The following is a 72,089-nucleotide window of genomic DNA, read 5'->3' on the forward strand; positions in this document are numbered from 1 at the left end:
AGTCAGGCCTTGTGAATAGTTTTACCAAGAACATAAACAAGTCATGAGCGGTTATACTAATCACACATATTGGTAGTTCAAAATATATGCAATGAATAACAATACCAATAAGCCTAGTGATTTCCCTTTCGATTCACAAAACAAGTTCATCAATTTACTTCCTTTAAATGAATGTAAAAAATTGTTTCCTAGGATGAAATCTTCACCTCATACCCATACGTAATCACAATAGCATTCAAACGATTATGTCGATATATTATATACGAAGTTCAAAATATAAGCGTTATACTTCGTAATGTATTCTTTAATACTACGTCTGACTAGAGTATAATCATTCATGGCTTCGCAGTTATGTTTTCAATATGCACGACTTGAAAGATACGTTAGGGAATGAAAAAGTTCAAGTCAAATATTACTAACCTCAAGTGGAAGGATGATGTTGTCGTTGTAGCTCCGTACTTCTTCACATTCTTCAAGTCTTCACGTAATACTTGTAATGTCTCATATCCTAATACTTTCAAGCTAACCTATACGAAGTTGACTCTAGTATATAATCAAGTGACTCTTTGAATGAGTTTTGGGTCACTAAAATATGAAAACCAAACTTGACATACCAACGCTTTGGTGGGTTCAACCGAGCTATGCTCTAACAATTTCCGGACATGAAATTTACGCCAGTACGCATACGGGTATGCATACTAAGTTACCGAACCTTCGTTAACCAACCAGTACGCATAAGGGTATGCATACTATAGTTCCCGGACTTGGAATAACATGCAATAGTTTAGCATACAAGTACGCATACTGTGTTATATCCAATCATGGTTAATTGTTCTAAACTGTCATTTCAATCATTGAAACATTCTTAGAAAAAGACAATAGCTGTCTCACACAAATTATTAACTTCAAAGCAATTTTCAAGTGATCTAATGATCAATATGAAATATTCCGAGTCTACATCAAATGATTGTCTCACACAAATCATGTAAGATGTTACCAGGCGATTTTCACATGATCATATTTTGACTTTCGTCAAGAATATATGATGAACTTGGTTAAATCAAAAGCTTACCAACACATATTTCGAGAAATATGTAAGCGAGTTACACTCAGCTTGAAATATCAAATGTGTATAATCGAAGTCTATATAGCTATACGACTTTTGTCTCAAATAAGAGATAGAGTAGATATACTTTTGAGTGATAGATGAGTTCGAGTCGACACATACCTTTTTTTTATGAAGTTCCACAAGATCCTCTTAGTAGTTCTTTGTCTTCAATCGATGAATGACGTGAAGTCTAATGTTCAACTACAGTTACTATCCTAATCCGAGACTTAGCTATAAGTAGACTAGAAATCAAGACTTATAGTTTTGACAACTAAACTTGACAAACAATCTTGAGATAGCAACGCTTGCGAGTTCGAGCGAGCAGCGCTCTAACAATTTCATTGAGTTTCATGTAACCAACACAGAACCTCCATGTGTTATCTTTCTTCTTAACCAACAGAATGAGAGAAGCAAAGGGATTATGGCTTGGTTGTATGATACCAGAAGATAACATATCTTGCACTAGGTTTTGATCAACAGATTTCTGGATATAAGGACATTTATAGGGTCTCATATTGGATGGTGATGAATGAGTATTAAGAGGGATAGTATGATCCAATGATCTGTGAGGTGGAAAGGTGGATGGTGTATTGAACACATTAGAGTAAAAGGTCATAGATAACCTCAGGAATGTTAGTAGGTGAAGGAGTAGCAAAAACTGAGCATAAGTGACCAACAATCCCATAAGTAGTTTTCTTAAAGTAGTCAACTGCAGCACTGCTACTCATCATCATAAGAGAGTCTCTTTCCTTAGCCCCAACTAGAGTGATCTTTTTGTCATCATGTTTGAAGGTGATGCTTAAGTTAGACAAATTGAATAATACATCCCCAAGCCTTCTTAACCAATGTGACATCCCCTGCATCTACCACTGTAAAACAACACATGACCCAGAACTGACTGTCTTGTCACCATTGGCAATAGTAACAAGTACACCAGCAGTTGGTTGAACAACCAACTTCAAGGACCTAACCAAGTCACAACCCAAAAAACTATGGGTATTGCCAGTGTCAATAAGTATAAAAACAACATGTTTATGAATAAAACCAGGAATTTTAATTGTATCACTATTGTGATTACCAGTCAGAGAATGTAATAAAATATCCATGCCACTCTCCACGGGAGAAGAAAGTACTTACTCAATGGAGACCTCATTTTCTTCCTGAACTGTTTCTTCTGTCTCTTCACCAACTATCGAAAATAATTTTTGAGATTTGCATATATGGCGCTGCTTATCAACTTCATCACAATTGTAACACAACCCTTTGTATTTTCGAACCTTCATCTGTTCACAAGTAAGGCGTCTAATGGGAGGAGGGTGATAGTGGTTGTGAGAGAAGATTGAGGTGTATATTTATGATTTAGGGGTGATACTGATAGTAGTTTTGGAGGGAATTATGGTTGGTTAAATTGTCTGGTAGAAGAGAATGATTGTGAAAGGTTTTGGAGTTGGTTTAGTACTCCTTTGTTGGTTGACCAGAGTTTTATCTTGCATTCTGGCAAGAGAAAACGCTTGCATAAGAGTAGTAGGTTGGAACATGAGAACATAATGTTTTATCTCTTCCTTCAACCCCCAATAACACTCATAACAAAGTAGTGATCAGACAAGAATGAGTCCTGACTGACCAGGAAGGCCTCCAGATCTTCAAATTTCTCAAAGTAATCATTAACAGTAGTTATTTGATATAATTTATTAAAAATTCCTAGAATATTATCATGAGAAGGATTTTCAAATCTAATACATGCTTGTTCAGATAATGCAAACTTAGAAGTAATAGATCTAGATGATTGTAGGTTAGATAACCATTTATCATCCTTACCCTCCAGATGCATAGATGTCATGATTACCTTCTGAGATTCATCCCTAATATGGTTGAGGTGGAAGTATCGATCGCGCTTTTGAATCCATCCTTTAGGATTTTCTCCACCAAACCTCGGAAAGTCTAGTTTAGGCATTCTGTAGTTTGAAGTAAAGTCACGACCTCCTGCAGTATGAAAAATGATTCTACCATCTCCATTAAAAGAACCCTCCTTGTTGAGATCTCATTTGAAAAGTCTCTCATGTTTGTTCTCCCCCTTGACCATTATCTTTCTAAACGAAGTAAGGATCCATATATTTGAGGAACGTATCCTTTGTTAACACTTTATGTTTGAAAGCGGAAAACTCCATGGTAAGATTATTCATTCTAGTGGTTAGATCGGAAAATTGTGTATTCGTTGACTCCTAAAGTTTGTGGAGATGTCCGTTAACATCTTTAATAGTTGGAGGACCAGATCCACCCATGATGATATAGGAATGGAACGACTCTGATACCAATTGTACTAAGCCCAATACAATTAGCACATCAGATAATGAAGAAGAATAGTAACCTCTGCAATTGCAGCCTAAGAATTAAGTTATTTGATTATTCATGAGAGAAGAGATGTTTCTAGTACACATTTAATACCGAATAACAGGCCCGGAAATTCTACCCACCGAGAACGTGCCATCTGGAAGATTACTAACCACTGAATCTCTCATCTCGCACACAGACAAGGAATTATAAAGCATGCAGAATTTAAGCTAAGGGCTACCAAAGTACAGGGCACCCCCTCCAAACCAAAAATCTAAAGACTACTCCGACACGGGTCCATGACATATTACCAACTTGTGCTTTGTGATCTCCAAAACAAAGTCTTATTATCTCACTCTTGTTCACGAGGAGCAGAAGTAGTGGAAAACAACCTTATGAAGCGCACACAAATTTTCCAAGGGATGAATTGTGTAACTTACATGAACCCTTTATTTATAGCGAATGGTTGCTTGAATCATAAGAAAGTTCGTGAGTTATTCCTTTTACAAGACTCTCCTTATTTTGAGAGTCTTTCCTAAGTTCCAACTCTTGCATAAATAATTAATTAAATAAATAACTACTTTAGCATAAATTGTACTTTTCTAAAATAAATTACAATTTAACTTAGGAAGGAGTTTAAAATATCACACACAATTTAATATGGCACTCAAATATGTGTGGAAGAATAGCCATCTTGCCTAGATGAGGAAACATCAAAAACTTGACCAAAAAACGCAACTAGTCACGTTTTTGCTCTCCAGTCCGTGAACCTTTACAAACAATTCGTGGAATGTTTCTTATTCACGAACATCAACGGCAATATCGACACTTATACATGTTGCTTATAATTCATAACTTCTTCGTTATAACTTGGAACCGAGTGATTCTTGTCTCATTGAATTCATATGCTCATTCACTACAACATACGTTTCCAGGGATAAAAGTCACTCTCACTAAAGTCATGGACTCAAATATCCTCATACATAAATGTATGTTTTCGTTTGATCTTCAGTCTTCAATCTTCGAGGGTTATTCAGTGATGTCTGATACTCAACTACACCAACTTCTAATCCTAGACCGATACTTGACTTTAGTATGCTAGAAATAAAGATATAGTTCCAACTGACATGATAACAAGCTTGAGATATCAAAACTTGTGGGTTCAACCGAGAAATGCTCTAACAATCTTGTTATCGTCTCTTGCTTAGGAGTCAGATAGACCGAGAGATCTTCTACAAAGAGCATAAAATACGTTGATACCCACATCGTGTCATTTATATTTTGGACTCAAAAGTGATGTGATAGCACCAAAGTCAAATGATGGTGTTTAGAAGACAAGGATAAACCACTGAGGATTTCTCCCCTTTTTTTTTGGTCATCCAAACAGGTTGCGAAACCTACTTTTGACTTAGTAATTAATCCTTTTTGGATCAAGAGGCTTTACAAATATTTAGACGAATTTTATTGTCGTCAATTTTTTTCAGTGAATAACATAGGTATTTCTAACAGAACAATTCAAAACTCAGAATTCATAAGTTATACACGCTTCACCTCCGTTTGTTAGTGTAGTTCTCACCCCGGGGGACAAGTTTCAGGACATGAAGAAATAAACGAATTGCTCATATATGAATGAGAATATTATTATTTAGAGGCGAGATTAAACTTGTAGTAATTACCTATAGGTACTAATATAGTGGTATTAGTTAGTGGCAGGTCCACCCACAAAAGCCCAATGACCGGAGGTCCATAATTAAAAGAAAACATAAAAATGGACCCAATTTTTTAATCCCAGGTCCTGTACACGCGAGGGATAAATAATGGGAAATTTTTAAATACCTAAAACTACCCTTCTAGTCCTACATATATTGTGATTATTACAGCTATGTTCCGTAATCTTTTCGTTTTCTTCTTTCTGCTATTGTTTTTCTTTAAGGTTTCAATTTTGAATCATGGAGCTCGGTCGTTTTTGTTCTTTTTTTATGAATCTTGTTCGTATTTATTCAGTTATTTGGTTAGATTATCATGTTTTTGGTTTATTTTAGCTTTCGATTTGAGTATGTTTCTGTTTTCGCTTCAAAATCAGGCTTGTTTGTACTTTCAGATCGTATTATCCATCAGTACATATATGGCATACTCATAGAGCTCGGTCGTTGTTGTTTTTTTATGAATCTTGTTCGTATTTATTCGGTTATTTGGTTAGATTATCATGTTTTTAGCTTATTTTATCTTTCAATTTGATTATCTTTCTATTTTCGCTTCAAAATCAGGTTTGTTTGTACTTTCAGATCGTATTATCCATCAATACATATATGGCATACTCATAGAAACTACTCTTAGATTCCGTTTCTTTCGTAGTTTTCTCACTTGTTTTAGTTTGATCCATCAGTACGTAAATGAAATACTGTATTATGTGCTTCGATTCTGCTGTTTCTCATAGATTCTTAATCATTCTTGTCATGCAGTTAATTTGTAGTTCATGAATCTACAGTATCTGTTTCTTTCATAGATCTCTTACTTTTTTTATTTTGATCCATCAGTACATATATAAAATACCGTATTATGTGCTTCGATTATGTTGTTTCTCATAGATCCTTAATTATTCTTGTCATGCAGTTGATTTATAGTTCATGAATCTGCAGTACATATATGGAATACTCATAGAAACTGCTCTTAGATTCTGTTTCTTTCATAGTTTTCTCACTTTTTTATTTTGATCCATCAGTACGTATATGAAATACGGTATTATATGCTTTGATTCTGTTGTTTCTCATAGATTCTTAATTATTCTTGTCATGCAATTAATTTGTAGTTCATGAATATGCAGTACATATATGGAATACTCATAGAAACTGCTCTTAGATTATGTTTCTTTCATAGTTGTATCACTTTTTTTTAGTTTGATTCATCAGTACGTATATGAAATACCATATTATGTGCTTCGATTCTGCTGTTTCTCATAGATTCTTAATTATTCTTGTCATGCAGTTAATTTGTAGTTCATGAATCTGCAGTACATATATGGAATACTCATAGAAACTGCTCTTAGATTCTGTTTCTTTCATAGTTCTCTCACTTTTTTTAGTTTGATCCATCAGTACGTATATGAAATACTGTGTTTTAATACCGTTATATCTTTGTCACATTTGCAGGTTCAAAACATGTCTAATGCTGACTGTTCCAATCCAAATACTTACTACTATGCATACATCTACTATAAGCATCATCATTTTGTCTACCTGGTTACTTTTGGTTCTAGTTCTAGTATTGATGATCTGAAATTTCTTATTTGTGAGAATTGGAGAACCTTGAACCCTTCTGATATTGTCATCAATTATGTTGATAATGGTGTCAAAGTGCCTGTGATTGCTGACATTCAACTTCATGGTCTCGCTGCCTTACATTTTTCAAAGAAAGCGGCGTTCTTTGAGCTACATGTGGAGTGTCTTTCTGCCGGTGCATGTAGTTCCTCTACTTTCAGCAATGTCGACAATAATTCAGAATTGATTAGGGAAGCTAGAGATAGTCATGAAACTGATGTCAAAGAAGTTGATAAACCTCTTCTGTCCGATGAGTGGGAAAATGTTTTTGAATATCCAGACAAGCTTTTTCGTGGTGGTGTTGATGTTGTTCGGTTGTCGAAAGTATTTTTTGAAGACTGGGTATCGTGTTACAAAAGTGAAGAATGATCGAGAATGGTTCACAATGAAATGCAGTAAGGTCTCGTGCACTTGGATGATCTATGCAGTCGCCATTTATTCTACTTGCGATGTTTTTAGGATAAAAAGTATGTTGGCTGTCACACTTGTTGAGGTGGTGTCAAGTTGAGAAGTCCAAAAGTATCGAAGAAGCTGGTACACAACCTTATTCATGAACGTGTGATGCACAACCCACTTATCAAGCCTCGCGAAATTTCAGATTACAAAAAATGTGGGGCTGGTGTTAATATCAATATCACCATGCATATCATGGTTTGGAACTGTCACACCATGAAATTTTTGGCAATGATGTAAAGTCTTACTCCGATCTGGTTTGGTGGGTTAATTCATTGAAAGAAACAAATCCTGGCTCTTATGTGGATTTTCAGTATAACGACGCAACTCAAACCTTTGAAAGGTTAATCATTGCAATAGGCGCTTGTATTGAAGGTTATCAACTTTGTCGACCAATGATTTTTTTTGATGCAACTTTTATGACCAGGAGATTTAGAGGTACCCTTATGGTTGCGACTTGTCTGAATGGGAATCAAGACAAATGCTCTTTCTTACGTTTTAATTGTTAATATTTACAATTTATTCATTGCTTTTAATTGTTGCAACTTTTTGAGTATACCGTTTATGTACTGCAAATTAACTAGTTTGTTACTAGTATACCATTTATGTACTGAAAATTTATTATGTCTAACACACATACACATTCATATATATAAGCACAAGACCTTTTTTGTAAACAGTATGGTTGTTATGTACTGGAAATTCTTAGTCTATTTTCCAGTTTCAACTAGTATAGTGACATAGTTTGTGACAGTATATGATATATGTATTGTCTGCTTTCTGCAGGTTTGTATCCGCTAGCATATGCATTGGTACCTGGAGAAGATGTTGACAATTGGGATTGTCTTATGCGCAATCTTAAGAACATTGTTGATGACCGTCTTATCACGCTTATGTTTGATCGTCATGAAGGATTATTGAGGTATATTCCTGCACACTTTCCTACTTCCCATCATGGCTATTGTTACTACCACTTAAAAAGAAACTTACCAATCAGGAAATCGGATGAGAAGCATAAAGAAGTTATGGCTTGTTTCAAAAAAGCAACTTATGCTCTCACACCAGCAAGATATGAAGAAGCACTTATGGAAATGGAGTTAATGGGAAGGCATGGGGTTGCTAACTACTGCCTAAATATTTTTAGGGAATATTGGTCCACCGCGTTCTTCACTGGCTGTAGATTTGGTCAGAATACATCAAGTGTTGCTGAGTCCTTCAATAATTGGATTCGGAAAGACAAGAGGTTGCCTGCCTGCGCCCTCGTTGACACGATCAGGTTTGTATGTGTGTGCTTTTTTTTTTGGTGTTTTCTTTTATTTATGTCCATTTTTTTTGTTCAAAATTTATTACAGGTGTTCCTTTCATAGTTACGCATTATGGAGTTGATGAATGAATGTCGCGAACTGAGTGTTTTGATGGACCCCGAGTTGCTCACTCCTACCTACCAGGCGTTACTTAAAGAACATATTCAAATTGGTCGAGTTTGGAATGTTACTCTGTCATCTAAGTATGTCTATGAGATTCATTCACATAGGTTATCTTTATCCCCTAAAACAAGTTTTACTGCACTATAGCATACATGTAGCATTGAATTGTATATTTGTTTTTCTTTATTTGTTTGAAGTGCTGCTTTTAAGTTATTTGTGCTGAAAATATTTTTGCGCATCTGCAGGTCTCACACTGTTGATCTGCTGAGCAAGACTTGCACCTGCCAAAGATGGCGTGTTTATGGTTTTCCATGCTCTCATGCTACAGCAGATATTTCTTCCAAGGGTGATAGATACGTAGATTATATCCAAGACTACTTTAAAGTTACAAATTTTCAGCAGTTGTATTCAATTTCTATCAGAAAAATCCCTAACTACAACAGGCCAGAGAAGTATGAACCAGGGGATAATATTTTTCCACCCCATCCACGAGTTCCACCAGGTAGGCCAAAGGGAAATCGTATCAAGAATGCATGAGAGAAAGATAGAAAGTCCATCTGTTGTTCAAACTGCAAGAAGAAAACTCATCACAACAAGGCAACCCGCACTGTCATTCCTTCTTACCCCTAAGTTTTAAGTTTTCAGTTCTCTATGATTAGTTCTATTAGTCACAATGCAGATTCTGTTTGCGTATCATTTTAAACACTTTTGTTAGCTTTTTTTAGAGTAATGCAGTTATGTACCGTTTTATATATTTCTAGGACAGGGTACTTTGTGCTCATTTAAGACTCATTAATTAGATAGCATTATCCACTTTCAGTATTATTGGTGTTTCAGGTTGCTTTATAAGTTCGTTTTAAGAGTGCAGGAGTTATGTACTCTAAGTTGTTACCTACTCTGTAATTAACAACTATCTGGATAAAAAAAAATTCCAGGTGAATGCACTCTGAAAAATGTTACAATGAGTATGTATTGTTTTATATGTTACACCTATGCACTGCATAAATATTACACTGAGTATGTATTCTGTATTCTTCCAGGTCATTATGGTTGTTCAAGATTTTTTTAGTACAACTATTATGTACTCTGTGTTCTTCCAGGTCATTATGGCTGTCCAAGATTTTTTTAGTACAGCTATTATGTACTCTGTGTTCTTATAGGTGACAGGAAATGTCATATAAGACACACCAAACACAGAGACCAGCTATGAGATTTGAAAAAGCGGGGGTTTAACAACCACACCCAATATTTCTCTTAGCAATCTGTATGGACAAACTCCAATATACTTTCTAGAGAATCAATTAGACTGTCAGACTCAATCTAGATAAAAAGTATATTAAAGAGTTTATATCTCAATCTCTCGATTTGATATATACTCAAGCAAATAGAAATCTGTGATTCTTTATCAAATACTAGAGAGATAACTTGGATAGTACCAGAGACCAATATCCAAGTGTCAATCAATTTAATCAACAACCAAAAGGTCGGATATTTGATTGAACAACGTACAACCTGTGATATTTCAATTATATAACAAAATATAACGCGGAATAGAAATAACAAATACACTAGAATTTTGTTAACGAGGAAACCACAAATGCAAAAAACCCTGGGACCTAGTCCAGATTGAACACACACTGTATTAAGCCGCTAAAGACACTAGCCTACTACAAATTAACTTCGGTCTGGACTGTAGTTGAACCCCAACAATTCTCACACTAATCCAAGGTACAGTTATGCTCTTACATCTCTGATCCCAGCAGGATACTACATACTTGATTCCCTTAGCTGATCTCACCCACAACTAAGAGTTGCTATGACCCAAAGTCGAAGACTTCAATAAACAAATCTGTATCACACAGAAAAGTATACGATAATAGATAAATCCGTCTCCCACGAATATACCTATGAGTTTTGTTCCGTCTTTTGATAGAAATCAAGGTGAACAGGAACCAATTGATAAACCAGACTTATATTCCCGAAGAACAACCTAGTATTATCAATCACCTCACAATAATCTTAATCGAGGCGGTGAAAGAAGATATTGTGGAATCACAAACGATGAGACGAAGATGTTTGTGATTACTTTTTTATCTTGTCCTATCGGATATATAATCTCAAGCCAATTCTTTCAATTGAACTCGTACGATAGAAAATGGCAAGATCAGATCACACAACTACGAGAAAGTAGTATCAGTCTGGCTTCACATTCCCAATGAAGTCTTTAAGTCGTTAACCTGGTTTAGAAGAAGAAACCAACGGTTAAAGGAGAATCGACTCTAGCTTAGCACAACTAGTATCACACATAATGTATGGGGATTAGGTTTCCCAATTGTTAGATTTCTCCCTTATATAGTCTTTGAAATTCGGGTTTGCAATCAATGTTAGCTTGGTAACAAAGCATTCAATATTCACCGTTAGATGAAAACCTGATTAGATTCAAGCTAATATTTATCAACCGTTAGATCGAAAACATAGCTTGTTATACACAAATGAAATGCACGTTTCTAGGCTTGTGTAACTGTACCCAAACTTGTACATTAGTTGGTTCAACAATAGTTAACCAAATGATTAGCCATATGATCACTTTCATATCAACCATATTCTTCTTCACCATAACTAGTTCAAATGACTCAAATGAACTAGTTAGAGAGTTGTTCAATTGCAAGGATATCTTATGTACTACACAAGACACAATTGAAGCAAAAACGATGTGATTCACTTGGAACGGTTCATGAACTGTATAGCCACGGTTTGCAATTGCATTTTTTAGTTTATAGAATAAGTTCACAATCATCGTTTTTAGATATAACCTACTCAAGTTCGCGGACTGGGTTCGCGGACTTAAGTTCCCGGATGGAGTTCACAAAATCCAGCAGAAATTCTCGGGTCGAAAACTTCCGCCAGTTCGCGGACTTAGCTCACGCACTACTCCGGTTCTCTTGATCAACAAAGTTCGCAAACTTCGGTTCAAGGAATAAGGACTTATACATATATGTGTTTCCACAATAATGCTTATATCCTCCAATGGTTATATAATCTAGACTCTCATTTCAATCATTTGGAACATTCTTAGAGGACTTTATTATATAGTTGTTATTCACAAACTATTTTTCGTCAAAGTAAGCAATTTCCAAAGTGATTGAAACTTGTCATGACTTTCGTCACTAGGAAAAGATGAACTTGGCTAAAGCGAAAGCTTTACCAACACATATTTCGAGAAATAGATAGGCGAGATAAACTCGGCTCGAAATACCAAATGTGTATAATCTAAGTCTATATAGCAAAACGACTTTTGTCTCAAGATAGGAGATAAATAGACTTTTGAGTGATAGATAAGTTCAAGTCTCCACATACCTTTTAGTCGATGAAGATCCACCGGTTCCTTGAGTAGTCCTTCGTCTTGTATGATGATTTCCATGGAGTTTTTGATCTCAACTACACTTTTCTATCCTAGTCCAAGACTTTATCTATAGTAGACTAGAAACCAAGACTTATAGTTTTGATCACTAACATTGACAAACATGCTTGAGATAGCAACGCATGCGAGTTCGACCGAGAAATGCTCTAACAAGATTCATATTCTCTCCCATCATGATTAACCGATTTCGAGAGTCATATTCTTCAATTGAATCTCATAACTGATCTATGTTATATAAGACACACCAAACACTTGATACTATGGACTTTTACCATCCAACATGTCAACATTTTTATAAAGCGAAACAATTGTACATAGATTAAAGACAAACACCATAGTTTCGAGAAAAATTGTTATCAAAATAAGTAAGAATAATTAGTAAACTTTGAATATATCAAAAAAAAAACTAGTAAACTTTGAATTTGTTCTCTAGGATAACTTCAATTATGCAGTCCTAATTCATATATGTATTGTCAGATACTAGCTTAAAAACCTTTTGGAGCATTAATATTCCAGCTCTCCTCAGGAGGAGATGTTGCTGAGAGTATTCGCATGCTAAAGAGATCCTCTTCTTCTGCATTTTAACTTTGAGTTCTTCAGGGTCTCCCAAGCTCATTCGCACTCCATCAATGACTTCCTCCTTTGCAAGTTTTTTCATGATGTGCATGATATATATTGCATAATCTGGATAGTCTCCCTGTTGAGGTGTTGGGTAAATGATCATCTTTAATCTGCGTACTAGTGGAAGGCCGCGGCGCAACAAGTGTTCATTAACTGCTATCAAGCAGTATTCTGCCATACGATTAGCATCATCAAGACATTGGTCTTTGGATGCGACTTCCCAAGTGTTGTAGTGGTAGAATTCGCATATCTCGCATTCATACACAAGAAGCGTCCAATGCATGTTTTGATGTGACATTGGAATAATAATCTTCCTGGTTCCTTCCTCCATTTGACTAATGGGTAGAAAGATAGCAGTGTTTGCTGCTACTTGATGCGACGGGTCACCTAAATAAAACTGAAAAAGGAAAAAAAAATCAGTATAGTAAATATGTACTGAAAATTATAGTGTAAAACACATATATGAAAGCATAATATTTATTACAACATTAAAAAATGTTTTATTTCGTTTAGTTTGGGAGATATGTTATTGAAATTCTCAATATCTAAAAAAAATGAGCATGAAGTCGGATTTTATGTAAAACAGTATGAGAGATATGCACTGCACTTTTTAAAGACATGATGCATGTTGTTTATCAAGATAAATTGGAAAACATACCCAGCCAGTTAGATCAATGTGCAGTACTGGAATGTACTTTGTCTGTCCATTTATCGCTTGCTCATTATGATATGCTTTTTTCAGTTGGTATTGCCAGTAATTTATAAGATCTCCCTCTAAAGGCCTGTTATGTACCAGATCTTCAAATGTCTCTGCAGATAATATGTGATGACCAACCACAGCAGGAGCTTTCCAAGCATTGGAGCTGCAAATTCAAATAATCCAAAGAATTTATAAGTTTGATTCTAAACGAAGTACATAATGCTTGTTAAAAGGCGAGGGACCTATCCAAAAGAGACTCATATCGAGGTTGCTTTGTCAAAAAAAAAAGGAGAGAGAAGCTCTCTTTGTTGTGAACTCAAATCCTTATAGAATGGAGATTTCCTTAGCTTCAACAACTTGCGTGCAGACTTCACTTTTCTAGGAAGTTCTTGAAGATTTGGACCACCTTTAGCTTTTCTCTTTTTCACATTCTCGTCATCCTTTTTCTGAACTTTCTTTGTTAGCAAATCTTGTTCAACTGGGGTTTCAATTTTGGATTTTTTTTTCACCTTTTAATTCAAGACAATCCTTTGCCACTCGCGAAATCAGGATCAACTCTTTTCTGTAGGTTGCTCTGAATTATTGGCTTTTGAGGGGTAAATGTGATTTTTGGAGTATCTTTCTTCTCCTTGGCTGAGATAGTCGGATTTTTCTTCTCCTTGTCCATGACTAACGTAATCTCCTTCTCCATTGGTTCGACTTCATTACCCTTTGTAGCCAGCCTATCTTCGAGTCTTTTGGCAAGTGGTGCGTCGTCTTTCGCTGATGTCTGACTTACCCCAGGTTCCTTATCCTTAAATATAGCATAAACGTAAAAAAAACAAATGAGAGACTAAAAAAACAAAAAAAAATGAACAGAATAGAACATACGTATTGTTGGATTCTTTTCAGTACAGAACTTATGTACTCTTAGTTTCAGTGAGTACAGAACATATGTACTGTTGGTTTTTCCCATGTTACAGAACATATTGGATGTTACTTTCCACTTTTTTTCTTATTATAATTACCTTATGTAGCTCAGCAAGAATTTGGAGAGTCTCAGCATATGCATTAGCTTTTTCGGCACTCCTAATCTTCTTTAATCTAGCTTCTACTGCCTTTTCAGCATCTAAAACTGGAGACTTCTGTTTGAGAATCAGCAACATTAGTACATATGTTAAAGAATCATTAGTAAAAAAACATAAATTCATTAAAGAAGTAGATTTAGGTACGTACAAATTCACAACACTCTCTGGTTTTTTGTATGTTTCTCCTTCAGCAGGGTGTTTCTTTCTATCATTCTTAATTTTCTTCTTCCTTTCTACTTCATTAAATGGAATGGGATCCCAAGGTTTCCTTGTTTCCTGCATTTTTTTGAAACAAATCAGACAACAAACTATTTGACGAAAAATTGATATATGTACCACTGGTTCTATGTATCAGAAGTTATGTACTAAAAATATATGTACTAGGTGTTGTAACATGTTCATACCTGTTGTTGAGGTTGCTGAAGTTCAGCTTTTTCAGTTGCAGGATTTATATGACCTTCTTTGAGTGCAGCTAGATCAATTGTTGAAGCTTCATTAAGTGTAGGTGCAGTATTGATTTGAGCTTGCTCAGATGCTGCTATACCAACTGGAGCTTCATTAGGTGCAGGCGCAGATTCAAGATGGATTTGAGGTGGATCAGGTGCACCTAGATCAATTGCAGGATGCTGCACCTCTTCTCCATTTTCAACATTTTGATCATTTGGTCCTAAACCTAAGTCAAAAGTTGGTCTTGAAACTTGTGATGGAGGATCCAGATCTTTATCATAATATTTATCAAATATTTGAGTTGGGTACATTTTTTCCAAGCTTTCTAAACTACCAGTCAACGGGTACTCCAGATTAAGACTTCCTAAGGATGAATAAGTATCTCCCATAATTTCAGCTTGTAGATATTTTAAGTACTCATTGGTATAAATACCCTTGCCATGGATGGCCAGCTCAATCAGTTTCTCCATCGGCACATTATGCAGTTCTTTGAGACTCGGTAGCTCACAAACCAAGGGTATAACCTGCATATTCGGCAACATTTCTCCAAGCGAAGCACCCTACATAAATGAAGTTCCAAACCGTATTATTTTATAGTATGACAAAGGATAAAATAAACCAAACTAGTGTAACGTTCAATTTTCTCACCTGTCTCTCTCTAAGAGAACCAATTTTTGCTTCAATATTACCCTGAACTCGTGTCGCTGTTGTTTATTGGAGTTCATCCTTTTCAGCCTGTTTTCAACAAATAGTGATATGTTTTTGTTCACTATTGAAGATATGTACTAGTATGCTTTTCAGTATAGTGGTTATGTACTGACAAGTTTTTTTTCTTACAAATAAAACTAATACTATAAGGATTATAACTTACCTGTGATATTTGTGGCATGCTCTTTTCCTCTTGCAGCTCTTTCACCTTTCGCTCCAAATCAGATCGAGCCCAAAGTTTAAACTGCGAAACCTCAAGAGCGTATTGTGTGGGATTTTCTTCAGAGCTCCCCATAACAGGCATAGTTGGAGCAGCATTTCCCTGTTCATTGAATTTTTCTTGTGTGTCAGCTTGAATTTCCTTTTCACCCTCTGTTACTAAGGGAGTAGTTGTTGATGGAACTTTGTCGTCTGAATTACCACTCAAATGAATATATTCTTCAGAGCTACTGCTAGATTCTTTTTGTTCCGAGTTTGTTTGTAGAGGTGGGTAAGCTTTGTGATATATATCATTTAAAAGTTCTTCTAGTTTACTCACATCAGTGGGGAGGCCGTCCTCTTTCCTGCTATGTAACTCACCCCACTTTGATGCAATTGTAAACCTCAAATCCTCATGCTTTACTTCCAAATCCTCAAACTTTTCTTGTCAATCTTCTTTCAATGGTACGTATTCAACTTGAAGCCTTTGAGCAATTTTATTCAACATTTCTTTTTCATCCAGAGTATATTCACCAGTTTTTGAATCAGTATAACATATTTGTACTCAAATCAATAGTACATAACACACACACGCACAATCATTTCGTCAAACATAAAACTGCTTTTCTGATAGTGTCTAAAATAACAAATCATTGTCTCCTAAACCAAAACATAAAGAAGCATAATCATATAAAAATTATCCTAGTAATATGTATTGTTTTTATTGGGTGCTTACTGTATATTGCGAAGTCTCCATATCCTTTAGAAACTCAACAGATATTTCTTTGATGTTCCACCTTGCCGCTCTAGGCAGGTATCGATCATCTGGTAACGTCGGTGGTTTCACCAAGTGAGTATGCTTTGCATACAACAACTGCAACAAAATAACATCAATAGAATCAAATACAGAATCTTAAATTGACAGTACAGGAATATGTACTTGAAAAATAAAAAGCTTGAACTACACAATCATACGAGCAAATAGACGACACAACCAGTGATGTCCTTGGGAGTGTTGTACTTCTGATTTATTTTTTTCTCTAAGAAACTATGTATCAGGTCTGGCCAAGATACATTATTTGACTTCTCGAGATCATCAACTAAACCGAAGTACTTTTCTTTAAGTTTATGAGCATCTTTTGTTGTAAAAAACAAAGTAATACACATAAACAGGCATAGTAGCTTGACCATATCTTTCATAGTTTGTTCAGTTTCTACTCTTGGTATCTTGTGCTCAATATCTTCATCATCTTCACTATCATGTACTTCTTCATTTTTGGTATCATCCTCAATGTCTTCATCACTGTCTTCGCCACCTTGAGATTCAAAATTGCGATCTTTTCCATTTTTCTTCTTGATTACTGTACGATTGAGCAGCTTCAGGATCGCATTTTGAAGCATTGGTCTTGTAACCGTGTTGCTGCTGCCAAAGTGTCTAATGTAGAATGGTTTCTGTCTCCATCCATTGCCTCCCATCAAAATGGTGTCATCAGTTCTTCTTCTTGGCATTACACACATTACACCCATTTTTTCTGGTGTCGACGTGACAACGTGTGTTTCACCTTTTCTAACAAACTCAAATGTGAGCTCATTCTTGAGTCGACCCCGTTTGTAACACTTCAAGTACTTTTTAACGGCACATTCTAACTTTTCCCAATGATTTTCTGTGTACTTAGTGTTCCAGAACATTAAGAATATATGTCCATAAGAAGATTCACCTATCTTTTCTAACTGCGCTTCACTCAAAGTATAATTATTCGCCTTCATTTTGGAAACCAGGCTATGTAATGTTGTGAAACCATACCTATAAAACTTCCTAACAGATTTTGGCACAACCTTACCTGCAGAATTTAATTAGTTTTATTTCATATAGCATTTATGGACTGCACATTCATCATCTCTGAAACACAAACAATCAGTATTGGCCTGATGTACTGTATATCCAAAGATCATTATCTCATGAAGGAAAAAAAAAAGTTGATGCATGATAAAGAAATTAATGAATTTAGAGTACATAAACACTGTTATGTCTCAGAATTGCAAATATAGGCATGCCACACACTGTTATTCAATAGTTTTTGAATTATGTACTGAAAACCTATGTGCCGGAAACACAAACAATGATAAATAGACACATAAACAATATTACCGATTCACTATTGGACTTATGTACTGGCAAAAAATACCCTAACTCATAAAAAAACATCAGTATTTGATATATGTACTGGTGGTTCTATGTATCAGAAAAAAAAAACACATTGCATATCACTTTTGATTATTATTCTACAATTTTTTAGTTATGTATTGCCAATTATAAGTGCTACAAATACAAACTAGAAGTTGCATGTCATCTATGATGGGTATTCATCAGTACTTCATATCTGTACTGGTGGATCTATGTCCCGGAAACACAAAAAACATACTAAAAGTGTTAGAATCGGTACCTTTTTTCTGATTCGCTGCCTTTCTACTCTGTGTTCTTCCTTTTCCTCTTCGTAAATTTTGAGATTCATCTTCCGATGAACTTTCATTAGCTTTCTTCTTTGATTTTTCTATTAAAACCTTTTTACTCTTTTTCCTCGTTGATTTTCGTCTTGAAATTCCTGATTCTTCTTCTGATGACCTAAGAGCAGTACTATCATCTCTTATTATTTCTTCTTCTCTGATTGTTCTTTTGATTTTTCTTATAACCATTATTAGGTTTTTAGATTTTTCTCTGAATCAGACGTTGTTTTCAAATGGAAATCGTATGATTGAGAATGAACTTTGAGATCTGTTTTGTTAGAATATGGATATCTCAAAATGATTGAGATTCTCTTTGAATTTTCTCTGTGAAGATTTCAGTTTCTCTATGTAACGTTATAAACATTAATGATTTTTCTGACCGTTTCAGCGGTTTTGTACGGGAATAGATAGTGGGTGCATTCTTCACACGTGGTAACTACTAGGGTAAGCTCGTCATTTTTCTCTTTTCAAAATACTATGGACCTAGTGATAAGTCTAAAACCCGGTTGGACCCTACTATAACTAAATATATGGGCTTAGGACCAAACAATAAATTTTCCATTAAACTTGAGACATATTTTGAGGCATACTCAAATTTTTTGAGGCATACTCAAGGTTCGGATGATAACCTATGTTTTTGCCTAGATTCGGCTGATACTTTTCAACCGAACTTAGACAGATGTATGCCTCAAAACAGGTTTCTTAAACTTTTAACTTCGGATTGGGAATGGGCTTAGGTAATTCTCTCTGAACACTAATTTTGGGCATGCCTAAAACTTTCAAGGCATACAAAGGACTAGTCCTAACTTGGGTGACCTTATAAGGGGTACCCTATGGGGTGGTTCAATTACCTATATGCCCTTAAATTCTCTAAATTACTACTAATCTATCCATATCCCTAATACAAAAACCTATAATCAATAAACCAAAATCAGTTTCATATCCCTAACCCCTTCTTCTTCCTCCTCCACAACATCCGAACCCTTCTTCTTCCTTTTTTTTTCATCGTATCATCGCGGAAATTTAATCGTCGATTCGTGAAAATTTAGTCGACGATTAAACTCATCTATATAATGGTTCGCCGTAAGCCAGTATCTCGTTCTAATCGAGCGATTGAACAACCCATTGAAGAAGAAGAAGATTTAGAGAGTGAAGAAAAAACTCAAAATCAACCACAAAATCAACCGGAAGAAGAGATTGAAGAAGAACCAACTCCACAAATGAGAATAAGAAGGTTAGTTTTACAAACCCATCTCGTATTTGATGTTTTCGATTGGTTTGATTGATTTAATTCGTCAAAATCATGTTTCTGCGGCGGTTATAGGGTATGGTTCGGCGCAAAACAAATCTTAGATGTGCGCCGAGCTGTTCTTGAAATTGAACCCTGAAAGTGCATTTGAACGGCTCGACGTATATCTGAAATCCGTTTTGAGCTGAACTTGGTGACACAGAGACTTATATTTAGGATTGGCTTATTCGATTGTGTTAGTTTTGTGCCGAATATGTTTTGTGAATTTCAGAAATTTTGCATGTGCGTAGGATCGGCTTGTATGGTAGTATTAGTTTTGTGCCAAATAATTGTTGTTTGAATTTCAGAATTTTTGCATGTGTATAGGATCGGCTCATATGGTAGTACTAGTTTTGTGCCGAATAAATGTTTGAATTCATAAGTATAGATTCGGCTTATTCGATAGTATTAGGGTTGCGCCGAATATCATTGTTAAAATTTCATAAATTTACTAGTGTGTAGGATCGGCTTATTTATATGATATCATGTTGCGCCGAATACATGTTTGAGTTCGTAATCATAGATTCGGCTTATTCGACGGTATCGGTTGTGAGCCGAATATATAGGATCGGCTAATAATTTTGCATGTGCGTAGGATCGGCTTGTATGGTAGTATTAGTTTTGTGCCGAATAATTGTTGTTTGAATTTCAGAATTTTTGCATGTGCTTAGGATCGGCTTGTATGGTTGTATTAGTTTTGCGCCGAATACATGTTTGAGTTCATAATCATAGATTCGGCTTATTCGATAGTATTAGTGTTGCGCCGAATATTATTGTTAAAATTTCATAAATTTTACAAGTGTGTAGGATCGGCTTATTTATATTATATCATGTTGCGCCGAATACATGTTTGAGTTCATAATCATAGATTCGGCTTATTCGACGGTATCGGTTGTGAGCCGAATATATAGAATCGGCTAATAATTTTGCATGTGCGTAGGATCGGCTTGTATGGTAGTATTAGTTTTGTGCCGAATAATTGTTGTTTGAATTTCAGAATTTTTGCATGTGCTTAGGATCAGCTTGTATGGTTGTATTAGTTTTGCGCCGAATAAAGGTTTCGATTCATAAGTCTAGATTCGGCTTATTCGATAGTATTAGTGTTGCGCCGAATATTATTGTTAAAATTTCATAAATTTTACAAGTGTGTAGGATCGGCTTATTTATATTATATCATGTTGCGCCGAATACATGTTTGAATTCATAATCATAGATTCGGCTTATTCGACGGTATCGGTTGTGAGCCGAATATATGGGATCGGCTTATAATTGTTTTGTGGTATGAACCGATCCACTCTCTGTGTAAGCTAATAAAAATTTCAAGACATGATTCGGCTCATATGTGTTATTTCGGGTAAGCCGAGCCTTCTTATTTTCTTACAAGTTTTTGGATTTCCAAATCTCTTTGTTGTTCGAATTAGTCTTATAACTTTCATACTTGTGTCAGGACCAATGCAGCTACAAAGAGGAAGAAGATGGAGGTAACACCTTCTACTTCTAAAACTCCCGATCCTAGACGAGGAGGTAAGAAAAAATTGGGAGCGGGAGGTAGAGGAGGAACTTTAGAAGAAGTAAGAATTGAAAGACAAGTAAGAATTGAAAGACAAGAAGAAGGAATAGCTGAAGATGAAGAAGTTTATGATAATCAAGAAGTTCATCAAGAAACACAACCCCAAGGAAAACCCAAGAAAGACAAGAAAGGTAAGAAGGTGGCAGAACCCGAGAAAGAGAAGAACGATGATGATCGACGGATCACTGGTTTACACATTCCTGATGAAGATGACGTAATTATACCTCGATCAGATGGTTTGCCTCATGGTCTTCCGGAAGATGGAGGAAATGTGTTGATTGGTTATGCCGATTCTTGGGCGAAGAGAATTTATGAGACTCCTGATCACAACCGTGCAGTCCGAGTATTGAGACACCAGAGGGCAGCGGAATGGAGTCTTGATGAAGAGGTTCCTGAGGTGATTGCTTACGTACAAGCCAGTGCTTTATGGCCTGCTATTAATTATGGACATAAGGAATATGATAGTGTGTCGGCCTCTGCATTTACCGAGCGCTTTTGTCCAGAAACTTACACATTTCAATTACCTTTTGGAGAGATGTCAATCACTCCTGATGAGGCTAGTAAGATTACAGGTCTTAAAGCAAGGGGTGTAAGTGTGGATGCTGGTTTTTATGACATGAGTTGGGATGAGCTATACAATTTGTACCTGGAATGCCTTGGTTGGGTTTCAATGAAAACTGAGTTGGAGTTTTGTCGATCAGTTAAAGATGTCGATACCGTTTTCATACCAGGTGGCAGAAATAAGAAGAATAAGAAGATCAAGTTGACTAACTTGAAAAGGGAGTTTGAGAACACAAAGGAAAGAGTCACACAAGGTTTGTTGATAATGGATCCCGTCAAAGTGAAGCAAACCGGAACTGCCTACTTGCTTTATACTCTTGGTAGAGACATCTTTCCCGACACTACCGGAAACAAGGTAAATGCTAATTATCTCCAATTGGTAAAGAATCTTGAAACTTGTAACAAGTTTGCTTGGGGAACGGCTACGCTCGCTTACCTGCTGGACCAACTTTCCACCGCGTCTAGGTTGACAAGTACAAACATCGGAGGGAACTTCACTTTGCTCCAGGTAACTTTTGGGAGTTCAGAGTATGGTTCGGCTTATAACCATAAAACCTTTTAAGCTGAAGTTTTTTCTTACTTGGTTCGGCTTATAATACTTGATCCATATAAGCCGAACAGTTCTCTGAGTTTGCAAACTTTAGTCTTACTTTGATGTTTCCAAGTAAAACTTGTTTCTATCAATTCAATTCCTTTGATTTTTTAATGTGGTTCTTTCGATGCAGGTGTGGATATATGACCATTTCCCAATTTTGAACTTGGCCAAAGTATTTGAGAAAGATGTCGATTATGTTGATACTGAGCCAACTGCAGCACGGTACGCGTACGAGGACTCCAAGAAAAGGAACAAAAAGAAGTTGGTGGCAAGTTTGAGAGAGACGTTAGACTGTCTTGGTGTTGATGATGTCTCTTTTCAACCATATGAGAATGAAGATGAAGAAGATGAAGTTGTTGAAGATGAGGATATGCCGGTAGGTATGTATCATGGGCCATTGTGGTATCCCGGTGGTTATGTTATATACGATCCTAGGCGAGTACTCCGTCAATTAGGATGTGTCCAAAAGGTTCCTTTGTTTGACGAGAAATTCAGGTTGTTACCAAAGAGTGGTAAGGGAACTAAAAGCACCACTTCATCTTGGGAACCAAAGTATGATCCTGATCCCACCGTTGAGTTTTGGAATAATTTAGACAATCACACATTAGATGCGTCCAAGTTAACACCTTTACTTGATGATCCATGTGAAGAGGATCCGGGCTATATGGATTGGTATAACCAAATTTCTCATCCCTTCATTATCAATAAGAAAAGGCAAAAGATATCTGATAAGGGGAAGGCGAGGCCAATCAAGATCACCAACAAGTCTACTTCCGAAGATGTAGTCAAGGCTTTCAAGGTTATGGTAAGAATGAATTCACTTTATACTGTTTTCATATATTAGTTATGGTAAAAATGTCTTCAACCTCATGGTTATAAGTTGTTCTAAAATGAAAAATAGGTTGCCGCGGGTAGGGAGATGTTGAAGAAAATGAAGGCCAAACTTGGTTGCAAAACAACAATGACCGTGGAAGAACAAAAATACCTCATCGAAAAGTGGGATGCAATCATCAACAAAGGACAAGGACCCGAGGAACCCGAACAAAGGCCTACCACTAAGAGGTCTCGACAAGTTGGTGAAGGTACAAGCCAAGTTGGTGCTACCGTCCAACCCGGTAATGATGCGTCGGAAGATGAAGACCAAGGTGGAAGAAGAGGTGGTCGTGGAACTAAGAAGAGGGGTCGTGGTTAAATGCCCTTTTATGTACACTTTTATGGTACATTTTTTCTTAAGTTTTAAGTACACTTTTATGGTGTTGCAAACACCTTTGCTTTAAGGTGCTAAACTTTGTTTTTAATGGTGCTGGGATTGGGTTATGGACACCGTCAATTTCATGTTTTAATGAATAGCTTAACAGTTATGTGCCGAATTTACACAGTTCGGCTTATCCTCTAATGTTAGTTACACGCCGAATCATTTGTACTTCAGGTTCGGCGCGTTCGATAATCACATTATGTGCCGAACTATGAACATTTACAGGTTTCGGCTTATACGATATCCTCAATATGTGCCGAACCGCGAACAATATTTTAACCCAAAAATTAACAAATTCATGTTCGGCTCAGACGATAATCATATTATGTGCCGAACCTTGAACATAAGAGGTTTCGGCTGATACGATATTCTCCATATGTGTCGAACCAGTAACAATATTTCAACCCAGAAATTAAAAAATTATGTTCGGCACATACGAATTTGGATATGTAAGCCGAATTAGTAATAATTCTATTCCGGGCTATTCAGGATGTTGTTCGGCTTACTATGAAACTTTCATATAAGCCGAACTAGTGTCTAGCAAAAGGGTGGGAACTGGAAATTATAGGTTCGGCGCATGCAGTAAACAGATTCAGTAAGCCGAACCGTTCATCAATTGGTAGATTCGGCTCATAGATGTGATCCGAACCTCAACCTGTTTCGCCGAACCATGATTCATAATCTAAGAAATCAGCCATTTGGGAATCATTGGTGTAGTTGATGTGTATTTTCCTAGGTTTTTTAGATGATATATGACCCTCCTCATCCTCCATTGAATCAAGAATTAAAATTTTCTCACTTTCTCCTTCTCTTTCTCTCCTTCTTAACCAAACCAAAACTTTGATTTTTTTTTCCTCATATTTTTCATCTAAACAACTCTTATAATTCTGAAAATTATCTTAATCTCTAAACAAAATATTTAATCACTAATCAAGATTATTAACACTAATACGTAAAGGGCAGATTTGCCATTAAAAAAAATTTGGGTTAAGGGGTTATCTGATTTTGCTATCCAACAACTTTTTTTTGTCTTCATTCAGTATGCCTTGAAAGATTTTGGTATGCCCAAAATTATGGTTCCTCTCTACTCTTACTTACTCTTCGGACTGGGAATGGGCTTAGTGAGTCCTGACTCCTGACTGACTCACACAAAGAGAACCCGGGCTTTGAATAAAAAAGTAGTAATAATTATTTTTTTGTTTTTGGTGCGGAAAAGCTTGAATTAATTGAGAAGTACAGTGCGTGATGCATCTAACACAAACCAACAACTCAGACACACAATATTTAATTCGAAGAATCACTTTCCCAAGTGGTAACTGAGATCCCATTTATGTGGTCAAGTAGAAAGAGAGAGAGGAAGAAGAGTCAGAGAAACAAACACAGAGAGTGAGAATGCCTGAATACTGTGTAACGGGAGGGACTGGATTCATAGCTTCATACATAGTGAAAGGATTACTGGAGAAAGGCCACAGAGTTAGAGCAACAGTGCGAGACCCAGGTTTGCTATTTTATTCTCCTTTTGGTAATATTGCTTCTTATGAGAATCTTCTTGGTTTATTTTTCATCATTCAAAATATGAGAGATTGGTGAGAAATGGAAGTAATAAATGGATATACATGTCAAAATTGCGCAATAATAATAACTGGTATGGTGTATTAATATCAGAATGGGACTATCTCTGTTTTGTTGTCCCCTTCCCCGAGAGACAAAAGATAGGCACCAGGATGAGAGCTGACCCACTAGAGTAAGCAAAAAAAAAAAAGAAGAAACTGTTGTTTAAGCATTTGCACCTAATTGATCCGCCCGTCATTCCATAGACCAGTCATCTGGAACTAGCACTGAAATTTTCACAAAGTGACCTCGATGAAACGGACAAGTCATTTATGGTTGTTCAAGCTCCATAACAAACTATTTTGTTGTTGCCACTTGAGCTGCATTGACCTCAGACCAGTTCAAAAACTTCCAAACCAGACCCTAACATTCACCTATTCATTTTATTAATAAAAAGAGATGCACAATATAATATAGTACAGGTAGAGGTTCATCTTGTTTTTCTGGTCTTCTTTCTTTGTTTCTCACATTTTCCTGGATAGACAATGTGGAAAAGGTTGGATTTCTTTGGGAGATGGCTGGAGCTAAGGAGAGACTAAAGCTGGTTAAAGCTGATCTTATGGTTGACGGGAGTTTCGATGATGCTGTAAATGGCGTAGATGGTGTCTTCCATACAGCATCCCCTGTCCTCGTGCCTTACAACAATGACATTCAGGCAAATCCCTGGCAAATCTATGCTTACTAGTTGATGTGAAAGACTTATCATGTAGGATTAACCGTTGTTGGCTACTGACAGGCAACTTTGATTGATCCAAGTATAAAGGGCACAGGGAATGTGTTGAAATCATGCTCTAAAGCAAGTTCTATTAAGAGAGTTGTGCTCACCTCTTCTTGTTCAGCTGTGAGATACCGCTCCGATGTTCAACAGGTTTCCCCTCTAAATGAATCACACTGGAGTGACCTCGAGTACTGCAAACAATACAATGTAAGTTTCTCTCAATTTTGCAGCAAATAGCAAATCAACAGAAACTCTACACTCCAACACAGACGTAAACCAACATTTTAGTTAGCACAAAATAGAAACTGTTGCTTAATATACTAAATTGCAGCTATGGTATCCTTACGCGAAGACGTTAGCTGAGCAAGAGGCTTGGAAACTGGCCAAGGAGTGCGGACTTGATCTTGTGGTAGTGAACCCATCTTTCGTAGTGGGTCCTTTGATTGCTCCCTCCCCAACAAGCACACTTCAGTTGATATTGGGGATCATTAAAGGTTGCAATAATATATGCCCTCTTGATCTCATGTTACCTGAAGCCTGGTTTTACTAGAGAGTAACTTTCCCAATTTCTTGATTAGGAGTCAAGGGCGACTATCCAAAATTTACCGTGGGATTTGTGCACATCAATGACGTAGTTGCTGCCCATATCTTAGCCATGGAAGAGAGCAAAGCATCAGGCAGGCTTATATGTTCGAGTTCTGTGGCCAACTTCTCAGAGATAATAGAAATGCTCAAGTCCAAGTACCCATCCTATCCATTCGAGAACAAGTGAGTAGAACACACATAATATCAAGAACAAAGCAATATCACTCTATTATTTGTTAATATAAGGTACAACTTTTTCTATGTATGTAAGTTGTTTATATCATTGTAGGTACGATGACCGGATAGGAGATGATAATCCACATAGCATGGACTGTAGCAAGATTCATCAACTGGGGCTCCCTCCTTTCAAAACTATACCTGAAATGTTTGAAGATTGCATCAAAAGCTTCCAAGACAAGGGGTTTCTCTGAAACTCTCTCTGCAATAATATTATCTCAACAATTTCAACCAGTTGCAAATTTATACTCTCTCCGTTCTTTTTTAATAGGCCAGTTTTGTTTTTAGCGAAATTTAAGGAAATTAAGAGAACTAATCATTGAAAGTGGTCTCATGACACTTGTCAATAAAAGAAGTGAAGTGAAATGGTCCCCATGACACTTGTTAGCAAAAGAAGTAAAGTGAAGTGGTCCACATGACACTTGCCATCAAAAGAAGTTAAGAGAAAAGTGGTCCCAAAAAATTAAAATAACATTTGACTTTCGAAACTTTTATTTATAGAAACTGGCCTATTAAAAAAGAACGGAGGGAGTTAGTTATGTTTCCCAGTAATAATTGTTGCAGCACCTGTTAGCTTAAGAATAAACATTTTGATCTTTTAAGAGACAAAACAACTGCATCCACACTTTATTGCAAACCTGTGATGCATTTTCTATTTGCACTTGATACAAAGTACAAGGTTAATCTTCAACATCATGGTATCACAAACTATGAAACTAGACACACACATCTGTTCCATCGGGAAGAAAAAGAAAGAAAGACATTGCTGCTTTATAAAAAGACATTTGTCATTACCAGACCTCAAAGTACACACAGACCAAAACTGAACTTTGAGAAATAAATAGGTCACCATAATTCTCCTCGACCTCGAGCATTAGACGTAATTCCAACATATTCTTCTACTATTCTGTGGGAAAGAAACCATGGATAAACTTTTCAGAAATCATTAACCACTAGCAGAAAATGGGATAATGTCCACGAACTGATACCCAAAAGAAACATCGCAGTTAGAGCAATTAGGCTAGAAAGAAACGTCCAGAACCTTGACTTATTTTAGAGGACAAAGAATACTGTACTCAGTGATCTGAAAGGATTAGTTTTTCTTTCTATCCAATCCGTTTCCTAGTAGCTGAAATTCTTTCAAGACCCTAATTCCACCCCAAGTGATCGTTTTCCTCTGACCAAAGCATCTGTAGATGCCATCATTTCGTGCAGACCAGGAAGTCAATCATGAATATGCACAGATCCAACAAAAACCTAACAGAAGTATGGTAATTCTGCTGTCCCATTGTTTTACCACCCCCCCCCCCCCCCCCCCCCCCCCCAATCCAAGATTACAAATTAAGCCTGGCATGGTCAAGAACCACTCTCCATGTGAAAACAATTTAATCGCCTCCTTCAAAGCTTGTCCGTCAAGGATTTAAAATCCTAAAAATCGTCTACAAGGAGCGACCACTTCGGATCCAAAAACCATCACAATCTGGTATGAAATCTAAATACGATAGTAGTGAAGCATAATTTTGAATACATAAAAATCGTTCTAACAATTGATCAATTACTCTTGACTCACAAAATGCAATCCATTTAGTATATTCTTATATGTTCTATCCCCCATTGCACCCTGTTTCTTTCGCACTTCCTCCAGAAGCTCAAAAGCCTCATTCTCCTTTCCTTCGCTGCAGATTCCTTCGAGTAAAGTCTTATAAGTTAAAAGATCAGGAACCATAGAATTGTTCAGCATGTCAAACATAATCTCAGTAGCTTCTTCGTATCTTCGCTCCATCGAAAGACTACAGATAAGAATCATATAAGTGCTACTAGTAGGAACTAAGCCTTTTTTTCCTCTCATCTCCTTATAGTAACCAATGCCTTCACTTACTCTTCCTTTCTCACATAAACCCTTTGCAAGATAACTATATGTATACTCATTCGGTTGACATCCATACAACCCCATTTCTTGATACACCTTAATCGCTTCATCCATATCCAAACACTTTTATGATATAATTCAACGCAACTGTATCAGGAACCACACCTGAAATCTTCATTTGCTTAAGCAACGACCGGACAGCATGCAAATACACATAAGAAACATTTAACTTATTGAATCTCCTAAGTATAGCATTCAACAACATTGTAAATGTTTCTAATGATGGCTTACACTCTTTCGAATTCAACAATTTCTTATAAACATCAAATGCACGATTGAACAAGGGTTTCCTCGAACAACAATACTGAATCATATAATTATAAAGAGGTAAATTAACAGCACAACCTCCAGCAAGTACTTCATCAATAAGATAAGTAATATGATTGTGTTTGTAATTACGCTGTGAAGCACTCCACCTGAAGATATCCAGAGCAAGATCAGGATCTGATTGTGATTTGGGAGCCTCATTAACCTCATCAGGTGTGTGTACATATTTCATCATCGAACACGTGTATATAGGAAGATACGTGGAAAGCATGCAGGCAAAGTCATCAAAACACGATGACACACGCCCATAGCCAAGAAGCCTATCCCGGCGACGTAAGATCTTTGCCCGAACAAATCTAAGGGCAGAAGTTAAAAGATGCACCGAAAACACGATATACTGCGGAGCACCAAATAACTCCCGAAGAGTTACTTTATCTCATCCCCAAAAGAAGCTAAGATCAACGGTGAAGAGAAAGTTAACTGACATGGACGTGACAGGGGCAGAAGACACTTGTCTGACATGAGCAGGCGCCTCAACTACCCGCATTAAACACTCTGAATAGTATACGTGTCGATCAACCCGTGGAACGAACGAGGATGGCTCTGCGTGATCAAGTAATGAACGAAGACCTCCGCGTGATGGACACAAAACACAAGAAGATAAGGTTCCAACAGCCCTCAGAAATGGGTCCCACACTCTAACCCTATAAATACCGCCTCTCCACCAAGAGTGAGGGGATCGGAAAAATCAGGGAGAGAAGGAGAGAGAAAGATTGTGAGTGTAAGTTAGTCCTTTACAATATACAGACCTATGTAAACTCCAAAGTCACTCGACTATCCCTGTAACCATCAAGTATATAGTGAAACAACAACCCCGTGGATGTAGGCCTTAGTGCTGAACCACGTAAATCCCAGTCTTATTTACATTTCAGCACTTTATATTCGCCTAACGCTCCTTGAGTTTTACTTTTATACTTCGTTTTCTTTATCTTCCCCTGCGTAAACGCCCCTCGCGATGTTATTAGATGAGGCTATGATAAACCCGAGGGTTTTGAGCCAAGGAATCAATGCAATCGTATTATCAGTGTGAGACGGTACCTAGAGTGCGAACATTGTTTGTGAACATATAGATGCCTTCGTGATTTACGTGTTCACAATTTGGCGCTAGAAACAGGGACTTCGTCCCAGTAAAAGATTTATCTTATCCTGTGATTTCATATTAAATTAGCATATGATTGCTCTACTTCATTAGCTCTGGCAGTATCTGTCGAAGTCATTCAAACTGGTTAAAAGATTTATTGCTTAGATCCTTGGATTTACATTTTTTAGATCTCGTACGGACTTGTCTTTCCGATGGGTTTTTGAAAATTGTCAAAAAGATCTACGTGCATTTTCAAAGGGATCCTTTCACGTATCCACATACCTTCAATGAACCCGCATTTTTAAAAGTTCTCTGTGGCCCTCGGGCAGTTTTTTTTTCTGTCTTGGAGTAATGAATTTCGTAAACTAACCCGATCCGCACGGACATTTCTGTTTCTCGTTGTTTGAAATTCCCTTGTGCAGAAAGAAAACGACAGCACGATTGAAAAGATGCAGGAAGCAGGAAAATCCAAAGCCTCGTCAAAAAAAGCACCAAGGACAACCCCGGTCATCACCCGGAGCAAGCAGAAAGGAGACAAAGCCAAAGTAACTAGTCAGAGACAGGACACTGCGGAAATCACTTCGCCTATGGACGCTAACTCCGTTGCAGCCGCGGCCCTCAGAGCAGCGGCAGCGAAGTATAGTACGGCAGCGGCAACCCCAAAGGCTGCGGAAGCCAGCAAAACTCTTGTTACGAATCAATCTCACCAACCAAAAGAAAGGGTGGATGAATCCAGAACACATCAACTCGCGCACCCGCCAACCTTCGGAATGCCACCAACAAACGAACAGAATCAAACTGTGCCGGTGGGCACTCCGCCCGATTTGGAATTGCCAACAATCGAAGCTGAACCTCCACCACCTTTAGTACAAACCATAGAAGAAGGCGGCACCATGGCCGTAGTAGCACGAGTGGGGATTCCCAATCAGGGGTCAAACCAATCACATCGACTGATGGCTGAGCTTGAAGAATTGAAGAAAAGCCAGCAGGTTTACGCAGATGTTGTAGTTCTGCTGGCCAGAGAAAACCAAGATTTAAAAGACCGGATTGCCCTAAGCACGAAGACCAGCCAGCAACTTGATGAGGCAAATTCAAAGGCACCATAACCAAATCGAGACCGAAGAGTCATCGTAGCATCCAATGGAGACACGGCTAGGGGAAGTAGCGCATCTGACCCAGATTACAATGACGGAGAGTCAGACTATCACGAGCAGAAGAGCGTAGGGCATCACCGCGCGATGGAAGAGCTACGTGATGAAATGATGGCCGAGATCAGGCAATTAAAAAGTAGACAAGGCGGGGGAAGGTTAGAAGAGGTCATGAGAGAGGCTAACTCCACTCCCCTAACTTATCGCCTGGCCAACACCCATATTCCGCTGAAATTCCCTGTCCCGACGTTCGAATGCTATGACGGATCCAGTGATCCCGTTGCACATATTCGGTATTATAACCGTGTATTAGCTAGATGGAGTCATAACGACGTCGTACTCTGTAGATACTTCCCGTCAAGCTTGAAGGGATCGGCATTGTCTTGGTTTGATAATCTGCCGCCAGACTCCATCCACTCCTACGACCAACTCGCAGAAAAGTTCTTAAGAACTTACATGTACAACAAGACTGTTAACACCGGAATGGATAAGCTCTTTTCACTGGCAATTGGCTACAAGGAAACCACGAGGGAATACACTAACAGATGGCACAAGATCTTCCAAGCCATAGGAAGTGTGGACCCAGTGGTAAGTATCAACTGCTACAAGTGGGGATTAGACCGAATGAGTCCACTATTTGTTGAGATTCATGGAAGCGTGCCTAAGACAGAGGGAGATCTTCGAATAATTATTGAAAAGCACGCTCGTCTTCAAGAAATCCAGCGTGAAAACCCGAGGGCGTACACGCATAGGTCTCATCGTACCAATTCAGCAGAACAAACCAATGGGGCCAAAAGGAATTGTTCAGTGGAGCGGCCTCACGAAGACGGGAAGGAACGAAGGGATGAACAACGAACAAGCGACCGAAAATTCGAAGATCAAGTTTACACGAAGCTCAACGCTATCTATGCTCGGATCCTGCGAGATCAAAGGAAGGGAAAACCTGGAGCGGCCATGGTCTAAGGGAAAACAGCCCCCGAGAACCGAGAAGTCTAAAGATTACTGTGAATATCACTGCTTCAACGGACACCAGACCGAAAAATGTAAAAACCTCAAAATAATGATCCAAAAATTAATCGATGCTGGCGAGCTCAAACATTACGTACGAAAGGATGTCGCCGAGGATAGATCCAAATGAACCAAGCCAGTCCAACTTCCAGAAGGGAACCGCACAATCAACACCATCTCGTGTTCTGAAGCCGCGGGGCCCTCACTTACAGCACAGATAGGAAAGAGGTTACGGAAGCAGTTCGAAGACCGCTGCGAATTGTATAAGATCGATGGGATAGAGGTGGACGAGCACGAAGAGTGGATGGACTCACCTATTATCTTCAATGCTGAAGATATCGAAGAAGATATGGAAGACCATAACGACCCCCTGGTCCTCACACTACCAGTGGCTGGATGTAACCTTAAAAAAATCCTCATAGACGGGGGAAGCTCAGTGAACGTTCTATTCTACGACGCATTCAAACGAATGAAGCTCCATGAAGAACATCTAATGACCTCTTATTACACCATCTACGGATTCAATGGAACACCCACAAAGCCATTGGGAGACATCGTGTTGCAAGTTGACGATGGACCCATGAAGTTAGAAACACGATTCAGCGTGGTGGACGCCCCATCCCCCTACAACGCCATTATTGGACGAAAATGGTTACATAAACTCAAGGGAGTGGCGGAAACGTACTACCATTATCTCAGATTTCCAACACCTGAGGGAGTAATGGAAATCAAGGGAGATCGGGTCTCTGCAAGAGAGTGTCAAGCCACTCAGGATCGTATCAACAACGAACAAGAAGAGCAGCGAAAAACCCGAAGAATTAAAAATAAAGAAGCCGCGAAAGAGAAGGCCATAGACCTTTTCCTCAACGAAACTACAGGAAAGGGCTTGACAAAAGATGATAATGTACTAAGCACAAAGACAAGTACTTCAGCAGCCAACGAAGGACAGAATCATACCAAATAGCAATCAAACAACGTCCCCGTCCTCGGGGACCCGAATCCGGTGTTCACGCCAGTAGAGCCCGTAAAAGAAATCAACATAGGAACGGAAGAAAACCCGAAGATGATCAAAGTAGGGACCATAATGGACGAAAGAAGAGAAGATTCTCTAACCAAATTACTTAAAGAATACGCGGATGTATTTGCCTGGAAGCTAGGAGATATGCCGGGGATTGACCCGAAAGTAATCCAACACGAGCTACGCATCATACCAGGCACACACCCGTTCAGGCAGAAAATTAGAAAAGTGGCACCAGAGTATCATAAGGCAGTGGAAAAAGAACTTCGGAAACTACTAGACGCAGGATTTATCAAGGAAGTCAAGTACCCTACATGGATCTCTAACATGGTCGTCGTTCCTAAGAAAAATGGAGGGGTTAGAATATGCATCGATTTTACTAACCTCAACAAGGCATGTCCAAAGGACAGCTATCCCCTGCCAAGCATAGATCAGATGGTAGAAGCAGTAGAAGGATATGAAGAACTGTCATTCATGGATGGACATTCTGGCTACAACCAAGTAGCCCTGGCAGAAGAAGATCAGCCACACACAGCGTTCTACACCCCACATGGCCTTTATTGCTACACTAGAATGCCCTTCGGACTTCGAAACGCAGGGGCAACATACCAAAGAATGGTTGATGCTATCTTCAGGCCATGGATTGATAGTACCTTAGAAGTCTACGTTGACGATATGCTCGTCAAAAGTAAGCTGCGCAAAGATCACCACCAGGATCTGAGAGATATCTTCGAAGCAATGAGAAAACATCACATGAAAGTGAATCCAGAGAAATGTACTTTCGGCGTCACCTCGGGGAAATTCCTCGGGTATCTGGTAACAAAAAGGGGCATTGAGGTAGACCCAGTGAAGACTCAGGCCATAGTAGAAATGCCATCCCCGAATAATTTAAAAGAAGTGCAGAAACTCAATGGGTCCATCGCAGCCTTGGGCAGATTTATTGCCCGATCCTCGGACAAATTGCAAACATTTCTTCAATATTCTCAAAAAATGGAGCAAGTTTGAATGGACCGCAGAATGCGAAGAAGCCTTCCAAAAAATCAAAGAACACCTAGCTTCAATTCCGATCCTGCCGAAGCCGGATCCTGATGAGGTTTTGGCATTATACATAGCAGCAACAGAAGACGCAGTCAGCGCAGTGTTGGTCAAAACCAATACGAAGATAGAACAGCCTATCTATTACGTCAGTAAGACCCTCAATTATGCGGAAAGGAACTACACAAAGATCGAACAGCTTATCCTAGCATTGGTATGGGCTACTCAAAAGCTGAGAACCTACTTCCTAACTCACTTCGTCCGGGTCCCATGCAAAGCACCACTGGAAGCAGTCCTCAAAAGCGCGGGAAAAGTGGGCAGAATAGCCAAGTGGAACACCCACCTGGACCAATTCAACATCATTCATGAAATTCAACATTCTCGAAAATCCCAAGTTTTGGCGGATTTCTTAGCAGACCTCCCCCTGGACAACGAAAAAGAGATTAAGGGAATACCAGAAGTCGAGGAAGAAAGCAAGGATCCAATGGATATCCTCGAACCCGCGAGTCAAAGACAATGGGAAGTCTTCGTCGACGGTTCCAAAAATAAGGAAGGAGCAGGAATAGGCATTGTCATCACCACCCCAACCGGAGAAAGGATTGTACAGGCACTCAGGTTAGAATTCAAAGAGCATACCAACAACATCGTCGAATACGAGGCAGTCGTACATGCCCTCCGTGTAATAATAGAAATGGGGGTAACCGATGTAAGACTGGCAAGTGATTCGCAGCTTGTCATACGGCAAATAGGGCTCGAGTACAATGTGTACGATGACATCCTCTCAGCTTACATGGCCTTGGTCCAAACATCGGCATCACAAATTCCGAACATCAAGTTCCGGCACTTATGCAGAAGGGATCTCAGGCACGCAGATGCCCTAGCATATATATCATCCATGCTGAAGGATAAAAGCGTCGAAGCTATTAAAATAACAAGGGTATACGAGCCTTCGATTGCATCTCAATTCTCCTTCGCTACCAATCAAGATACAGTGGAAGAAAATATCGAAGACCAGGTAGGAGAAGACATCCATAACGATTTTGACGAAGAAGATATCCTGTCAAGAGCAAATCAAGACGAAGACTTCAGTAACGAAGATGATTGGAGAATGGTGATCCATGCGTTTCTCGAAAAGGGAATCTTACCCGCGGATCATAAACAAGCTAGGAAAATACTCTCCAAAGTAGGAAGATATGATCTCCGGGATGGGGTCCTGTACAAGAAATCCTTCCTCGGACCGTTACTACGTTGCTTATCCCGGAAAGAGGTGCATCGAATTCTAAACGACATCCATTATGGTGACGCAGGGAATCATAGCGGCATGAGATCACTAGCCGACAAAGCAAAAACGCAAGGATATTACTGGACCACAATGATACAGGATGCCGCAAGGATGTCCCGACGGTGTGAAGAATGTCAGCGCTTCGCCAAAAAGATACACGCGCCGGCAACAATGTTAAATTATGTAGATAGCCCGTGGCCATTTGCAAAATGGGGCATAGATATCGTCGGGCCTTTCGTCTAAGGGTCAGGGAAAAGACGATTTTTGATAGTAGCCACGGAATACTTCAGTAAATGGGTGGAAGCTAAAGCCTTAGCCAGGATCAGAGGCGTGGATGTGTTTACTTTCATATTCCAGAACATCATTTGCAGGTTCGGCATACCAGCAGAAATCGTGTCCGATAATGGTAAGCAATTACAGGGGAAAAACATAGACATGCTCTTCGATACTTTCAAGATAAGGAAGAACAAATCCACCCCCATATACCCTCAAAGCAACGGACAGGCGGAAGCCACTAACAAGACCCTCTCCCTTATCCTCAAAAAACAATTAGACGAACATAAGGGGCGATGGTGTGAACAGTTGCATAATGTGTTATGGGCATACAGAACAACAAGAAGATCTGCCACTGGGGAATCCCCGTTTCTCCTCACTTATGGAGCTGAAGAAGTCATCCCAACAGAGATCCTCATGCCAACCACAAAGACCGAAGCATGGGAGAAAAATCTCACAACAGACATGATGTTAGAGAGATTGGACGATCTAGAAGGAAGAAGGGAAGTAGCATTGCAGAAGATGGAAAATTATCAACGAAGACTAGCAAGGGAGTACAACAAAAAGGTAAAGCTTCAAAATTTTGTAGAGGGGCAGTATGTGTTGAGAACAATCCCACAGTATCAACGAGAAAAGAGATGGGGAAAGTTAGCACCTACGTGGGGAGGACCTTTTATAATACACGACATTGCGGGAAACGGTTCCTACTACCTTCGCAATCTGAAAGGCGAGGTCCTCCGGCATCCTTGGAATGCTAAGTGGCTTAAACTATATTACCCATAGGAGCAACGCAGCTTTGCATCTGCGTGAAGAAGACCAGAAGAAGAAGGCAGCGTGACCGCTCTACATGTTTCTATCTCTGGACGAGGAATTGCAGGCCTCAACCTATCAATCAAACAAGCTTTCTAAAATTCAAGTAAACAAAACCTATCAACAATATTGGGGAAAGTAGTTAATCTACAATCTCTCAGGGCTCCCCCATCAGTGTCCATAAGTGTAAGACCATGGGGAAGGCACCCAGCAGAAAGAGATACCCAACCAATCTTAAGGCAACGGGTCGACGGAATGGGTGTATGTAAATATTTTAAACCCATATCCTAGAACGTTGCCTCGGCCCCCACCGTCTGGGAATCCTCTGGCCAAGGGTTCGCCAGCGGGGTGACAGGTCTCAAGACGATCACGAAGGTACCTCCCTTCGGTATATCAAAAAAATGATCCATTTCATAAAGGTTGGTTACAAAAAGCGGCAAGGCCAATACAAGGAATACACATCAAAAATATTCTTTTTACAAAATACTAGCAAAATCTAACGGAAGGATAATGATGCCGCGGTCTCTACTTAGATGATGCCGCCCCATCAGCAGGGTTGTTCCGAAGAGTTGAAGGGACGCTCCCACCAGATGAGGGTCCCGAGGATCCAGGCAAGGAGGTAGGTACTGGACGACGCGGATAGCTCTTCACGAGGCCATGCTCGGTCTTAAGGCCAAGCTCAATCTTCTCCAGCATCTTGTTTGTATCCTCTGCCAATTGACACCGAGCCTTATGCATAATAACTGTCCTCCGCTGTTGGGCTTGGGATAACAACGAAGATAGACGATTCACTTCTTTAGAAGCAGCACCAATGGCCTCCTCGCGGGATGCTGCCAAGCTCTTAAAATGATTAGTCTGATCTTCCTGATGCGCTAAGGAAGATTGAGCCTTTTCAAATTTTTCATTTGCAACGCGGAGTTGTCCCTCGAGCTCTGAAAAAGACAACACCAGGGAGTTAGCACAGAAAAGACACAATCACACTCGATGAAATAGGGTTATACCTTCGACCCAAGCCGAAGCCTCTTCATACTCATTAACAACCGCATCTCGCGCTTCATCAAGATGGTCATATTCCGCGGATAATTTCTTATAATCTAGTTGAAGGTTGGTGAGAGTAAATTGACTGGCATCTAATTCTACCTGCTTCATCGAATCCATGTGACGAAGGTGGTTGACTTCGTTGTTTATCTCTGATACCCCTTTGCTAAGTCTGTACATACATACTTCAAGATTTCTCTCAGACTCAGCCTGGCGAGCTATTTCAGCGCGAGACGCAACAAGGGCTTTGCTTAGAGCCCTAACTTCGGCTCGGGCATCGTCCCTTTCTCTGGTAAGACACAACATGCTCTCCTTAACTCCCGGAAAAGGAAGGGAGCAAGCCTTTCGTAATTCCCTTTCCAGAAGATGTATCCTAGACTCCAACAATGAAGTGCGCTCATGGGATTCCCGCAGATTCTCATGTGTCCACAGCAGCGTACCATTGAACAAAGTACGGTCATGGTTATACATATTCTGCATATCAACCATTTGAACATTCCTTGCGCGCGATCCCTCAGCCCGAGCGTCCCACTTTTTGGCTTCGCTCTTAATTTTCTCGACCAGCTCTTTGATACGAGATTTTTGTCGTGCCCTTTCGTTTCAAAGCCATATCAGCTCGGGGACGCCACCCGCTGGAGATAGGGTGGGGAGACTCAGACAGAACAACTAAGTAATATAGAGGAATTACGACGCACTGCGAGGGTAAAATAGGAAAAAGAACCAAACCTGTGAAAGCTGAAAAATTGGCCGCGAGTTTGCTCTAACTCAGCGCGAACGGCAGCAAGCTCTGAAAGAAGACCAGCCTCCGCTTCACCCAGCCTTTCTTTCTCTTTAAGGCTTTTCTTCAGTTCTTCTATTTCCACCTCAGCCGCAGATAATTCCTTTTCTCTGTGACGAAGATTAGCCTCCATCTTCAAAGATTTCGCTTTAAAGAATTGATACAGCACATGGTTATAATGCTCACTCCTCATCATCTACACATCAAAACGGCAAACATTATTACACCGAAGGATTCAATCGTCACGAAGAGATATGTACGAAAACTTACCTCCAAGACACGCTGCTGAGGAAAACCATATTGGTACCCATCGGCTATGGCCATCATATCCGCGACAGAAGTAGGAGGCTCCGATATGAGGGTAGATTCGGGAACACTCAAGCTTTTCCCCCACATCTTAGATACCCGCGCCTTGGAAGATAGTTTTATCATCCGACGGGTATACGCATCGGAATCCTTTTCACCAGAAACCACCGGGACAGGATGAGGGACAAACAGCAGACCCTTTTTCTTGAGCCAATCCATTATGGCGTCCTCACACTCAAACGTCAGCGAATGAGGGAAATCCTCGGAAGGCGAGTCAACCACGGACTTCCCCTTTGCTGATATTGCCCCATCAGCACAAGTTTTGGCATCAACATGCGCATCATGATCATCCGCGCCCCCATCATGAACAGCAGCGTCTTCCTTACCAGAACCCCCGAGCACATCCCAATCATCATTGGGGGAAGTAGAGAGAAGTCTTCAGGAAAATCGAGAGCATCGTCAAAGAGTTACCCTGCGGAATAAATCCTGTCAAAAGAGAACTCTTGAGAAATGGTGGGGAGAGTTTCCGCAGCATCACCAGCAGGAACAGACATATCAGCGATAACACTGCCGTCAGCTACCGCGGCATTATTTCTCCCCTCATCACCATCACAACCCGCACCAATCTCCTCCTCGACATTGAGAGGGGAAGTATCAGTGCGTTCTTCCCCATCAGAAATCTCCTCATCCTCGGCAAACTCTTCGTTTACCGGACTGGTAACTTCTTCATGAACCTCAGCCTCACCCGTCACAATGGTAGAAGACTGCTTCGGCCCAATCTTTTTCTTCTTCGACACCTGCAAACCAACACGTTCCACAAAAAGAGTTATTTTTTTCCTCGAACAGTTTGATTTTTAAAATGGAGGAGAGGCGCGGCCAGAATCTGCATACCTTGGCAGTAGTGGTACTCTTAGGTGGAAGTATAGCACCAGAACCTTCCTCCTCGTCTCCTTCAACGACGTCGAGGGCATAAGGAAAGTTCATGCCTTCGAAATTTAAACGCCAGGGACAGAAATCTCCATAACGAGCAGGAGGAGATTCACGTGGCCTGCTACTCTCAGAAGGACGCCAACCGCGCGGACCGGGAATCCAACCGTACGCCCAAGGACCAACAATTTCAATAACAGTAGCGTGCCACTCATAATCATGGTCACGCTTGATCCTCTCACGTGCCGGAAAACGTTTCCGCTAACTAGACCCCTCGGTGCATGGAACATACTTCAGTTTGGCATCGCTCACCTCACTTAACAGACGAATTTCGCCCCGAGGAGCAGCGAGATTCCGAAGGCTAACACTCCACGGTTTACGGTTCCTACTATTTACGTAATCACCAAAGGAGTTGTTGAAGTTTTCAGGAGTATACCATTCCCTCTCCGCGGGATTTGGAACGTAACACGTCATCGTCATCTCCCCCTTACTCCGCAGATAACACTCCTTCAGTGCACAGAGATAATTCCCCGATAATTGCGACACAGAACGACTGTGAGTATTGGTGGAACATCCTTCACGACCAGCAAGAACATCGTAATAAAAGGAGTCACCATACTTGTACAACGGCAGCATAAGACCCGCCTCGTAGGCTCCAACCGTAGTCAACAAGTGAAACTCATCAAACTGATACTTCGAGATGAGCTCATAAGTAATATCATCCTCAGGGGCATAGAAACGAACCTTGAAGGCTTGAAGCTCATGCTTTTCCTGGAAAACTTCAAGGTCAATATGCTTGAACGTAACTTTCTTCTTGCTGACCGAAACGCTGCGTATCACCGGGGCAGCCTCATCCTCTTCCGAGGGATCGGATGAACCAACAAAAGCCTCGGAAGCTCTTCTTTTCAAAGAAGGATTCTTAGAAGATTCAGCTCTCGGGACACCACCTTTGGTGTTCTTCCCTTTGAAAGAAAGTACTGGAGGTGGCGGCAGAGGGTGTTGCACGGGCACTACAGAACGCAGAGGAGGAACATCAAAGGCGACAGCACGAGGAGGTGTCTGCGTACACCTAACGTCATCACGAGGACGAGAAACCGCACGATCGGTAGCGTTTCGAGACCCGGAAGGATTTTTGGAGGGACCCTCTTTCCTAGGAGGAGAGGCCTTCGCCACAGAAGAAGAAACTCTAATACCACGGGGATCCATTTGAGACTCTCTGCGCGGAGGGGATCTCGGTAGACTAGAACCCGGAGTTTGATAAGGAAGCCGCGGACGGTCAGACATGACTGCGAAGAGGTACAACATAAACAAGTTAGAAACAAACACAAGGACATCACCAAAGATCAAAAAACCACAAAATTAGCAGTCCATCTCAACATAGCACAGAAACCCTAAAACTAGCATACATGCTTGAAATTCCCCAAAACCCTAAAACCCTAAACTCAAAAGTCCAATCAATACAAGTAAACAATGGCCTCCTCGATTTGAGACGAAGAACAGGGAAAAACTAGCATACAAGCATTAAAAGAGGTTCTTCATCACAAACAAGGGACGACAGCAACAGAAATAGGAGGCTACGATACGATCAACAGCAGAAAATTTACAATCAACACAGCTTAAAACAACAGGAACAAAGAAAAGAAATCTTACCACCACAAACAGCAGCAGGAAGAGGACAACAAACCAGAAACAAAGAAGAAGCGAGCGTGATTAATGCTAAGGCAGAGAGAATTTAATGGTTGAAGAACAAAGAAGGAAGACTGACAGGGAGAATGTAATTAATTTTTAGGGAGAATGAAATTAATTTTCAAGGAGAATGAAATTAATTCTTCTTCTCTCCTTAATATACTCGAAAGAAAGAGAAGGAAGTTAATGGAGGAATGGGAAATGTGCCCATTAAATGAGCAGTTAATGCACGAATAAGAAACATGCCCAAGTATCTAGGAGAAGTTATTAGGAGAGAGGAAGAATATGTAACGTCTGTTTTCTTCAATGCTCCCACTAAACATTCAAGCCCGAAGAAAAGGGGAAAATTGTGTGTGCATATTTCATCATCGAACACGTGTATATAGGAAGATACGTGGAAAGCATGCAGGCAAAGTCATCAAAACACGATGACACACGCCCATAGCCAAGAAGCCTATCCCGGCGACGTAGGATCTTTGCCCGAACAAATCTAAGGGCAGAAGTTAAAAGATGCACCGAAAACACGATGTACTGCGGAGCACCAAATAACTCTCGAAGAGTTACTTTATCTCATCCCCAAAGAAGCTAAGATCAACGGTGAAGAGAAAGTTAATTGGCATGGACGTGACAGGGGCAGAAGACACTTGTCTGACACGAGCAGGCGCCTCAACTACCCGCATTAAACACTCTGAGCAGTATACGTGTCGATCAACCCGTGGAACGAACGAGGATGGCTCTGCGTGATCAAGTAATGAACGAAGACCTTCGCGTGATGGACACAAAACACAAGAAGATAAGGTTCCAACGGCCCTCAGAAATGGGTCTCACACTCTAACCCTATAAATACCCCCTCTCCACCAAGAGTGAGGGGATCGGAAAAATCAGGGAGAGAAGGAGAGAGAAAGATTGTGAGTGTAAGTTAGTCCTTTACAATATACAGACCTATGTAAACTCCAAAGTCACTCGATTATCCCTGTAACCATCAAGTATATAGTGAAACAACAACCCCGTGGATGTAGGCCTTAGTGCTGAACCACGTAAATCCCAGTCTTATTTACATTTCAGCACTTTATATTCGCCTAACGCTCCTTGAGTTTTACTTTTATACTTCGTTTTCTTTATCTTCCCCTGCGTAAACGCCCCTCGCGATGTTATTAGATGAGGCTATGATAAACCCGAGGGTTTTGAGCCAAGGAATCAATGCAATCGTATTATCAGTGTGAGACGGTACCTAGAGTGCGAACATTGTTTGTGAACATATAGATGCCTTCGTGATTTACGTGTTCACATCAAGAGTGAATCTAGGTTTTAATTTATCAATACATGCCTCAAACTCTTTCTCCATAGGAGTTCTTGTTTTAGTTCTAAGGTTAGGGTTAAAATTGAAGCTCTCATTTGAGTCTAGCTCTGTTTTCACTTCAGCTCGGGTATTATGGCGAATGGAAAGACTAGTGGAGGTAGATATATGACGAATGAGAGAAAAAATGGGAGGGAGATTAGGGTTTTGTTGTTGTTGTTGTAGAGAAGTGTAGAGTTGAGACTGAGAGATAGAAAGCAGAGCGAGAGCACGCATTTGTGAGAGAGTTGAAGATGCAACGTACCTGGCTATCGCCATTCTTCTGCAAGGGGTTTCGCTGCGGCAACACCAGGTAACTGAAGGGAGAGAAGAAAAGATGAAGAATGCAGAAATGAACCCCAGCAGTTTCAGTTTTGAATGGGTTCCAAATTCCAATTGTTGGGCATTAGTCCACGCTATAGCGCGGAAGAGGATGTCTCTAGCACGGGGGCAGAGTATTGAGGGACATCCTCGAGTGCAAGGATAAATCTGGATTTTGGTTTGAATTTGTGAACCTTTGTTTTGCCCATAGTAGCAGTTTTCAATCCATGATGAATATGATCATCGACTTATCGGATTTTAAAGTTTCCATGGGAATTGCGAACCGCAAATTTTCCAGTAAGCTCTACAATGTCGGTTTAACCATGGAACTGGTCGCAAAGGAACGAAAGACATGCTTGATGAATGTTTGTTTGGGGTTTGCATTTGCACTCTATTAATGGTGTTACCGTGTAAGATACAAGTTCCATCGAAGCCGTTGAGCTTATACCTCAAACCATACTTTGGTTGTGGTTTATTTCAAATGCTATGTATGCATAGGAAATTGTTTGCTGCAAACTCTGGCAAATGCACGACTCTTTTGTTCGAAAACTTTGCATGTGCAACTACTGGATGGTGCACGGTGCACTTTCCCAAAACCTAATTGTTTTTAGCACAACAAATGACAGTGGTGGCAACGAGATTTCACCCGAAAAGTTGCTAGAAATGGAAATGATGGAATCGGTTATTCTTACTAGTCAACAGTGGTAAAGCATTATCAAATTTTTGCAATTCAAAAGTTGCTATCAAGCATCCAGAAATCAGATTTTGCCTGTGAATATTTGCATATACCAAGCACAACCGCAGTAACTTGGAGTTGTACCACAACCGCAGTAACTTGGAGTTGTATTTTGAAACTACTGGTGTAGTGTTATAAGAACATCTCCACCTGCACTGAATTTGTGATGCACAAGAGATCAACTGCTCTCTTTTTTCTTTTCTTTTTTAAAAAAAAAAAAGAAAGAATCAACAGTTCATGAAACTGATTAACACTACACTGAATTTGTGATGCATAACAGTTTACATTCTTGTTTTACCCGTCTCACTATGGGGATGATGAAAACCCTATATGGGGAAAGCAAGAGAATCTAGGAGTTTCTACATTGCTTATAATGAATTAAAAAACTGTGATAAGACTATTGCAAACAGGAATACAATACTATGTGTATGCTTCAGGTAGACGGAAGTCGGACATTACCATCTGCTTTTTAATTGTTTTACCTATCTTTGGCATAACATACCAGTGGAGCACAAACTTGATTTCCTTACCACGAAGATTGCTTCCCTGAATAGTAAATCAATAATTAATCATTACAACTCTAGTAGAGAGATGGATAGAGTATTTCAACACTTGGGCAAGTATAAGGCTTAGTACAAGAAATACCTGATCTATCAAGGAATACTTGGAGGTGACCTGGGTTTGAATATTGGGGTGGTCCTTGTCCAAAATTATGTGATCCCACAATGAGACCTGAAGACAAGCGAGAATAGTTGGGATCTAATCAAATACTGGAATCATGTGAGAACAGAAAAGGAGAAAACCAGCTGCCAAACATAATAAACACAAATTTCTACATTTTCGCAATCCACTAAAGAGAACAATAGAGGTACGAAATGGCGCAGGATCTAGAAAACACGGTTCATCCAAGCTAAACGACATAATGCATTCCAGCAATAAACTCAAGAAAATATCACACTCTTCTCCTTGGAACATGTTTGCCTAAACTAGAGCAAGAAGTTACTTTATCGAGTGAAACAAGCAAAGATGACATCGATAATATCTTTGACATCTAAGTTGGCACAGTGAATTTGGTCGAACACATACATGATTGAAGCAAAAGTTACATAATAGGCAATTGGTTGGAGAGTAACCTGATTAACAGAATTCTTTGCAGTTTCATACTCAGCCGCTACAAAGACAAAAGCCTGAAAACAAAGTGAAGGTAATGACAAGGTCAGTGTCAATTACCGTGGTTCACAAAAGCCATTATGCACGTAAAAAATACAAAGTAGATATATCAGTGAAGGCATCTGGTTTGCAGCTACGTTATCAGAAGGGCCACTATTTTAGTCTTGTACCGTCATGACACCTAAACATTCCAACCTTTTGTGAGGATCAACGAGCATTGCTGACCCCAGATGACTGGCTAAAACTATCACTGTTGGAAGTTAGCTTTCATCTACTGTCCCGAAAAACCCGTACTAGGGATTTTTTCCCTGTGCCTATATGATGGAATCACAATTGATAACATGCACAAAAAGGACAAATCGGTAATCCAACCTCATATCCAGGATCTTAGCACTCGAACCCATCTATGACTATGGAAAGTGAAATTATGAAACTTTAATACAATAGAAGAATTTGTGATTACCTGCTTCGTGTTCCACGTAAACGCTGATCGTAAATCCATCGAAATGTTCAATGTTAAGATGACCTGTTTAGCAAAAATATGTATTAAGATTTCAATTGCTGTGGCCTATTATAATACACAGTGAAAAACAGTAATCACGTGCCATATATAGAGCAGTAACCAGCTCCGAAATCAGAAACGTCTTTCCTAGATACGTATCACTGTTTCACAAACTGAAATCAGATCAAAGTACCACATCACCTCATCGTTTCCACTCAGCTGCTTCCTAAGTCGATTTACTTTCATAACCTGAAAAGACGCAGAACAATTTAATTAACACAATCTTCCACTAAACAAAATTAGGAATTTAAGACAGAAGAAACGGCACAAACGGCATGTAGGTCATCTAACACAATATTTTGGAATACCTAAAGCAATAGAATACAAGGACATACTATTACGAGGATGTTAGTACTTATTTTTAAAACAGTTGCTAGAACATTGTGTTAAGAAATCCTGCAATCCCTTGCAACTGTGGAACTTTGGGTGGGGTGGGGGGGGGTGAATTGTAGCCATCACAATGCTTTTATGTGATTTACAATCCTGTCTGCGGAGAATTAATCGTGCGGCAGACCACCTAAAGAGTTCGAAACCTTCAAGTGGATGTGTTTTAATTGTGGGAAGTTCCATATTTGGAAACTTTTGTTTGGCATATGCACTTTATACTGGCTCCTTTGATTTTGGCTTTCGTACAATCAAGGGCTTCTTATATCCCTCCTCTTTTTCAATCAAACAAAATGAATACAACAATATCATTAAGAAGAACATACAACTATCATTAAAATGAAACAAAATAGTGAGTCTTTTTCTTCAAAAGCATACAACTATCTATCTATATCATTAAGAAGAACATATGTTGTCAACAAAGAACTTGAGGACTGAAAGATTACACAACAGATCTCCAACAAATAACCATTAGGTCTTTTCCTATGTGCTGATTTACTGATCACTCTTGAATCACAATGCCTGAACAACTCATACCAGCATTTGATAAACAAACTTCAGCTAACAATTGAAGGAACATGAATATAAACAAAGAGAGTGTATAAGCGCCAACGTCTGAGAAGTTTCAGCAGGTCAAGTTTTAGGGAACCCTCATATACAAATCACTTTGATAAGGATCTTGATCCTACACTGGTAAATGATAAATCTTTTACTTGTTCTGGACACTTTGAGAGTTTGAGATCCAATCAATAACTGGTTTAACTCAAGATTAATCTTGATCATTCACTTACGAGTTTCAGCCTTTCTTTTCCAATAAGTATTCATTTCAAACTTAAGGACACAGAATTAATCAATCTGAATATATAAAAGACATCAAAATTATGCCGCAACAAAACATAATTTGATAGTGAACCAAAATAACATCAATTCTATATTATGGAGAGACATCAGAGATGAGAAACTTAAAATTGATGTTAACCTCAATTTAGGTTTGGTTAAACTGAAAAATATTCCTTTACATCTTTGGGATGTCAATGGTCCAAGTGTCATCACTAGTGTTCTTAGAAATTATTGTAAATGGATACATTAACCTCAAACAAGGGTAGGTACTCGTTTGCAAGAGTTCTTATTGAAATTGAGATGAAATCCTAACTCATGGAGTCTTTCTTTGCTACCATGGATGGGAAATCAACAACTATCACTGCTGAATAATCCCAGAAACCTCTTTGTTACTCGGTCCCTAAGAATGCAAATGAAAGCAAACTGTTCGACATTCCGCAAACTTAAAGATAAAGAACATAGAATTGCGCAATCTGAATACCTAAACCACATCATACTGCAGCCTAATTCAGCATGGTTTTGACATCAAATTAAAACAACCATGATCCACATTTGGGAATTTTCAAAAAGAAAAAAGAAAAGGGATTTACACAAACAGGATAACCTAGAGAAGGAGACACCCACGATTCTCAAACAAATCTTTCATGTATCAGCAAAACAACAAAACTAGTTTGATTTTCAAGCATCAAATGAAGAAAAAAAAATGTAGGGTTTGTTAGTGATAATACCTCAGCATGAGCGTTAACAGGAGGACCTTCTTCATTGAAGTTACTGGAAATTGTTGTAGTAAGTATACACAGAACAGCTAACAGTAATCCAGAAAATGTAAAAATAGTATTCAAACGATTCCCAAAAGAATGCATGTTTCGAAGCCGCGAGCGATATTGCAGAGTCAAAGTTTCCCCTTTGTCTCCTTGATAGGTTGTTATATATATTTCTCCCATATTCCGCGGCACATAAAGATATGCAATAGATTCTGGATATATACACCCCAGTTTTCCTCTTTTTCTTCCGCACAACTCTTTTCCCTTTTGCCCTACCAGAGAGATGCAGCAGCAGGGGCGCTTCTTCTCTCTGATGGGAAAGAGGAAATCAAGATTTTCTTCAACATCACAAGAAGAAGAACTCTTTACTTCAAGTTCATTCAAAATGAAACACAAAAAGAGGAGGAAAGCAAAACTCAGTGAAGAAACAAAACAAACTAGGACTAGTAGTAGTGATCGCCAATGGGTTTTCTCTTCTCATGATACTTCCCATCTTAAAGGTACCATCTTTCTCTGTGGCTCTCTATTTCTATAACCTAAAATCCAGCTCTGATTGAACCTATTATTATGTTTGTTTTTGTAGATAAGGTTATTATAGTTTCATATAACATACTGGGTGTTGCAAATGCTATCAATCATTCGGATTTATACCGTAATGTCTCCCTGGAATTCGTAAACTGGAACCGACGGAAAAAGCTAATTCGTGATGAGCTCAATGAGTATGCACCGAGTATTATATGCTTTCAGGTTTGTATTGTGATGTAGCATTGTACTGTATGAGATAGTTGGTATTGTTTTTATGCCTTAATAGACCAATTGATTTATCATTGTAGGAGGTTGATCGCTTTTCGGAGTTGGATGAGCTTATGCAATTAGATGGTTACAAAGGTGTTTACAAGGTATTATTAAAATCATAGCTTTGTAAATATGTAATGGAATTGTATTTAGCAGTTTTAGGTAGACGAAATGTTTGAGGCTTATTTTGTGTGTGTGTGTGTGTTTCTGTTTACTCTAGGCTCGTACAGGAGATGCGCCAGATGGGTGTGCTATATTTTGGAAAAAGGAACTGTAAGACTCTTTTGCCAACTTAATAAAAGTTTCTTTTTGACCTTGTTGATGGGTGAATGCATTGTGTTCTGTGTTACTACCCTGTGATTGGGAGTTGTAGTTTGCTATTCATATTACCTCGTGTGATGAGAGTTGGGATAAAAAATGAATTTGTTTTTTGGCAAACGGAGAGCTAATTGGTTAGGGACTTATCATTGTAGAACCAATAATTCGTGTAGGAGAATTAATCTTCTATCACCACTTAATCCAATGCAGACTTGTCAAGGCCACCAGCTTTAAAGGTTGGTTTAGCAACTACTGGAATACTTGATAAAATCTCCAACTAGTGAAACGATAACTTTGCTGTAAAGTGCATGGTCCTCGACTCCTCGCAACTACAAAGTTCTTTTTTAAAACAGCAAAACTGAACAGATGGGTTAATGGTTCTAGAATTTGCTAGTAAACTGTGATATCTACCATTTAATCATTTTATATCTGTTTGTTTGTTTGTTAACCTCAACTTCTCACCATGTAACGTTTCACAAGTGATGTTTTGAATCAGATTTACCCTTATGCAACAAGATGAAATAGATTTCAGATGTTTGGCATGCGTGAGAATGTTGCCCAATTTTGTGTTCTAAAGGTAAGCCGGATTGTAGCTAGGTCCACATCCACCTCTCTAAATAGCTTTCATAATGTTCCATTTTATCTGTATTTGAGAGAGATGTTGCAGTTTTGCAAGCATAATCTCGGTGTTGTTCTCAGTTGGTATTTGATTGAGTTATGCTTACTTCTTCATTTTCCATGAACCAATTTATTTATGCATAATACTCCCACGTTATCATTCTATCTCTGAATGTGTCAAAATTAAATGTATGCTAGTGTCAGTATATCATGTTTGGAGGTCAGTGAAAGTTTTACAGTTGCCGCGAATCATGCTGTTTATGTTACAGCTTATTTTACTCCTTCACTTTATCTAGGCTTCTCATAGCGTGACCAAAATTACTTATATTCACTTTTTATGCAGATGAATCCTAGTAATTCAAATGATGATGTGGACGCCCAACTGTCACAGTAAGTTTCGATGGACCTCATTATATACCTAAGCACTAAATTTAAGTCTAGATTTTTGGAGAAACTAGCACATCCTCACTAAGAATCAGTTCTCTTGATTACATGTTATATATGTATGCAAGCGCGCATAATGATCCAGATTCATGAACCTAGGTCTCACAAGTATATGGTGTTTAGGGTATAAAATATTTTCTTGCTGTGTGTAACTTTTAGTTTGATTGAAATTGTGAGTAGGTTAATCTGTACTACTGAAGGGTGTTAAAAAAATAATAATCCTAAGTACAGTATTGGATTTGTATTTTATTCTCTAAATTTTGTAACTGACGGAAATTCTACGAATTAGGACTAAGCCTACTCGGTATATACTGGTCGGAAATATACATGTGCTCTTCAATCCAAGGTGTGGACATATCAAGCTGGGTCAGGTAAAAGTGAACCATCTTTTTCAAATGTGAAATTCCATTTCTAATTGATGTGCGATTAATGTCACCCTCAGTGGAAGGATAATGCATGGCATGTACCATATGTAGGAAATAAATGACATTTGATTTGGTGTTGTACTCCTGAAACAAGATTTCGAGGGTGCGTTACATACTGTTATAGTTTGTGGGCGATACTGACTTTCCATGTCACAGCTTCCTAGGCTTGATTACTCAAAAGCTGGGTTACAATGACGCCTTCTTTTTCCTTCAAATTTGGCCGTGTCAACACAATTGACATTGGTAACCATGTCGAACATGCATGGACACAGCAGTAGCTCTGCTAGCCATTTCTATTTGGGACATTGTTTTATATAGCTTGAAAATGGAATAAGAAAGAGAAAGGAGAGAGAAGAGTGTCAATTTTTTCTCGAGAAGAATATACGAAACATTTAATCTGACCTTAACCCCTCGTATCCCCATTTTTAGAGTTCTTAAATCACTGTGTCGGACATTGGCACTTATACCTGTCTCGTTGTTAAAAAGCTTTTAAGATACTAGGATTATAAGCAATAAAGGACAAAAAATCAGGGTACTTATTGTATGGTCTAAAAGTTAAACGATGCCTAAATTTATTTCTCACTAGAAACCACAATTTGTTGCGGTTCTATTACCTTTTTTGGCACATTGTGTAAACCTCAATAGGATTTGTCAATTATTTTGCAGATTCGATTATATATCGAGAAGGCCAACACCATATCACGGGAATGGGGAGGTATACTAATCGTGCTTGCTGGCGACTTCAATAGCATGCCGGAGGTGATATCTCACTGTATTTTCTTCTTGACAAAGTTTCATATTAGGTCTGTTAATGCCAATTAGAATTTTCTTCACTTGTTAACGGGGCTATGCTTTAATTTTCATGTGCCAGAGTACAATATATCAGTTTCTAGCTTCGTCTGAGGTGAGCTTTTGTAATAACTTCTTAAACCTTGTTATAGTATTGCAGTGTATAGGAATACTCATCTATTGGTTTCTGAATCAAACATTATAACTCCATTGCCATTAAATTACAGTTGGATATCCAGCTACATGACCGCAGAGATATGTGCAGGCAGCTCGATAATTCGTCAAGTTGGAAAACCATAAGATCACATTGGGCATATGGAAACAGGTTTTTAATGATCTTCTTTATTTATTCATTTGCACCTCCTTAATAGATACAGCCATACTGGCTATAGATGCTACATTTCTTTCACTTATTCTAGTAAATGACTGCCTGGACTCAGTTGGCAAAGGCCCATTTCAACACCATCGAGATTTAGCTGGAGCAAACAAGAATTAGAGATTGCAGCTGGAAGTAGAAAAGCCAATTGCGTTCAACACAGTTTGAAACTTTCCAGTGCATATGTGGGAGTTCCTGTAAGATTTCTGAAGAATATGCATATATGTTGATTCACTGCATGTCCGATTCAGTTTGTAAAAAAATTTATTTTCTTTGATACTCTGTAAATATGCACTTGTATATTTGTAATGTTAAGCGGATCCGAAATCTATAATGTATGGAAATGTTTGTAAGTTTGCATTGTCCATCCCTGTGCATGTCTAGCCATCAAAGCTTAGCTGTATTATTATAATTACATATGGTAATAATTCTTGCACCTCTTTACAGGGAACATCCAGTACTAGAGATAGATATGGAGAGCCACGGGCGACATCATATCATTCCAAGTTTAAGGGAACTGTCGATTACATATGGTAATCAAATTATACTCCACACTTATATTAAGACTTGCTTTCAGCTAGTTGTATCAGTAGTGCCTTTTGTGCTGATTTTTATTTGTGGTTTATGTGTAGGCATACTGAGGACCTTGTTCCAGTAGCTGTTCTCGAAACCTTACCAGACAACGTTTTAAGACAAACAAGAGGACTTCCCAGTGAGGTACTTTGCATTAACATTTCTCAGGCCACATCTGTGAAATTAGCTGTGGGACCTCAATTCACAGCTTCCACACCTAGTAATCTTCTGAGGATAACCTTTGCATTTTAGACCATCATCTAATTTATCTTGCTTCATTATATCCTTCTCTTGTATCTTTGCAGAAGTGGGGCAGTGATCATCTGGCAGTGGTTTGTGAACTGGCCTTCAAGGACAGTGACCACGACACCTGATTAAAGATCATATCCAAGTAGCCATGTCAACAACCTACCGAAATGTCGCTTTGGGTACCTATTTCGCATCTTTTTCTCTTTAGGCAAATAAATTCTCACATACTTCCGTAGTTACCGCCCCACCTTTGGGACCTTGTACAGAATCAAACAGGCCTTCGATAAAACTTAGGCTGTTCCTGTGAATGGAAACAAGCTTTGTATAATTTATGTTTTGATTTAGCAATGACAATAATGATTCTTGGACTGCTATATTTTTTAGAAATGAATTATTCTCTTTATATAAAGATATTGCTTTAAAGTTAAGGAACTGATTTTGTCCCACAAAAGTTGAAATGAATACAGGCCCAAAACTAATCTGAATGATGTCTAATTAGTAGTAGTAGTAGTCATAAAACTCCATCGAGTTATGATGGGGACAGAAATAAGATTTGGCAACTCTAGCCAACAAATTTGGACAACAAAGTAGGTTCTGTAATTTTTCTCTTTAGGTAACTCACAAGTAGGCTTTATTGGACAAGAAAGTAAGTAATTGGAATGTTTAAAGAGTAACCAAAAGCTGAAGATTCCCCTAAGCAAATCTTTGGAACCAGAAGTAATTTGGACAACGGCATTTGTTGAAGAATGATTCTACCCAAACCGCAATAAAAACGGCAAAAGAAATCGAGACAAAGAATTACTCTCGGTGGGTCACGCACCCACGTTATTAGCAGGGGATGCTGGTTTTGGATCCCAGTATGTGAGAGTCGGTTTATTCTCATGTCTGTTGAGCATTTGTGTTTCTATGATCCTACACTAATCGGGGATAATCCCGCGTGAGAGAAAAATCAGAAGGGGGTGTTTTGGGGGTGAAGCCCACTCCTTTATTATCTCACGCGGGATAATCCCACCATATATCAAGAATCATTTTTTTTGTTTTTAGAGCATCTTCGATGCAAAGAATCAAAGTCATTCCAGGGAAAGGTCTTATTAACACCTTTTCATGTGGATCCCAGAAGCAAATAAAGTTTAATCATTTTATCTAAGGTACATTTTTGATCCCGAATGTCTCTTTAAACAAACTTTATTTAAATTTAAAGACAAACCGATGATGCGGACTTAAAACTCAAGGCCTTATTTAGCAAATTTTATTTAAATTTTCACACAAAATGATGATGTAGACTTGGAGCATCTCCAATGCAAGGGGTCAAGGTCTTAACATTGCATGACATCTAGGATTTAAGTCCTTGTCCACCAAATTTTCATCTCCAATATAATGGTGGAGGCCATAAATAAATGTGACATGGCTAAGTGGGGTTAAAGGAGAAAGTCCAAATAAGACTTTCTTCATGATCCTGGATCTTAAGTCCACATCATCTTTTGTCTCTACATTTAAACAAAAAGTGTTAGATAAGACCTTGGGCAGTGGACGTGAAATTTAGGTAGAGAGTTTTATCTTCTTCTTTTTTTGTCATGTACGCCCTCTGTACCACATACATCGGCGGAGGAACCAATTCTCTTAGATTAAGAAACATTTTTTTATTTCACAAATATCCATGTTTTTTTCCTGTTTTGCCCTTTGTTATATTTCCTATGTTAGAGACATAAACCCAATTGTGATGATAACCAAGCAACATAAATAAGGGTAAAATAGTTAAAAGCCATCTTGGAATTGCCATTCCGCCTATCTAATGGTACAAGGAAAAAGCAAGATTCCGCCTATAAAATAGGTACGGAGGGAGTAGTAAATGACCCACAACCAAAAAGTGTTGATAAGACCTCCACATAAGATGACCTTGATCCCTAGCATTTCCATGTCATCTTTCTTTACGACCTCTACCCTTGATTGGAGATGAAAATTTGGCAGAAAATGTCATAAATCGTATGTGTCATGTCATTTTAAGACGTTTACAGCTTGCGTTGGAGATGCGGTCTTACTAAATGTTTCTAAAACAAACTGAAAGCACATGATAGTTTATAATAGAGCTATAAGAAAAGTCACGATAATAGTCTTACATATGACTAACAGTAACAGTAATACCACCCATCTTCGAGTAGTTCTCTGATAGAATGGTAACCTACTTCTATAGGCTTAGTTCTTGCATGAAATGCTAAGTTGAAAACAAGAAATTTGGCTCCACGATTGTCAAGATAAAACTTGAATGGTTTAGTAAGATAGGTTGTCAATTCTTTAAGTAATTGAGATAGCCACATAATTTCAGAAGATAGTAAGCTGACTGCCTTGTCCTCAACTTCTGCAGATGACTTGTTGCAGCTTCTTACATGACCAGTAGATTAAAGAATTTCCCGAAAAAATACAAAATCCTGAAGTTGAATGTCTAGTATCTGAACACCCAGCCCAGTCGGAGTCAGAGTTGCCCCTGGTATAAGCGATATCACTTATAGATAGAGTAATACCAACAACAAGTCTTCCAACTAAGTATCTAAAATGGCTTTGACAAATAGAAGAATGGAGTTTGTTGGAGCATGCACGAACTGTAACACATAGTTCACTATAAATTCATGTCGGTCTTGATGAGTATTCAATATTGCAGAGCTCCAGAATTCTGAATTATATAGGATCAGGGAGTGGTGTGCCTTCGAGAGCAGACAATTTTTTCTCAGTAGTGACTAGGGTGTTGCAGGGCTTGCAGTCAAACATATTTGATCTTGATAAGATATCTAAAGTATTTTTATTTTTAGTAAGAACATCAAATTGAGGGTAAGTAGTCACATCAGCTTTAATGCCAAGGAAGTAGTGAAGATTCTAAAGATCATTCATGGCAAAAGCAAAGCCAAGTTGTTAAATAAGAGAGGCAATGAAGGTATTTGAACTCCAAGTGAGTAAAATATCATGAACATGGAGAAGTAAGATAGCAATATTACCATAATTGTTGTAAATGAACATAGATTAATCAGCGCCTTGATAAATCCATTTTGAAATAAAAAGACACTAAACTTCTCATATCACGCTCTTGGGGCTAGTTTGATGATACCATATCGAGATTTCTTGAGAAAACGTACGTAGGATCAACAAATCCTTGATGTTGCTCCATGTACACTATTTCAGAAAGATTTCCATGAAGAAGGGCATTAGAATCATCCAATTGGTTTATGCTTAAATGTCTAGTTAAAGCTATGGTGGTAGACTTCCCTACATGACTAAAAGTCTCATTATTGCCTATGCCCTCTTGTTGAAGATACTACTTTATACAAGTCTAGCCTTGAATCTATCGACGGTTCCATCATATTTTAGATTTACTCTACAGACCCACTTGCATCCCAAAATGTTCTTGGATGGATCTGTTGGAAATTCAGCATCGTAATCATTAGGATTAGACTTAAACATGATAATATAATAACCCACAAGCTGAAAATCATCCTTAACCCTAGTATTAGCATATTCTTATATCAAAACATCATAGACAGAGTTATCTGATTAGGCTGAAAAGTAACGGTTTATCATGTTCATATGCAATAAAACAGCACAAATAATGCTCCCTAGTTCTGAATTAGTGATAGACGCATTTATGTGTCTAATATATCTCATTTGTATATACTGTTAGTGCCCATTTTTATACTTATTATGGTGTTTTATTTATTTATAGGTGTTTTTGGAAAAATAATCTTTTGAGGCGAAATTGGTTTAAAATGCGGCGTTTGGAGCTCCGTTGATAGCGCACCGGAAGTACCCCAGAAATGCACCGGAAACATCCCAGAAATGTCCTGGAAGAACCCAGAAAAATTATTATTTCCACCCAAAATTACTATTTCCACCTCAATTACTAAAGGGACACCCATACAGGATTAGGGGGGGACACTTTTCTTCTCATAGTTCAAATTTTGGAAAAAGGCGGGAAAATATTTCTTCTCACTGGCAGTTGGGTCGATCGATTTTTGGAGGGGTTAGATTTCGATTAAACCTCTGATTTTCAATGGGTATTTGTGATATGGATAGAGGAAGACATTTTGGGTGTTAGGATCGATCATAATTGGATGGAATCATCGCAATCAAGAAATCAGGAAGCACGTTCAAGAAATGAATATCACACGATCACATCAAACTTAGACGTGTACTCATGTGTTTGGAGAGTGTTGAATCAATTCTACAGCGTGTAAGATCATGTTTGGAGTGTTTATACATCATTTCAGCGCGTGGAGAGCTAATTAAAGGAGGAAAATATCCAAAAAATATTTAAGCCGAGTAAAAAGAGAATTATCTTGAGTTATGGCGTGATTAAATGAGGCTGAGGAGTATAAATAGATTTCTGGTATCACAGAGAATGGGTGTCGAGAGTCTGGGGGGCTGAGGAGAGCCATAGAAGAAGAAATTCGAGTTTTCCCAAACTCGGTTTCTGCTGCTGCTGCTGCTGAAGAACACCAAGAACACGAAGAACAGACTCGCAAGAACAGTGGTTTATCAACAGTGTCTAAGACGCACAGTCGTGGGTCGCAGTGCAGTCTAAACATCAGCAGCACTTGTGTTTTATCGTTCATTCTATGACGCTTTTTGTGCGTCGCAGATTACTGTTTTACACCATTTTCTCCTTTTCTCTCCATTGTAAACACCATTTGAGCTATAAAAATATATTTTGAGCGCGTTTTCATCATGAGGAGCTAAAACCCAACACTGGGACGACGGAGGAGGCTGAATTTCATCCTTGGGGTAATTTATTTTATTCTTTTTTATGACTTTTGCATTAATCTAAAATTGAAATATGATTTGAATTAATTGGTTGTTATTTAATTTGATGATGTATGCTTAGCTTAGTTGTTTTGATACATCATGCTTAGGACTTACAATCGATGTTTTGAGAATCTATCTTGGAAAAATCAGAGTCCATGTTAATTTTATTGAGTTTTAAATTGTCAAAGAATATATGAATGAACCATGTGTAGTGAATTCGGCCAAATCCTTAGTCCCAGTACCTCTCGCCCATTGTTAATATTTGTGTATATATATTTTAAAATTCATTGCCTTCACAAGTCTTAAAACAACCCTTTTATCACTATCTACAACAACTTTGAAAACTTAATCATTTTGGCGCCGCCGACGCGGATTTGTGCTTAGGTAGAATTTTTAGTTTTTTTTTATTTCATTTGTTCTTTTTACGTTTCTTTGGGTATGTCTTTGTATTACAGGTTTGAAGTTGGATACTAAAGACTTGGAATCAAAGCTTAAAGCCAAAAGAGAAGGAAAAAGACAAAGCAAAAAAAAAAAAAAAAAAGCGAAAGAAAAATTTAAAAAAAAAAGAGAGAGAATTTATTTTTATTTTTTTTAGAGACCTTCCATTTTTTGTAATTATTTTTTTTTTCTTTTCTTTTGCACTTTATTTGGACTTTGGACTTGGACAATTATTTTTTTTAAACCCTAAGGAAGGGTACATTAAATATAAAACTGTTTGCAGGGAAGGACGACGATTACAATATCGTCTCGGACCCTCGGGTTCGCACATGACATAGGAGTCGTGGACCGAGTCGACTTCAGCGGTTCTTCGCCCGTCTGGTACGGGAGGTAAGCTTTCGAAACACCCGCGAATCCCCTGTCAGCGGGTTTATTGTATGCCTTAAGGTGAATATATGCTGAGGATTTGAATACGGTTGTTTTAATTTCCTAGTAAAGGGCAAGGCCTGGCCAAATTAATATAAGGACTCGGATTTCATCACCGTTTCCTTCTTGCCCGCCTTAGGAAAACGAAACCAAACGCGAACCTAAGCTTAAAATTTTGACTAGAACGAGACCTATAGGGTAACCAGCTTAATAGGAAAGTCGTTCGAAAAATATTGGTTACTCTTTTAGCATACTTCGAAGTTCATGATGGTTTCTGTGAGTTGAATGCATGACTGCGCCGCCTTGTGATAGCGGTGAGGCCTTGGGTATCAAAGCTCCACTGAGCTTCCCTCGCCTCAATTCAACTTACTTTGACTCGGATTGATTCCAGAGGGGTTTGCTTAAATTGTAACGAATTCCCTTTCGAATGATTAGAAGCTGGTCTAGAAACAATCTAAGTGGAGCCATCATGCTTGTTGTTTGCTAGATTTTATAGGTTTGATTTGGTCGAGTCAGCCTTGTTTGTGATTGTGTAGAATTCCCTTGCAATTAAGAATGTCGAACTGGTATGATAGAAGCCAATACAATGATTATCGACCTGAATTTGAATATGGACATCATCCTTTCTATGACCATGTTGGGAATAGTGGTTGGGAACGCCATCATTTGGAAGGATATGGGTCATACCCTGGTGAGCCCAATTAGTATCCACACATGCATCAGTCTTACGAGCAAGAAGATTATAGTACTAGTTCTTCGTCTCTAAAGGATACAATCAAACTATTGAAAAGTAGTCCTTTTTATGATCCCTCTATTCCTATTCCTCCTTTAGAAGAGTCCCTCAGGGAGTTAGCTGTGTCGACGCGTAAGTTAGCTGAGATGAATAGTGTAATTCTAGACGAAAGAACTACAATAATGAGTGAACTTTCTATAGAGGAATCCCTCAAGCTGATGGCTGAGACGAACGAAAGACTTGCTCGAAATAATCTTACTTTCCAATATAGTGTTTCCAATAATACCCTTAAAAATGAGGATAGTTATTTTCATAATCAAGATGACAAGGTTAGAATTGGTAGCACTACTTATTTTGATGAGGTTCGATCTTTTTCATGTTATTATGATGAGGATAGTATTGATGGAGAATCATACTTATGTAGGAATAGTGATCAGGAAATGGTTACTCCAATTGAGCTTTACAATGATAATATTATTTCTAGTTCAAATCCAAATAATTTTAATAATTATTCACCTATTCAAAAGGACGAGGATTTGACTAGAGATACCCTCGTTTTAGACGATGTAGTATTTCCTGTTTACAAAGCCGATAATGATTTAGAGAAACGAGTTTATTCTGAGAATAATGTTTTAGAGTCTAGCGATTTAGAAACAATAGTCTTAGACGAAGAAGATGAACTCGTAGAGATGAGTGACGATGAACCTGACTTAGAAGAATCAATTGACCATTTCCAGGAATCTGATGACCTAGAAATTAGGGAAGTTGTGACTAGTCTTTCTAGAGACACAGAAAACTCTAAGTTTGGGGGTGATTATCATTCTCCATGTGCTTTAACTCTTAGAAAGTTCCCTCGTGTAGGACTTGACATTTATGCCTCAACCATATTACAAGATTATCTTCATACATGTTTTCCCGAACCTAATAATGTCCATAGAGAAGCTCAGTTGTTAGAAACCCATCCTCTGGTTGATATGGTTAACCCAGGCTATGATACCAAGATTGACTTTGTTTTCCCACCAAAAACTTTTCTTCCAATTGTGGGAACATATGATTTTCAGATGTGTCGGATATTAAGTTTTGAGACTAAACCTAATTACTTTAGGATATTAGGGTCGACACATTTTCTTAAGAATGACCATTATTATGGTCAACTTTGTGAGTCTAATCTAATTGACTCAGTGGATCCCCAATTATTCAGGTTGTTGTTATGTGCTTCTAAGTTCTTAGTTGAGTTTTTCCAAACTCTAATACATGAACCGGATCTTAGCTTTGAGGAAATCCAACCGATGAAAACCTTTTATTTAGACCCTTTTATAGAGCCTGAGCCTGAACCACAACTAGATGTAGTTGTCTTAATCAAGGGTATGTTTGGTATCTTCGTGGTCTGTTGCAGTTTCCTCTTCTTGTGGGTAACACTTTTTGATCCAGATGACCCACAGTTATTCCGGCTACTACTATATGATTTTACGTGGTGACTAATCCTTGCTTAGTCTGGCTGAAGACTTTAAACTTAGCACTTCTTGGGAGGTATCCCATGCTCATGCAACACGGTAATATCTTTCCTTAACTCTTTCGCTTCAAATGGTAACAGTTTATCCTTGTTCATGCTTTTAGTTTCATCTTTAGAACATTGAGGACAATGTTAGATTTAAGTTTGGGGGTATGGGAGAAACTTTTTAGTTGCATTTTTGAAACTTCTAGCGTCACATGGTATCCGGTTAGCTAAGTTTACATACTGTTTCTCATCGAAAAGATAGAAATTGGAATGCTAGGGATAACAAGTTATTGAGACATTAGAGAAAAAGACATTGAGATCCTTGAAATTCAGGAGAGAACTTGTTCCTTTTAGAGGGTAACAGTGATGGACCTAACCATACATGATGGAAAGGCAAGTAGGTCAGGGAAATGCCAGAAAGACAAAGCAACCTCACAATGTAGTCTTAGTTACTGGATTGCGACTCTCTATCAGCAGAAACTTATCATCATCAACAAGCGGAGCGACATCAAAATCTATGAAGAAAGTGAAGACGTTTTAGGTTTAGAAGCAACAATAGAAGAGAATAATTCAAAAATCAAAGTTGAAGTTATAAGAGCAAATGATATAAGTTGTTATGATACCAAGACATCACAAGTTGCGAAGATCCAAGTTTTGAAAGTCCTTCTCTCATGGCCATGTAAATTTTTGTCTTGTAATTTTTTGTTCATCAAAAAAATAATGAAAAAAAAATGAAAAAAAAATAAAAAATGAAACATCATTACGTTCTTTTTGTTCAATAAGGCCATAGGGAAGAAGAAATTTATAAGCCAAGCAAGAAATCGAAGAGAAGAGTTAATTGTCAAGATTCTATGAGGGTCGAGAGTTTATCATCAACAGTTGAAGACCAAAGAAGGCGTTGTTTCTACTGAGCACTGTGAGAGAGTCGAAGAAAGATGCATTTTGGTTGCTTTGTTAGTCTGCTTTCAATCTGGCACAAGATATTTCTAGCACTGGTTTAACTCGTCACACGTAATTAGTCTAGCTGTGTAGTAGATGTCCCTCTCATTTTTATCTCTCTCCTAATCTTATCCAGCTGTAAAGCAGCGGACGCATCTTACAATGTTTATCTAGTTGTGTAGCGGATATCTCTTTATCTAGCAGTCGTGTGGATGTGTCTCCCCTTTTCTTCAGTCAGCTTTAGAGCTGACACCTTTAATTTCTCTGGCATTCTACTTACTTGGAGATAGGTTGAGAATATGTATGTCCTCATAGCTCTTTGGATACTTGTGACCAATTAGGAGTAAAGGTTTTGTGGGTACACCTCTGATAAACCCTCCGGAGACAACACTCCGCCGCTAGGGCCACCTAGCGGTTTAACGGCCTGCTGCACGTGCTAAGTGTAGTCTTTTTATCTTTTCAAAAATAAATTTTGCTCGAGGACTAGCAAATAATAAGTTTGGGGGTATTTGATAGACGCATTTATGTGTCTAATATATCTCATTTTGTATATACTGTTAGTGCCCATTTTTATACTTATTATGGTGTTTTATTTATTTATATGTGTTTTTGGAAAAATAATCTTTTGAGGCGAAATTGGTTTAAAATGCGGCGTTTGGAGCTCTGTTGATAGCGCATCGGAAGTACCCCAGAAGTGCACCGGAAACATCCCAGAAATGTCCTGGAAGAACCCAGAAAAATTACTATTTCCACCCAAAATTACTATTTCCACCCCAATTGCTAAAGGGACACCCGTACAGGATTAGGGGGGGGACACTTTTCTTCTCATAATTCAAATTTTGAAAAAAGGCGGGAAAATATTTCTTCTCACGGACAGTTGGGTCGATCGATTTTTGGAGGGGTTAGAGTTCGATTAAACCTCTGATTTTCAATGGGTATTTGTGATATGGATAGAGGAAGACATTTTGGGTGTTAGGATCGATCATAATTGGCTGGAATCATCGCAATCAAGAAATCAGGAAGCACGTTCAAGAAATGAATATCACACGATCACATCAAATTTAGACGTGTACTCATGTGTTTGGAGAGTGTTGAATCAATTCTACAGCGTGTAAGATCATGTTTGGAGTGTTTATACATCATTTCAGCGCGTGGAGAGATAATTAAAGGAAGAAAATATCCAAAAAAAAAATTTTCTCTTTAAGCCGAGTAAAGAGAGAATTATCTTGAGTTATGGCGTGATTAAATGAGGCTGAGGAGTATAAATAGATTTCTGGTATCACAGAGAATGGGTGTCGAGAGTCTGGGGGCTGAGGAGAGCCAGAGAAGAAGAAATTCGAGTTTTCCCAAACTCGGTTTCTGCTGCTGCTGATGATGATGAACATGAAGAACACGAAGAACGGACCTGCACCAGCAGTCGTTCTTCTACAGTAATAACGACTCACACATGTGGGTCGTACATAGGGCAGTCTTATTTGCCACAGCGTTTGCGACACAGCTGCAGCAGTCTTATTTTGTCACGGAGGGTCGTAGTTCTCTGGTTTTATTGTATTTCTCATATTCTCATCATTTGTAAACCATTTTTTAGCATCAATGAAATTCTTTGAGAGGTTTTCCAACATGATGAGCGGCTAATTCTCTCGTAACTAAGGCAATGGATGAAGCTATCCACACATGAACAATGGGTAACTATTTCATTTTCTCTAATATTTAATTATAATTCACTCAATCACTGCTTTTGCAGAGTTCTTAAAAGTTTACATAATTTTCTTCATTAGTTGTGATTCAATTAGATAGGTTATGCTTTGGTTAGATAATCTATGCTTAAGGGATACAATTAATTTTTGAGAATATGTTTGATTATTTGTGGATTAAGAAATAAAGGATTAAAAGGATAATTAGAGTTATGAAATATTTGACATCATTCACGTGTAATAGTGGATTCTAGTGTCTTGGTTACCTCTCGCGCACTTTGTTAATATTTTTGTATATAATTTTATTAAATCTTTAAATTTAATCTTCACAAGTCCGGGAGTTTGAACCTCATTACTACAACAACAATCAAAAAAACTTAATCGATTAGGCATCACCATAAGGAAGCAACATAATAATATGATTGTAGAGAACTATAATGATGAGAAGATGGAAATAAAATCATATCAAGTAGAAACAGGAATATGACTTAGCTTCTAATTTTATTTCCTCTTGCTTAAGTAATCTATAAAACAGAAAAACAGTATTCATACAAGAGGCTAGAAGAGGGCTTAGGCATTAGCTATGTGTCATCCAACTTATCCGTCATTAGTTGGATGACACCTCAGTAGGTGACTCATGGGACACCTAAGCTGCTGACTATAATCCAACTTAACATTAATCCAGATTAACCAAAACATGATTACCTTAGGCTAAACATGATTACCTTAAACCAAGCAAGATTACCTTAATCCAAGCAAGATTTGTTGTTAAACCAACATAAATTCTAACACCTCTCACTTTGTTTAGCAACAAACTCGATCTTTACTGAAAATTGCACGCATAAGTCCAAAAGGTACGCTAGGATTCGACCATACAGACCCATACACCATTTAAGAGATGCATACGTCATTTCTACAATCAGAAAACTAGGCGGGCCATTTTATACTCGAGTAAACTACACATTAAACTTTATACATACAATTTAAATGGCTTAACCTTATGCCAAAACAAACAGCAATTTAAATTTTATTTTTAAACCAGAAAACTTAAACTTGAATAAATCTTTATATACTCTCACCACAATCAATATGATTTTCTTAATGATTTCGAGATACGCCTCCATCGAGACAAGTATACTACTAGCTCAATTAATAGGCATGTTTCTGTTGAAACATATAACAAGTATACATCTGACTCAATTGATGAGATATGTCCGACAAGACAGTTAACATCTCTGAAGAGGTACATCTCCGAAGAGATTCATCTGGCTGAATTGAGGTATGTCTGTCGAGACAATTAACATCTCCGAAGAGATTCATCTGACTCAGTTGAGGTATGTCAAGACATTTAACATCTCCTAAGAGAATAACTAGCTCAATTGAGGCATGTCTAGACATTGAACATATCCAAAGAGATACATCTCCGAAGAGAATAACTGGCTCAATTGAGGTATGTCTCACAAGGATAATTTGTGTCTCAAAAGAGACCTTGATCTTTGAAGAGATCTTTATATGTCCCCAAAAAGAGATGAGTCTCCGAAAAGACTTGTTCTGTGCTCGTTACAAGATGTCTCGAAAAGGATTTCTGTACTGATCTTCCACTGATCTTTCGTTCCTTAAACAACATAAACAGCAAGAACAAGTTGATCAGTTAAGATGATAAACAAAACAAATGTTATCATTCTCCCATTGTTTTTCAGGACTTTGCCTCCATACAATGTTGTTTATACTATAATCTATACACCAATGAAATATTAGAACAGATTCAATACCATCAACGGTTCACCTTTGGGTAAACCATGAAGTCAAAATCTCAAAAACTGCCAAGTAATAAACATCTTAAACTCAAAAAAACAGGACTCGGTATCATCGCAAAACACCTTTGGTCAGAATCGCAACATACATGAGTCTTACCTAACGAGTTTAAGATCAATATTTCATGCATATCAAAGTAACAATTCCATTAAACCTTTGGGTCTAATAGAAAAAAGGGAAATTAAACCAAGTATAAAACATGATTGATGATTCATTTCAAATATTGTTAGTATGAATCACCTTTGGGCAGGTTCACACTTGCAACATGCAAAATAAATCACAAGCAAACCTTGCTTCAACCAACTGATAAAGAACTCGTTTGTCACTTTTTGATTGCCTTGTTCTGTATTACGAGCCTCTTAATCTCTTTATCTGCACTTAGCCACATGCAAACAGAACTTTGTATCGCAACACTTTTGGCATTGAATTTCTGCAGTAACTTCTCAACTAACTAAACCCCGTAAAAAACTTCAATCCTACTAAAAAAACTTTCATTACTCTCAAAGCATCACTTTGGAAATGCTTGTCGAGTAATAAAAAGTACAGAATATCTTCATTGTGACTGCTGAAGTCTAAATTTGCCTTGTGAAGTGAAAACATACCTGACTGCTGCCAAAAAGAATGACTTAGAAGTTGAGAAATCACATTGGGAAAATTCTTCAATGGTTGGTCATCTCAACCCCACGGAGCTGAAGAATGTCGAATGTGCATCTCCAGTTACATACATGAATACAAGTTGACCTCCTTCAAACTCCAACTTTTGTCATTCATAAGTCTTTGCAGATATGTTTCTTTCCTTAACTGAAAAATGATGAATTCATTGCTTCTCTGATTTTGTGGTATGAGCTTCAAGCCTCTTCATTACTTTATATACACCTTGGTCCTTACCACATGCAACTGGTGCCTTTTGGTATTGCTTTTCTGCAATAACCTTTCCAGAAAAACTAGACCACAAAAAACTTCATTCTCATTAGAAAACCCTTTCGTACTCTCAAAGTATCGTTTTGTCGACACTTAGTAGAGTAATGAAAGGTACATAATATTTAGTTACAACTTTTAGAAATTGGAAAAACAATTAACACACTTTCAATGCACTAATGTACTCTGAAATCCAAGTTTGCACCTTAAGAAAACACATACCTTAATCTTGATCATTAAACCTTTGGGCATAATAGAAAAGTAAAATTCAAACGACGAAGCAGTTAACTTGTCTTTTGTGTATGCTTAACCTCCACGAATTGTTCAGTTGCCTTCATTACAAAAGCATGTTGAATCACCATGACCTGTAATCATACTTCTTGTAACCTAAGACAATTCTCACATAGTCTGTTGTTGATATCTTCAGAGTTCCCTTGTCGTTTTACCTTCTGAGCACGCCATTAGAAACTGAAAATACAGAAGCTACCTAAGCAAAGGACCGCGCCATGTGAGGAAACTATGGACTGGCTTGAATTTGAGACTCTCTTACTTTCTTTGTTTTGAATGGAGAAGACTTTGGCAAATCCTTTACTACAGAAATTTCTGACCAGATCCCCATCACCAATAAAACCTTCCTGTCATCTTTCAGTATTGCAGCATGACAAGTACCACTAGAAAACAAGTTTTGCATGCTCATTATCAATATTTGAAGCATCTGGAAACTTAGGGACAGTATCAGATGTATTACCAGTAGCCCCAAACTTCCCAAAATGGATTACAACCAAATGAGTGGACACCGTCTTTAGCTGAAATGCGTAGTGTATGCCACATCTCCAGCAGCAACTCCTTGGACCTTAATATTCAATACCCAATAGAGAAGATACATAAGCTTGGATTAACTCATCATCATTACTCCCCTGATCACTCTATTCATACAGACTCCATAACCATTAGCTTTAATTCTGTTAGTCTGACATCATTACCCATCCGGCCATCTCTTTAGTTTGATAATATCCTTTTATCATATACTCATGTCAACCATTCACAGGTTCCCTAATTAATTCCGATGGTGATAAAGTTTCTGATTCGAAACATTAGATTGTACCAAAAATCACCAGTTTCAACAGTTAAGAAACTCCATCCCACTGTATTTAACTTAGCACAAAGGATCAGAACCTCTACCTTTCAGAAGTAACTTTCTCAAAGAAACACTCTCTTACTTGAGCAAGCACAATTCTCTAGAAGTTAGCCAAAAAACAACAGCAGATGCCAATTCTACTAGACTCACCACGAACTAGAAAGGTTTCACCAGTATTTAGCTTTTTCTATACACCTTTTTTCACTTAGAATGAGACAAACCCGATCTCTGATTTTTTACCAAGCAGCATCATCCACAACAACTTGAACATTTAAGAACATTCGAGACCAAGATAAGCATTAGCATCAGGTGCTGGTGAATCATATCCTTTTCTTTGTACAATAGAGATTATAAAAACACTTACACACATATACAAAGATTAACTGAACAGATAACTAAATCAAAACCTTATTTTGTATACACCCTAGTTAAGAATAAGAAATAACCATGGGAAATAGAAGTATAATGGCGGAAATTCAACATCATAATCATTAAGATTAGACTTAAACATGATTATATAATAACCCACAAGCTGAAGATCATCCTTAACCCCAGTATTAGCATATTCTTATATCAAAACATCATAGACAGAGCTATCTGATCAGGCTGAAAAGTAACAATTTATCATGCTCGTATGAAATAAAACAACACAAATAATGCTCCCTAGTTCTGAATTAGGCATCACCATAAGGAAGAAACATAATAACATGATTGTAGAGAACTATATTGATTAGAAAAAGGAAATAAAATCATATCAAGTAGAAACAGGAATATGACTTAGCTTCTACTTTTATTTCCTCTTGCTTAAGTAATGAATAAAACAGAAAAACAGTATTTATACAAGAGGCTAGAAGAGTGCTTAGAGCGTCCACAGTGGTGCGGGTATAACCAAAGACCAAAGATTTAAAAAAAGACCAAATTTTGGTTTTGTCCGTCATGTGGCGTAGTGGGAAAAGAGTATATTTGGTCGCGCGTCGATAAAGATTACGTCTGGGATCAGGCGTTGGTAAAGATAACGCCCGACATGGAGCGTTGGTAAATATAACGCCCGACGTGGGGCGTTGGTATAGTATACGCTTCAAAAAAAAAAAAAAAATGGGGCGGAGGTATAAAGCCCTCCCCATGCAAGTTTCAAAAAATATAAACTTTGAAAATGGAGTGGGGCGTTAAGTATATGAACGCCCCATTTCGCGCGTTAAGTTTATGAACGCCCCATCGGGCGTTATTTTAACCAACTCCCCATTCAGGCGAAGTTTATATGCACGCATGTTCGTTGGACGTTAACTATACCAACGCGTGATGAATGGCGGAGATTATATCAACGCCCGATGTGTAGCGGAGATTATATTAACGCCCGACTATATTTGGATTTGGTCTTGATCGCCGACAAAATTTGGTCTGGATTTTACTCTTTGATCAAATTTTGATCGATGGTCCGTCCCACTACGCCAGCCCACTCGACTAAAAATTTGGGTTTACTCGTCCATTGCAGTTTCTCTTAGGCATTAGCTATGTTTCATCCAACCTATCCATCATTAGTTGGATGACACCTCAGCAGGTGACTCATAGGACACCTAAGATGTTGACTGTAATCCAACTTAGCATTAATCCAGATTAACCAAAACATGATTTCCTTAAGCTAAACAGGATTACCTTAAACCAAGCAAGATTACCTTAACCCAAGCAAGATTTGTTGCTAAACCAACATGAATTCTAACAGGATCGACTTAAAGTAGACCCCAAGTGTCATTTTCTTAAAGAACAATGCATCGTTTTCCTATTGCACTGACTCATCTTAGACTTTTAATTGTTGATTTGTGAGTTTTGGATTCAAGTAGTGTTTTGTTGATTGTAATAACACATAAAACATGAGGCATTGTATAACTTGTAAAAAAAATCAGGTAATGTACTATGGTTTGGTAATGCAACTCTTAATCTGGTTGTTATCAGATGAATGATGGTCTCGGTAAAACTTAAAGACACAATAAACATATAAATAAATACAATTTATGCATATCATGTTTTTCATTTCATCACACTTACCTTTGAGGTCCAACCCAAACAAGAAAGATCCATTGTTCATATGTTCCTACCATTGCTTTAACAACTATAACAGCACATAAGGCTAAACGTTGGATAATTAAATGCTTTATCCAAAAAGGCAGGTTAATTATAATAAATTCCTCTCACACCTCTACTTCTAATCATTTAATACAAACATAAATACTATCTAATTATGTCCATAACAAAATTGATCATGTCACTAGGAACCTCTTTGGGAGTCATGGCTCCTCTGTCAGAAAGCTACACCCACTGGATGGGATAGGCTAACCAACCCTAAAATCCTAGGGAAATTGGGCATCAGATACACAACATAATAAAGATCTTCTAATGAAAATAAAATATGTCGCATATGCTCAACCAGACTTCACTCGAATTAGCCTTTGTAGAGAAACATAACTCAAACAAAAATATATATTTACTCATGACCTACCCACATATTAAACAGCTAGCCCACAATTGAACCAATTAGCTTCACTTAGACCTACCATCAAACATATCCTCTATTGCATTGAAAATGATGCTAAAACTCCTATCACGACGAACTAGAAACCAATGCCGATCTTTTCAAACAGTGGAAGATTATGAATCGATTTTTAAATATGTAAGTCCAGGAAAAATTATCTCAACTTCTTCTATTAGAAACCACAAAGATTATAAACATTCACATACCTTAAAACTATCCACCTTATAAGATTATCTAGGTGTACAAAGAATTTTTATCCTACGCAATTGCATCAGATACAAATATATGTCCCAAAATACAAATCAGACAAACATAAACCCTCTGTCCACTAGAAACTTTATTTGGATACTATTGTGTCCACTAAAATACAATTTTTTTTCTTGTGGAGAGCAATGAATAGAGGATTACCTACCTTCAACATCCTCAACAGTATCCACCTCACTAGTTCCAACCTATGTCAAGTCTGCAGTACTACTCCTGAAACGACTATCCATATCCTACTATATATACATCCCATGGAAAAAATTTCTCACCCAACTATCTAATCACCTAAACACCATACATAATGTTTTTACCATAAGAAACCTACAAACAATGGTCCCCCAAATTATACGATTCAAATTCCCATCTATCATCACCACCTCTTTTTGTTTCCTATTTTGGTCATTATAATAAGTCATAAATGAATTCATCTATCAGCGCAAACAACAATAAATTACCACTATATTACAAATAATTCTCTGTTGAGGTAGTAATTTACTTGCGCCGGTAATGTTTTACCCCCTTATTTACCATGTGTAGCAGAACCCAAACCCGGGTCCCCTCTAATACGGGAACGGGTTAAAATTAACACCAACGAGGCGTCCAGAGAACAACCAGGCCATTCCGCATCTGGTTTCATCTGTAGTGATTCGATGACAACGACCTAAAAGCATTGGCATGGTCTCTTGGATCACCACTGCGGTACTGTCAGAAATATGGGCCATGTTGATGACGACAAAAATGACAACACATAGACAGTGAACCAAAGTGTACTTCGAAACATGCCGAGAAAATTTGGTTTGCTTTATCAAAACTAATAATCAACCACCTTAGTATATCTATGGTATGATAACCAAAATCAAACAATGGAGAAACGAATACCGCGCATCATAATAGACCATAACTATAGAAAAGACTCATACGAAAAATAGATTGGCAAACCATGCTACAAACAGAAATCAGATGGGTTCTTTTTCAACTACCATATAGGATCATTTTGTTCCATCTTTTTTATACCAAATAATTTTAGATGACTCTACCACCTCGTTTGGTTGGAAGAATTGGAATCCTAGGGATTCAGTTATGGGGTAAGCCAATTCCTGGAATTGCATTACAAGGAATTGAATTCAAATCCAAAAAATTATCGTTTGGTTGAGGTAATTCAATTACTTTTATTTTTATCCTGGAATCCAATTTCATTGTACTGTTAATTAGACCAATGTAATGGAAATCTGTTATTTTGGAGGGAACCGGATTCCTAGTAATCATAATTTTTAATTACATAGAGTTGATTTGTGATGTTTGGTTGAAGGAATTAGCCGCATTCCCCCGAAATTGGATTACCAGGAATTCAATTCCTTGAACCAAACATGTACGTGTAATTCCTTATCCTCTTAATAAAATAATAACCTTTTGCTAAAATTCATTAGCAAAGAAAGGAAGAAAAAAAAATGACACACTTACCATGGGTTATCCCACGGTTTGTCCCGCGGATCAGATCCAGCGCCGGGGAGGGGAGTGATTCTAACACTTGGGTTAGTAGCGGGCTAGGGTTGGGAAATGGGGCCCACTCCCCTCTTCACACGGTTTAACTGCGGGGAATTCTAGACTTACCGCAGCTTTCTCCCGCAATACATCCCGAGAACCAACCCAATGGTTTCGGAAGAGTTCTTAACATCGGGATAAGAGAAATGTAATGTGGATTCATGTTTCCTCTCTCCTACGGGATATTATGCTGGAAATTTTGTCGGTCATCTTATCATTTCCGTATGTAACCTGCAGTAAGTCAATCATTTCCGGGGGAAAAAAGAAAGAAACAACAACAACGTAGATTTTAATCTATGGCAGAGCAACCTTGGTTCCTCAAGGGTATCTATGTCTCACCGCATCCGGATATAAGGAAAAATATTTTGCAGGAATTACCAACAATCTTTAGCAATATCAATCCATTCATAACTTGGTTTTTGTTAGGAGACTTCAACGACGTCCTTGATCAATCAGGAAAAAAAAAGAGAGGAAGATTTTAGCGAATAAACTTTGGCGGACGGCGAATCCACATGCAGCAGTTACTCATGTTTGATAAGTGCTTAATTTACATGTTTAAAATGTCAATTACATACTTGTTTTAGCTATAATTCTTGCATACTACTTGTTATTATGATTATTTTCTAGTTTATGTGTGATATTAGGTGAAACATCCCAAGAAGAGTGAAAAGGGCTTCAAAAGATCTATAAAGTGAAGTTCTCAAATATCCAAGTTTCAAAAGCCGAAATAAATGGAAAAAGTGCGACGAAAGGAGCAAAGAAGGTCGAAAACATAAGAAGTACTATAATACCAAGTTCAACTCATCCAAATCTAGGATTTATTATCACCATCTTAAATATAATTCAATTATAAAGAGAATGGCGAAATAATGAGGTCATTCCGAGTTCGGACGAAGAAGTTACGACCAAAACAGTCGACACGAAAAATATTGATCTATATCACAACTTTCGGCATTGCTTTGGGGTATTCGATAATGCCGACTGAGACAAACCTATTGGATCCCTTTTGACGTATTTTGACTTCAAATCAAGGAAACACGGTCCCAGACGGATTCTAATACCTAGATCTCATGAAAACTATATAAGAGTACTTCCACAACAATTAGAGGGGATCTCATATCAAATATCTCTACCTCTCATATCACATATTTTACATCAAAATCTAGGGTTTACCCCTTTAGGGGGAACCCATTCTTCTTGTAATTGTGTGTACCTAACCTTTGATTGATTGAGGATGAATTCAATGTTCTAGACGTGAAGTCTGATTTTTTAATACAAGTTTGTTTGAAGTTTTAATCA

The 72,089-nt window shown here is 38.3% G+C and overlaps 2 protein-coding genes and 2 pseudogenes across 2 annotated transcripts; 2 read left to right on the forward strand and 2 right to left on the reverse strand.

Annotated features, from left to right (window-relative positions):
- Positions 1-24,892: 24,892 nt before the first annotated feature.
- On the forward strand, positions 24,893-27,098 carry LOC113273901 (tetraketide alpha-pyrone reductase 2-like). The gene is made up of 6 exons (XM_026523478.1): positions 24,893-25,070; positions 25,666-25,838; positions 25,920-26,108; positions 26,233-26,395; positions 26,480-26,669; positions 26,776-27,098. The coding sequence occupies exons 1-6, from the start codon at positions 24,965-24,967 to the stop codon at positions 26,915-26,917; spliced, it is 963 nt and encodes a 320-aa protein (XP_026379263.1). The 5' UTR covers positions 24,893-24,964; the 3' UTR covers positions 26,918-27,098.
- A 1,180-nt stretch (positions 27,099-28,278) lies between these two features.
- Positions 28,279-29,152, reverse strand: LOC113272564 (annotated as a pseudogene).
- Positions 29,153-43,983: 14,831 nt separating this feature from the next.
- LOC113275599 (signal peptidase complex subunit 3B-like) lies at positions 43,984-47,659 on the reverse strand. The gene is made up of 6 exons (XM_026525136.1): positions 47,448-47,659; positions 45,637-45,684; positions 45,397-45,459; positions 44,897-44,950; positions 44,409-44,495; positions 43,984-44,309 (listed from the first exon to the last, which is right to left on the reverse strand). The coding sequence occupies exons 1-6, from the start codon at positions 47,580-47,582 to the stop codon at positions 44,184-44,186; spliced, it is 513 nt and encodes a 170-aa protein (XP_026380921.1). The 5' UTR covers positions 47,583-47,659; the 3' UTR covers positions 43,984-44,183.
- Positions 47,660-47,698: 39 nt separating this feature from the next.
- Positions 47,699-52,436, forward strand: LOC113275598 (annotated as a pseudogene).
- The last annotated feature ends 19,653 nt before the right edge of the window (positions 52,437-72,089 follow it).

The sequence above is a fragment of the Papaver somniferum genome, chromosome 4 (genome assembly GCF_003573695.1).
Source record: "Papaver somniferum cultivar HN1 chromosome 4, ASM357369v1, whole genome shotgun sequence".
NCBI lineage: Eukaryota > Viridiplantae > Streptophyta > Magnoliopsida > Ranunculales > Papaveraceae > Papaver > Papaver somniferum.

What these genes read in the sequence shown, in the direction of transcription:
- LOC113273901 (XM_026523478.1), top strand. Translation starts at nt 24,965, where the DNA reads ATGCCTGAATACTGTGTAACGGGAGGGACTGGATTCATAGCTTCATAC. An exon ending in AGTACTGCAAACAATACAAT is followed by an intron (nt 26,109 to 26,232) that starts GTAAGTTTCTCT and finishes ACTAAATTGCAG; the next exon opens with CTATGGTATCCTTACGCGAA. An exon ending in GATATTGGGGATCATTAAAG is followed by an intron (nt 26,396 to 26,479) that starts GTTGCAATAATA and finishes TTTCTTGATTAG; the next exon opens with GAGTCAAGGGCGACTATCCA.
- LOC113275599 (XM_026525136.1), bottom strand. Translation starts at nt 47,582, where the DNA reads ATGCATTCTTTTGGGAATCGTTTGAATACTATTTTTACATTTTCTGGA. An exon ending in TTACGTGGAACACGAAGCAG is followed by an intron (nt 44,951 to 45,396) that starts GTAATCACAAAT and finishes CTTTGTTTTCAG; the next exon opens with GCTTTTGTCTTTGTAGCGGC. An exon ending in AGTATTCCTTGATAGATCAG is followed by an intron (nt 44,310 to 44,408) that starts GTATTTCTTGTA and finishes TTTACTATTCAG; the next exon opens with GGAAGCAATCTTCGTGGTAA.